At 34.2% G+C, this 62210-nt stretch overlaps 2 protein-coding genes across 2 annotated transcripts; both read left to right on the forward strand.

Moving 5' to 3' along the window:
• Positions 1 to 5564: 5564 nt before the first annotated feature.
• LOC145590901 (E3 ubiquitin-protein ligase WAV3-like) lies at positions 5565 to 8766 on the forward strand. Its single transcript, XM_081647295.1, has 2 exons — positions 5565 to 6189; positions 6284 to 8766. The coding sequence occupies exons 1-2, from the start codon at positions 5818 to 5820 to the stop codon at positions 8138 to 8140; spliced, it is 2229 nt and encodes a 742-aa protein (XP_081503421.1). The 5' UTR covers positions 5565 to 5817; the 3' UTR covers positions 8141 to 8766.
• Positions 8767 to 43944: 35178 nt separating this feature from the next.
• Positions 43945 to 59807, forward strand: LOC145590902 (bifunctional protein FolD 1, mitochondrial-like). Its single transcript, XM_081647296.1, has 6 exons — positions 43945 to 44101; positions 45540 to 45815; positions 49180 to 49496; positions 58272 to 58508; positions 58616 to 58783; positions 59377 to 59807. The coding sequence occupies exons 2-6, from the start codon at positions 45617 to 45619 to the stop codon at positions 59545 to 59547; spliced, it is 1092 nt and encodes a 363-aa protein (XP_081503422.1). The 5' UTR covers positions 43945 to 44101; positions 45540 to 45616; the 3' UTR covers positions 59548 to 59807.
• Positions 59808 to 62210: the final 2403 nt, after the last annotated feature.

Below are 62210 nucleotides of genomic sequence, written 5' to 3' on the forward strand. Positions count from 1 at the left end.
TAAAGGTAAGTTTTTTCCTTTGCATTTACTACCTATCCCACTTTATCATTCTCTTTCACTATCTCTTTTTTCCTTAATATGTGTGTCTAAATTAAACGTGTCAACTAAATAGAAACAGAGAAAGTAGCTTGTTAGTGTCATTATATAAGTCTATTTATATGGCTAAGTATTTTCAGTTGCTTAGGTAATGCAATCCGATTGATAAAATATTTATCTCTTATCGATCATCTTTTTTTATGGTTTCTACATCATTCTCTACCGTTCACTCTTTATATGGCTTAGTATTTTCAGTTGCTTAGGTAATGCAATCAGTTGCTTAGGTAATGAAGGTTTTTTCCATGTTCTACTATAGGCCAATACATACGCCTAAAGCGGCCTATAAATGGCGACTCACATCAGAAAAGGGTTCCATGACCATAACCATATTGAGACAAGCAGTGATGTGAAGTGACAATGCAGTGATCAATCTGATCATCCCTATTTAACGGCTGTGATCACTCGTGTATTAGCCATGCTCTCACTGTACCACATGGATCTTAGATCATAGGGAATCTCATTAGTTATAAACTGTACTGTTCACCACCTTTTCATGTTATCCACATTTAACTCAATGTATTGTGTTTCCATCAACGGCTAATCATCAAGTAATCATGCATCTAATTATTAATTTCCCATAAGTTAAGATGTACGTGTTGTTTCAATAAAAATAAGTTTAATTAAGTAAAAAAATAAAGTTTTAATTAGTAAAAATCTATAGAAAATTCTACACTATGGTATTTAGTTTTGCATTTTTTATGTTTGGTGGAAATTATGCATTGAAAATCTTGTTAAAAGATTAATGAGACAAACAAAAAAATGTATACCGATAATACAATCTATTTGCTTACTCGTATTATTTTAAACCAAAACAAAAATCCTACTTTTGTCTAAAAGTTTGTTCTTAGACACCTAGTCCTATGGAACAATTTTTTTTTTTTTTTTTGAACAAAGGTAGATTAATGCTTTAATAAGAAGAAGACAAATTGTCCATAAGTATATATAGGAAAATTTCACTCGTATAATGGTTTTCCTGTATTTATTCAGCACCAAAAACTTTGCTCCTATCCCTATGGAACACTCATCTAGCACAATGATGAGCAACAAAAAACGTTGTTCCTAATCCTATGAAATATTCAGAAGTAGGGATGTCAGTAGGGCGGGTCAAATAGGAGACCTGTTCTATCCCCGTCCAAGTAGGGCGAGATGGATCTTGGTTTGGCTGGTGGTGGAGCGGGGATGAGGATAAAAATCATACCCGCTATGGGTGATGAGGCGGGGGTGGATTTTACGTTGTACCCGCCCCATTCCCGTCCCGCCCCACCCGCCACACTTCGTACCCGTCTCATCCCTATTTCACATCCACATCTATATATTTTTAAAAACAAAATTTTATAATATTTTATTAAAAAAATGTAAAATAAAATACTACCTCCATTAACAATTATCTGCAACTTTGAGGAGAGGAACGGACTCCAATGCAAAACTTCTTAATAGTGCTTAACAAAAAGTAAGGGTATGTCATTAATAGTTAATCAATCCAAATCTTAAAAAAAAAAAAAAAAAAAAAAAAAGCGTCCCAACCATCGAAACCCACCAACAGAACCACCACCTCCACGAACACACACCGAAACCCAGATCGACGACCACCCTCCAAAACCCACCGATGGAACCACCAAAACCCACCCACCAGAACCCAAAACCTAAATCCACGATCACCCACCCAAACCCACACACCAAAAACAACCACCCACCGAAAACGACCATCTACGAAAACCACCCACCAAGAACGACCGCCCACCGAAAACGACCAACCCACTAGAAACTAAACCCCCAACTAGAACCCAGAACCACGACCCACCCCAATTCGAACCCAAAACCACCTAAGAAACCGCCACACCCACCGAATACCAATCCAACCCACTGACAACAGCCTACGTCGTCTTCTTCTTCTTCGTACCAGATCTGGAATGAGTTTGAAGGAGGAGGGAAAGGTAATGAGGAAGATGAAGAAGGTGAAAAATTAGGGTATGGATGTGGAGAAATTGGATGATTTTGAACTAGTTTAGTTGATTTCAATGAGTTATTGGGGGAGATGAATTAAATTTGATAGGAGTAGTTAGATTAATTAGGTTAGATTAGTAATTAATTAATTATGTTTTTAAGAATGTAATTGATGTTATAAAGTTTTAAGTAAGGGCATTTTTGTAATTTTGATAATTTTTTTACTAAATATGGAAAGGTTTGGAAATGTTGCACATAATGTTTAGCATCCATTTTTGGTAAAAGTTGCAGATAATTGTTAACGGAGGTAGTAGTAGATATAATAATTTGTAATACACTAATATTATAACTAAAAAAAGTGTGTAATATTAATAATAAACTTTTTTTTTTTGTAATCTATATTAATTATGTTGGATTGTGTATTGGAAGATGGGAATTAGGCGGATCTTAGGTGAGGATTAAATGGGGATGGATATCCAAGTTAGGGGTAGGGCGGAGATGATTTTGGAATTGTACCCGCCAAGGCGGGGATGGGGATGAAAATTTTAGGTGGGGATGGGGATAGGAAGACCAATATCTGCCCTGCCCTGCCCCGCCTTATTGACATCCCTACTCAAAAGAAGGGAAAAAAACACAAACACGTACAGGTAGTATATAGTTTTTTATTTATTTATTTATTTTTTTTTATGAAGTGATGCATTTATTTATAAATCATAAAACTAATATATAAAGCTAAACTTTTAGCCAAGTTACAAGAAAATAACACTCTGCGTTCCAACTTTTCGCCAAGTATCACGCAACGTAGGCAATAATTCAATAGTAGGTTGACAGGTAGAATTTATTTGAATATATTTTTCATGAATAAAAAAGTTAGCTTTTTAATTAGGATCAAAACTTGGATAAATTTTGTAGGATAAAAATAAAAAATAAAAATAAAAAAAAGAAGAAGAAGTTAGTTTAGACTTTTATTTTCAATAAATTTTGGATAGATTTGTAGGATAAAATGATAAATTTGTTGGTTTAGAGTTTTATTTCCGATCAAATACCGGTATTTCACAAGTACAAAATAAACTATAAGTTTAACCAATCCACGAGACAGTGACACTTAGCGTTTCAACTTTTCACCAAAGTTGTGCCACGCAGACAATAATTAAATACTTTATCATATAAATTTATTTTTATATCATAATTTTTTTTTTAGAGTGAAGATAATTGTTCAAAACGTGCAACATTCATTTATAATATACTCTAATCGGTTGAAATAAAACACTTCACAATCTTATATGTTTTTATTATTGTTTGTAAACCTATTAATCGGGTCGAGTCATGGGTTATTTCGGGTCGGGTCACTTCAGGGTACGGGTCAAGAATTGTTATAAAACCACATCTATTCCTTACTAATTTTGTATCAATGATACATTTTTAAAAATTGGTACATATATAGTTAAAAAAAAATTATCTTAAAATTAAATAAACAACCGTGCATCTCATGGGGAACTAAACTAGTAACAAAATAAGACAAGTATTAATCTTTCCGTTTTGTTAAAGCATTATACTTTCCTTTGTGAATGTTTTTTTTTTTCCCCTTCTTCCATGGTCTTTAGTTTGCGCTCAAACTCACTCCTTATTTGTTTTTTAATTAATTCTTTCCCACTCACGTCATATATGTACTCCGTATATCTTTTTATATTCAAGTTAAATTAATTGGCCTAAAATTATGTGATGTTCAAAGTATAACACTGAAAAAAAAATAAAGGGAAATTTTCAATGGTAGCCCCCTGTTTTTGCTTATTTTCAATAGTAGCCAATTTTTTTTTTTCGATTATCTTTGGTAGCCCTAAACTTTCATTATTTCACAACCGTGACCTTAATGATATTTCCGTTAATTCTAACTTAGGGCCTGTTCATATTTACTTAATTTCAGTTCAGTTCAGCTCCAATCAGTTCAATTCAGTTCAGTTCCAATCAGTTCAGTTCAGTTCAGTTCAGCTCTTAATTTCCCTCTCACATAAAATATTCATTTCAGCTCAATTCAGTTCAGTTCAGTTCAGTTCCAATCAGTTTAGTTCAGTTCAGCTCCAATCAGTTCAGTTCAGTTCAGCTCACTTCAGTAAATATGAACAAGCCCTTACTACTCAACTAAGGTTAAACTATTCAAAAAAAATGTTAACTATTTTAATTTTTTTAAAAAATTATTAAGAAAATAAAATACCCATTCCCCAACCAGCCCCTTGACCTCCATTGACAAGCATCCAAGGAACCACCTACCGACCAGAATCCCGCTGGCCACCGTTGACCAACATCCCCAATCCCTCTGTCCACCTTTGACTAACAACCCCTCCTGCCGGCAATCCAAATCAAACCCCACAATGTTTCCCCTAACCCCAACCCTTTCTCTCTCCCCAAACCTCGACCCCGACCCCGACCCCAATAACGTGGCTAGGCACTTTGCCTGGCTACGCCGCTAGTCGTTGCTGCGGCTAGGCAGGGTGCTCAGTCAATCTGCTACGACGATTAGACTTGTAGGGGCAGCAAGTCGGCAAATTTAAGGGAGGGGCAGGGGGGCTGCTGCCATGGTCGGGCTTTAGCATAGATGCGGTAGTTGGATACTGCATCAAGCCATCAATTGGTCGCGGTTGTGGCTGGGCTTTGGCCTGGTTACAGCGAGCGTCGGCGGCTACCTGCCTGCCTGTTGTGGTATTGTTAGGGATAGATAGAAGATAGGGGTAGTGGTTGGTTTGTTGTCGTGGGGGTTTTGGGGTTGGGTGGTGGCAGGTTGGCAGCCATGAAAGAAGGGAAGCTAAGGAAAGAGAATGGTTGAATAGAGACAAAAAATTAAAACTTGACCATGGTTAAAGTTAACGGTTTTAGGCTTAATAAGGTTAAGGATGTAAGTTTTTAATAGTAGAGGGCTACCAAAGATAATCGAAAAAAAAATTGGTTACTATTGGAAATAAGCAAAAATAGGGGGCTACCATTGAGAACTTCCCAAAAATAAAAAAAAAATAGGAGTGTACTTTCGAAATATACACTCATATTTATTACAGAGTACATTTTTTAATTTTTATACTTTGTTAAATTAATTTAACACTCAAGGCCTCAAGCTACATATATAACGAGATAGTTCAATACTCCGTAATACTGTGGGTTGATTATAAAGTAACTATTGTAGTATAAATTTTTTTCAATAAAATAAGAAACATAGAGTGAAGCAAAAAACCTGAAAAACACAATGGGGTGAGGATGGAGCTAATATAAAGCTGCCAACAGGCCACAGATGTGGCTGTGCAGACTTTGAGAGATAGATGGAAGCCGACCGTTGACCATTTTCATTAAAACAAATTTTAAAATCTAACTCAATTCAGCATCTGCCACTTTATTTTACTGTATTTAATTTACCTTCACCTTCAGAAAATACCATTTCCAATGAATTTATTTATATATTCAGCCTACTATACACAAAAATAACCTCCTTTCTCAATTCATATCATATCATATCCCCTTGAAAATTAGCAAGGGATCTTTTGCTTCATTTCTTCATTTCATTTTCAAACGAGTAACAAAAGAGGGGTGGTTCACTGACTCAGTGAGTCACACCGAGTCAATCATTTAATCTTTTTAATCCCAAGATTCTTCCTTCTATTTTGTCTTCTATGTTGGCATCATCATCAGATCCACTTTTTTCCTCTCCTATAAACTACATTAACAACTTTTTTTTTTTTTTTTTTTTTTTCTTTCTTTCCTTAACCAAAATTTAACACAAAAACAAAAGTTATTATGGGAACTGGTTGGAGAAAAGCCTTCTGTTCAACAATCCCAAAAGATAGAGAAAAAGAAAGACCTACTCATCGCCATCATCGTAACAACAATGAAGTTGTTGATGTTCATCCAATTCCTATTCCTACTCCCAAAACCTCTAAATTAAGTTTATTTTCTAGTATTAGCAACCCTTCTACTCCTAGATTACGCGTTCGAACCTCATCATCAACCACCGTTGACAACACCGCATCCACAACAGCTGGTAACACCAACAATGGTGGTAGTAAGAGTCTCGGCCCGAGTCCGAAGGTCCAATGCAAGTTGGGGTCTAACCCTTCTTCTCCTCGCTCTCCTTTCGCTATGCTTAAGAACACTCTCCGCCTTACAAAGGTAATTGACGAATGATGTACAAAATTATATATACGATTGCATGAGATGAACAAATTTAGTTATTAATTTTTTGTTTTTGTTTTGGGGATTGCAGAATGGATGTGGATTGTGTATGCAGAGTGTAAAAGCAGGACAAGGGATGGCAATTTACACGGCGGAATGCTCACACGCATTTCATTTCCCATGTATAGCTGCCCATGTGAGGAAGCAAGGTTCCTTGATCTGTCCAGTATGTAATATCACATGGAAAGATGTCCCTCTTCTCTCTTTCCACAAGAACAACCCTTCCGAGGCGGAACAGATTGTCGATAAGAAAACCATCACCACCACCACTGCTAAATCCTCTGCCATGAGCGCTCCCGCTACGCCAACCGGGAGCGCCAGGATTCATTTCGAGGATAAGCGAGTACAATCACTCAAGAGATCATCAGACAGACCATACAACGACGACGAGCCGCTTTTATCTCCTCGGTTCAACCCAATTCCAGAAGCTGAAGAAACAGAGGATTCCGAAGAATTCCAAGGCTTCTTTGTTACCCCGAAGAAACCACCTGTTGCTAACAACACTAAATCATCCTCAATTGATCCTTACAACTCAGTTGACAAGAAGGCACCACGAAATGTAGAAGTGAAATTGTTGCCGGAGGCTGCGGTTGTTTCGGGGTCTCGGACTCACGAGACGTACGCGGTGGCGTTGCGAGTAAAAGCGCCTCCGACTCCGGAGGCGATTTTATCTCCAACCCACCGCGCACCAATTGACCTCGTTACGGTCCTTGATGTTAGTGGCAGTATGACAGGGCCTAAGCTCCAAATGCTGAAGCGTGCCATGCGACTTGTCATCTCCTCGTTGAGCTCAGCCGATCGATTAGCCATTGTTGCGTTTTCCTCCGCGCCTCAGCGACTGCTGCCGCTGCGAAGAATGACTTCGCAGGGGCAGAAATCTGCGCGCAAAATTATCGACCACCTTAGTTGTGGCCAAGGAACATCCGTTGGAGAAGCGTTAAAAAAAGCGTCAAAAGTTTTAGAGGATCGGAGAGAGAAAAACCCGGTTTGTAGTATCATTCTTTTATCCGACGGTCAAGATGATCCGCCAAGTTCAAATCAACGGCAGAGAGCCTCTCAAATGTCGTCGACCCGGTTTGCTCATATTGAGATCCCGGTTCATCCTTCCGGGTTCGGGTTTCGAACTCCTGAACCGAAACAAGACGCGTTTGCGAAATGTGTGGGTGGTTTGTTAAGTGTTGTGGTTCAGGATTTACGGGTTCAACTCGGGTTTTCTTCGGGTTCGGCTTCGGCCGAGATAATGGCGGTTTATTCGTGTAATGGTAGGCCGAGTTTAATGAGCTCTGACTCGGCTCGGCTTGGGGACTTGTACGCCGAAGAGGAGAGAGAATTGTTGATAGAACTGAAGGTGCCTATGTCAGCGATTGGGTCCCACCATGTGATGTCTGTGCGTTGCAGTTATAAAGATCCGGTGACTCAAGAGGTCATGTATGGGAGGGAGCGGGCCCTACTGGTCCCGCGACCCCACGCAATCCGATCCTCTGACCCGAGGATCCAACGGCTACGGAACCTTTTTATATACACCCGAGCCGTAGCTGAGTCAAGGCGGCTAGTTGAGCACTACGATTTTAATAGTGCTCACCACCTCCTCACCTCGGCTCGTGCCTTGGTGTTACAATCCTCAGCTAACGGGTTAACCTCAGCCGAGGAGTACGCTAGAGGGTTAGAGTGTGAATTGGGGCATGTGCACTGGAGGAGGCAGTATCAAGTACAAAAGGAGCAAGAAGCAGCTAATGTGGCCCAGCAAATGGTGGATGAAAATGGTGATCCGCTTACGCCGACGTCGGCTTGGCGAGCGGCTGAGCAGCTGGCTAAGATGGCTAAAATGAAGAAGTCCTTAAACCGGTCTGTTAGTGATTTACACGGCTTTGAAAATGCCCGGTTTTAAATTTTATCTTTTTTTTCTTTTAATTTTATTTTATAAAGTAAAAAAAAAAATTAAATGAGAAAAAGAAAAAAGAGGGGGTGGTGGGCACATGATGAGAGAGAGACAAAGGAAGTACCCGACGGCGCGGGCCTTTATTCAGCAGAAAGAGACGAAGGCCCACAGTAGAATCATTTGGATTTTGGGCCTTTTTAAAAGGAGTTGAGGGGACCTTACCTTGTCTCTTTTGTTTTTTTCTTTTTCCTTTTTTTTTTTTTTTTGGTTTTGGAATTTCTAAGGTTTAGTAGAAGGTGAAAAGATAATCCAATTTGTAATGAGTACATTCATTTTTACTCATCAATGAAAGGATAGTTGTAAATTCAATGATGGAAGCCTTTTCTTTAATTATTATTTAACTTTTGGTTGAAAAACTGAAAACATTGTGGATACAGACGCTTTACATTGTCATTGGACGTAAAACATATTTCATATTCTGATATTCCTCTTATTGTACTCCATTTGCCTCTAAAAGTTTTAGTTTGAATGGTGATTAATTTCATAAAAAAAAGTCAAATAAGAATCGTATGATAAGAACTTATGAAGGGAGTACTTTATATAAATAGACTTATTAAACACATCAAATGGGTTATTTAAAGTCAACTTAGTATTAGGTTGACTTTTATGTAATTTTGGGTGATTAAAAGACTAGTATTATACAAGGTATAAAACTACCAATTATTCTTTTATACGATATTAATTGTAAATGAGAATAATTTTTATTAGGCTTAATTTTGTCAAAAGATGTGATTTATTGATGATGAATGGTCTAATCAAGATTAATAATGTAAGGTATGATTGAGATGTTGCAATTTGTTGAAATTATTCATTACTCAAAACATTACACCGAAAGGGTGATGCCATAATAATAATAATAATAATAATAATAATAATTGAGGAATTATAAGCTACGTACAAGTCTACAACAATGGCATAGTGATGTAGGATCTCTTAATTAAATGCTCAGCAACCTTGCAACTTGCAGCACAACAAAGATGTACGGGCCATTTGTCTAATTCATATATAAGTTTTTACCATAAAGTTGATGATCAACAAAACATAAGCAAATTGATTAAACCTAGGAGCTGAAGGGACATTTCAGAATCATTAATTGAATAATTTAGTTAGCTGGTGCAAAAGAATGATTTTCACCCAGTTGCTTTAAATGCACTAGAAATTTTAAACTCTACCGTCTTTATTTTATTGCAACATTATTAAGTTAAACCTTCTTATTTTATAACTATTTATTTCGAATGTAAAAACTAAAAAGTACTAGTAGAATTGAACTTTTAAACTCCTTCCGTACGTCTTTATTTAATTACCACATTATTAATAAAATATAACTTGAAGGTTTTTTTATTAGGTCAACATACCAATACGAGTATTGCAAAGTAGTGAAGTACTTACTTTATGATTTTAATTGACATGGACTGCCAAGGTTGCGTGGCAAACCAAATGCTGCAACAATTTTGATGTATAGGAAGTATTTTATACGAAGTATATTCTTAGATTTTCAAATATTTTTTCCCCTTAAGTGTGAGTATTTTATACGAAGTATATTCTTAGAAAGCAAATAAAACTATACTTGTATTACGGCTAATACTTGATTATATTATAAAAATATGAGACATTGGGATGATGAAATTGTACATTAAACCTAGATTTAATTTTTTGTTACACAATGTGAAAGCAAAATGCTCCTATTTTTCAAAATAAAATGTACCCTAAAATAGTAAAATAAAGGGGTAAAGAGTCAACCCTTCAAATCTTCAATGCAAGGCATCCATATCTGCATCATGACCATTCAAACTTGCAAATGAATTAGATTGAAGTTTAAAGGAATATTTCTAAGCGTAAAATAAGCTCTTAATCCTTAGAGTAGTATAACTCATGAAACTTGTAAAGACTTGTGAATCATTTTGTTAAGGCAGACAGACAGTCCTTTCTAATTTTAATGAAACTCAATTTATAAGTAAAAAAAAAAAAAAAAACAAAACAAAAATGTCAAAATAGTTATTTAACAAGTTGTTCCCCAAAAAGCTAGCAACATAACTATTAACTTCAATTAACACTCTTCTTGCAAGATCTAATGGTATATGTAAGTTGAAACTAACTCAAAAATCCAGGTGTGGGTCAAAGGAAAGTTCTTATCTTGGGTTCCACTAGTTCAAAGACAAGTCACTTCAATGTAGAGTAATGAACGATACTCTTTCCCATTCTTTGTGATATCTTTAGACATCTACTGTAGAACTTGGTAATGAGCTTTTATAATTTATACCATATGCAATTAATTAACAATGACATAAATATATTACATACATGTACACCAAACATAATAATTCTTATTTGGACCATCCTATGGGCCTGCCCTGGGGCCAGCTCTTTAATAGTCCATTCTATCAACATTTTCCTTTGAAGTTCGTGATCTTATTTACACAATTCACTAGAAACTCATACCCCATTTCATTTTGTCAATTATAATGTTTGTCGGAAGGATCGACAGAGAATTTGAGAAGATGTAAAATTTAATTCGAATGTAGAAGTAATCGATAATGCATGTAATACAAGTTCTAGGCATATTATTGATGCATGTATAAATACTTAATGTATTCTTACCTCAAATTTCTTAACTATGTATTAAGGAGCATATACCCTTCTGGCCCTCTGTATTTGGGCATAGTACCTTTGATTTGCATTTATTGTAACAAAGGGCTAGGTATTATCTGTGAGATATAAAAAATTTCTTTGTTGCAATTATTGTGAAACGGAGGTAGTAAATAACATGTTAATTTTTTCCTTTTTACTTTTCATATGTTGACTTTTTATTTTATACTCCCTCCGTCCCCAATGATAGTCCCTTACGGGCAAATTTTAGTCCCAAAATATTCACCCTATTTGCTTTTTTCAACAACCATTAATATTAATTTTTTACCAAAATTTCCTCCAATTTTCAACAATATTTGTGCAAATTTAACTTTTCCATGTAAATTTTGTTTTCCCATGTACTTTTATTACTTTCTCTCTCTACTTTTTGCATACCCAATGTCAATTTACTTTTTTAATATACTTTTACTATTTTTATTTGTATTTATTAATTTCCGTGAAAAATGCCCATAAGAGATTATTAACAGGGGACGAAGGGAGTAATTTTTTTAATTGTTCATCTCAAAATGTAAATGTAGGTTTACAGTGCATTATCTTTACATATATATTTTTTCTTATAAATAATTATAAATACAAATGATTAATAGCGCATTTACAAAATCACAAATGTGTTAGTCAACTTATTTAACCTGAAATAGAGAGACTACTTTCTAAGCACTAGCTAGAATTCACTTTATTAATATAGTAAGTCATTTTTTTTTTCTTCTAAACTTTCTTTGATAATAAAATAACAACTTCAATTCAAATTTCAAGGTATTATTGTATGTAATATAATGATGAAAATATCTAAACAACAAACAATAATTTTGGTGTACCAATATAAACTCAAATTATTCCTACTCAAGAACTTGACTAATCTACTAATTAGAAATGGAGGGAGTACGTATCAATTATTCACCCATCAAACATCACAAATTAAAAACACAAGTCTCTTTCATCTCAAGACTAGAACAACATGAAAGACAAAGCTTATAATTACCTCTAAGAATTGGTCGAGTGAGTCCTACCTTTCAAGCATTAAGTTAAGGCCCCAATCATCATCAATCAAATTATTTACAATAATATAATTCCTTAACATAAAATTAGACATAAATAAAAACAAGAATAGAATGGCAAGCAGCTGCAGGAGATGGTGATGTTTAGCATGTGACATTTTTCCTTTTAATTTCTTTAGCTCTCTGGATGATAACAACTTGTGATAAATTCATATGCATGCATAGTAGTGGAATGGAATTATGGAAGTATCCAAACAAGGACTTAGCCACGTGCCACGTCAATCATGCTTTTGGCAACACTAATTTTGCATACCAAATAGGGGAAAGAAATAGGGATATGACCCCTAATATTCACCTGACTTTTGTGTAATTGCATATTTGCTTATAATGCATTGTTTGTTTGAACAAAAACAAAAACATAAACAAAAATACCGACTTAATTGTAAATCGTGTATCTTCTTTTTCTTAAAAGATCATAATTTTAAGTATAGTAGTTTGATACTCTTTTCATTTTTATTTCATTGCAACACTTTTTTATAAACGAATTTTATTTAAATTACAAATTTACAACAGTTTCTTAAACGAAAATACTATTGACAAATTTATTATATTATAATTAATGAATGAGGTGATAACGAGGTATCTATATTACATTAACCTAATAAGTACAATGTTAAGCCCAACACGCCTCAGACACCACAATCACTCATCGGTTCATGCTTGTGATCAAACCCAAGACCTCCCCAAAGAAAGATGGATATGTGTATGGAATTGAAATTATTATCCCAAACAGGCAAACATGAACTGCTCATCATGCCATCACAAAAAACGTATTTGGAGCATAGGAATTTTGTACTCTTGGAAAAGGAACACACTAGGTAAAATAATTGTATAATTCCCTGGACCAGCCAGCTAAATAACCAACCCAAACCATAAATTTACAATAAATAAGTGTCAATTTTATTACTGGCTGCATGTCACCCTCTATTTGATGATTTAGTTTGATATATAGAGACAAAATACGTGAACAATAAGGGGAAATTGTGTGGTAATAAGTCTTTGCTTTTGCAACCAAAGGTTTTTTTTTTAAGATCTTTATATGTAGCGCTATCTAACAATTCCGTTAGATGTAAAAAAATTTTAAAAAAATAAACGGATTTTTCACCATATACTATTGAGTTTTAACTTAATTCACCATATACCATCAAAAACTTTCAAATTCACCACATAACCTTTAGTTGTATGAAAATGTCACAACATGCCATTTCTGTTAACTCATTTAGTCATTCACGTTAATTATGCCACATAGTAGCTTGTAATTAGTCCTTATTAATATTATTTATTTAATTAGTTATTTTAGAAAATTTCTAAAAAAAAAAAGAAACTTTAGAAAAAATAACACCACCAACTTATTAGCCACCGTCAGCCCAGCCCTGACCCCCACCCCGGCTGCCAGGCATTTGGACGCCTACTCCACTTCCCGACGACCATCCCCCCTCCCTCGCCGGCGACAACCCCGACCCCAGCCACTACCTTAGTCGAAAACCCAACCACCACCTTAGCCGAATTCCCCCACCACCACCTTAGTCGAATTCTCCTTTCCCTCCACGCCTGATCCCCGAAAAACCCCTCCTCGCCTTTCCAAATTACTCGAAATCCCAGCCACCACCCCAAAACCCCATTGTCGTCGCCCTAATTGTCGAGAACCACTAATCACCAATCCGAAACCCTAAAACACCAAAATCAAAACCCTAGGGCTTGTTTGGCATCATTTTTGGTTTTCAATTTCCTGTTTTTTTTTTAAAACCAAAAACAGGAAACAAGAAAAAGGTGTTTCCACTTTCTGTTGCCAGTTTTCAAAATTATCATGATTTTAATAAGTTTAAATAATTTTTGCTTCATTATGGGCATATATCATATACTTTTAAAAAACAAAAAACCAAAAAACATTAAACCACAACAATACCAAACGAACCCCTAGATTTTGGTTTTAGAGTTTCGACGTACTTGGTGGTTCAGTGGGGTTTAGATGGAACCAGGAGGGGCGAATTCGGTTCGCCGATGCGGGGGAGGAGGTTTGGGCGTCAACCAGTGGTTATGGGAGGGTTTTTCGAGAGAGATAGGTAGAGATGTCAATGGGGCGGGGCGGGGTGGGGCGGATGTTGGTCTTCCCATCCCCATCCCCATCCCCACCTAACATTTTCATCCCCACCCCAATCCCCATCCCCGCGGCGGGTCCAAAATTCATCCCCATCCCCGCCCCGGTGGGTACAACTCCAAAACCATCCCCGCCCCACCCCCACTTGGATATCCATCCCCACCTAATCCCCCACCAAAGACCCGCCTAATCCCCACCCAAAACCCACCTAATCTCCGCATCTCAAATACACAATCCTACGTAATTAATACGAATTACAATAATAATAATAATAATAATAATAATAATAATAACAACAACAATAATAATAATAATAATAATAATAATAATAATAATAATAATAATAATAATAAAACATTCTTAATATTACACACGTTTTTGTTTATAATATAAGTGTAGTACAAAGTATTATAATTAATAGTTTATTTCACGTAATTATTTTATAAAAAAATATAAAAATATATAACTTTGTTTTTAAAGATATATAGATGAGGGTATGAGGTGGGGATGGGGTAGGGCGGGGCGGGTACAACTTAAATCCACCCCCGTCCCATAACCCATGACGGGTATGGTTTTTATCCCCATCCTCGCCCCACCACCCGCCAAACCGAGACCCATCCCTGCCTCACTAGGGCGGGGATGGGGCGGGTCTCCTACTTGACCCGCCCCACTGACATCCCTAGAGATAGGGGGTTCTTAAAGTGCAGGCATGGTGGTTTTTAGGGTGTAGGCACGGTTGTTTTCGAGGGAGAGTGGGGTTTTAGGGGGGGTTCTAGTCGGAATTCGCCCTGGCGCGGGGGTTGTGGTTAGATTCCTTGCCGACGTGGTGGCTTGCTGGGGGCGTAGGTGGCTGTTTTTTTTTTTTTAATTTTTTGATAATTAATTAAATAATTATTTTAAAATTAAATAATAAAAAAATTAATTATATGTTGTCATGTGGCCTTATTACCGTCCATTAGTCATTAATGGCATGTTGTGACATTTTTGTTAAATGAATGATATTTGAATTAGAAAGTTTTCGATGATATATGGTGAATTAAGTTAAAACTCAGTGGTATATGGTTAAATTTCCGAAAAATAAAAAATAAACAACTAAGAATTTATGATCTTGTTATTATCAGAGGTGTACTTGGCCACATCTGTACAAATTATATTACATCACTAATAAATAAAGCATAGTCCCACATATCCACACTTGCCATTCGAGCTCTTAAAACCCACTAGCTTAAATTAAATAAGTTGATACAATGCCTAAAGAAAACAAGCTAAGCGAAAATTACTACAACAAGCTAGTACTAGCTCTTACAAACCTGACCACTAACTAGAATATAATTATAAAGACTTGTGGTTAATTAACAACATGCTTAGGGGACTTTGTGATACGAATGGATTCTTTAGATGACTTCAGACCTGCAACAACCTGAAAAAACACAATTTAAATATGCTTGTCGTCGTGGTTATATAGACGATAAAAAGTGAACTTGACAGTGCCTTTGTGGAGGAACTTTTGCGCAGAGATCAAATGGAGTTTAAATTTTGACGGAAGTAGTGGAAGGAAAAACTATGCTACTCACAAAGGATTGTAGAACACAAGTGGTGAGACTTGACGCTCGCAATTTGTTAGAGATATGAAATATCGGAAAATATACGTGTGATATATTTTCGTAGATATGATTAGAAGAATGTTACTTTTAAAGAATACTACAAGAGGGGGGTGAATTGTAGTTTGGGAGGATTTAACTAACTTTTTTGCGGAATTGATAAAACTAAGCTAAAGGAACTTGAAAGTCACACAAAGAGATTTTACGTGGAAAATTTCTTGGCCCTACCAAGAAGAAAAACCACGACCACTTGGGATTTTAGGAAAGATTCTTTACTAGAATAGGGCAATTAACCTATTACAAACTAAAGACTCTATCTTCAAGTTTCTCAATGAACTTAAAGTTTCCAACAGCAAGTCCCTTTACTCGTTGCTCTTCTCTTCTCTCTCTTTCTCTTCTGACTTCTCTTAGAGTTCACTCAAAACTCCCAATCCCCAATTACAACTCGTGAAAGAAAATACTCTAATGAAAGTAATTCAGAAAGTTAACAGCTTAGGTAGAATGCGACTCTTGACTCATTTAGAAAACAAAGAAGATAGAAAATATGATTAAAAAGAGTAAGGGTGAAGTTTTTCCAGAAAATAACTTCAATATTTATAGAAAAACTTGGCTTAAAGAAAACGCCATTACTCCCTCCACTTACGCCACTACTGCTGCATATCAACGCCACTCAACTCCACCACTTCCAGTACTTCAGTCGTGTCCTAAAATTCAGGTCACGTTGAACTACATAGCAAGCAGTTTCCTTATTTAGTGGGAGACTTAATCAAACACCAGTGGCGCAACTATAGGATTTTTGTTGCAATCTTTTTGAAAGATATTTTCCGAAAAATAAAAAGATATTTATTTAAATATCCAAACAGAAAAGATATTTTTCCAAAAATTGATTTTCCTATAATTAAGCAACCATAAAATTCTATCTTTAAACTCAATTCAAATCGCATTCTACTAGCCATCAACTTCTAATTATTTTCACTTACATAAAACCTAAAATATAAAATATTCTAGACTTTATAGTTCCCTTAGGAAGTCTCTGCTCCGAGCCTTCATTCTCCAGCTTCTACTCTGAAGCTTTTGTTCCTTCAAAAAAACAGTGCAACAAATCTTCTATTTCTTTAAGCTCTTGTTCCTTTACCTCGTATTAATCTTGTAACTTGTCAAAGCAAACTACACAGCTTATCAATGCATTAGTCCATTCATTTGACTTGTGTTATCATCAAAACATCAAGGGCAATAATATTCCCCCTTTTCGATGATGACAAACAAGGAAAACACATTTACAGCAAAAGTAATCAAAAGACATTTAGACTACTGTAAGGCAAATAAAACTAAAGGAATACTTGAAAGAAATGAAATTAGTTTTATACCTGATTGAGAATCAGAGAGACACAAAACTTTGAACTAGAGATGGATGATAAGTGTGTTAAGTAGGTTGCCTGTATACTTTCCCCCTTTTGGCATTATCAAAAACACTATGTATATAGCAAATTATCTCAAGCACTGCACCATAACATGGTTTAATGATAAGGCTGAGAGCATATAAACAGTCAAAAGAGAGAATATGCATAAGATAGTGATGAAACATCCATCCAAAACCAATGTTAAACATCGGCCAAAAGTGCACCAAATTCACAAGTTCCAAAAAAAAAAAAAAAAAAGTAATCCCTGTTTTAGTTACAGACCCAAAAGAAAATTGTTAAAGATAAGCAAAATAAAAGCAGAATCATCATCATGAAGGGCTGGAAGGGCAGGAAACAGGTTCAGGCTTCATCAGGAGTAAGCTCATCTAGCTTTGCTTCGATTTTCTCCACTACTTGCTTAATAGCCAGGCCCGTTTCTGAGATTTTGGTGGCCTAGGGCGAATCTATAATTTGGGGCCCTAATTGACTCGTTTTATTTTATTTTTTTTTAAAAAAATGATTTTTAAGGGTATACATAAATAAAAAAATTATACAATAAAAACATTAAAATTATACAAAGAGAAATAAATCTTGATTATGAAATAAAAGATGAGCCAAAAACAAAGGAAATTAAGGGCCTGTTCTCATTAACTGAAATGAGCTGAACTGAACTTATTAGAGCTGAATTGAATTAAACTAAACTGAACTGGATTGAAATGAATATTTTATGAGAGAAGGAAATTAGGAGCTGAACTGAACTGAACTTATTAGAGCTGAACTGAACTGAAAATAATCTGATGAGAACAGGGCCTAAGTAGCCTAAATTTTGATTCCTAATCCATATGTCACATATGATATTAAAAACTTTTAATTAATATCTACAAAAATTCTTGAAAAAAGGAAATTGATTTCCTATAATCAGTAATAAGTCGTTAATGAGAAAAAAAAAGTAGAATCACGTAATATAAAAAAAGCAAAAAACTACTGATTCTCTGCTAGCTTGGTACTTCGTACAATAAATAAACAACTTGGTTCGTCTATATTAATTCTATAGATTCACTGTAGATTAATTAAATCAATCAAAGATTAATGTCTGCAAGATGAATTGCAAATTTCATCAGGTGTTCAACAATGGAGTGATGGATTCATTTCTGAGTTATTAAATAAGGATTTGATTTTAAAAGAACCTGAATTGACATAATTAATTCAGTAGGCATTGGAAACTAAAAATCTATTGCGAAAATTTAGGGATGAAGAACATGGGGAAAGGAAGAAAAGGCTTTTGAATACACTGTAAATTTATTTTCTTTGAGGCCCTTAATTTTTACCGAGTATAACAAAATTTGGGATTTCTCACATTGGGCCCTAGGCGGTTGCCTCACCTGCCCCGCCCCAGCGACAACCCTGTAAATAGCTTCATCCCTAGCTTGAGCAACCTGGAGAAGTAAAGCCTTGGCATCACCTACACAACCTGTAACAACTTTCTCCAGAGCATCCACCCTAGCTGTGTTAGTCTTAAGGTTGGTGATGACCTTTTTGAGCATGTCCTTTAATTCCTTAAGCTCAATTGACACTGCTTTATTAAGCTTTTCTAGGGATCAGAGGTCTCCTTCTCCATTTCATGCTCATCTAAGTCAAAGACAACTGGCTTCACTTCCTTGGGGTTTTTCTTCCTTGACAGCCTTAAGCTCTTTCTTTTTCTTCCCCCTATCTCTTGTACTCCTACTTTCTGCACATCTTCAACTTTTACAGATTTTTCCCTTTCTCTCTTCTTCTCTTTCTTTTCTTCCTCCTGTTGTGTTCCCATCTCAACCTCCTTGACATCCACTGGTTCCCCCTCAACCTTAGGCTCCTCTGCACTTTCAGGCACTATTGGAAACTCTTCCAAACACCCATATACAACATGCAGACCTCTGTTCTCTAAAAATACTCTTTTCACAAACTCATTGCTTTTAAGGGGCAAGGTTCATATCTTGAGAGGTCAACACCAAAGCTTTCAAAACAGTGGTGAGAAGGTTACCATAGCCGATTTTCCAATTTCTTGGAACTCAATGATCAAGATGTTGAATCATTATGGAAGGGAAGTTGATGGGGATTTGGTGTTCAAGACAGTACATGAAGTTACAGTCAAGCTTGTTGGCTGAATCTCGTTTTTAGGTACGAGGGACAATGTCATTGAAGACAATTTCGAAGAGTAAGTTTTGGAGAGGGGTGAAGTTGTTGTGATTGACATAGGTAATTTTAGGGTTTCCTTGGTAATGCTCAACTATCGAATCAATAGTGATGTTAGGAAGAGGTTTCTGCACAGAACCTTTGAAATACAATTCATAACCTGTATTAGGAACTTCAAACAATCCCCCAAATACTCAGCATCAAATTCAATTAGCTTCTTTTGAATTGTACATGAAATTTCCCCTTTTTTCACACTTAAAAGTAGCATGAAATTCCTTCAGATCAACAACATATATAGGCTTATTGAAACATTTACTCAACAAATAAGTCCAATTTTGAAATTCAATTAGATCTAGAAATTTGTTGAACTTACATGCTTTGCACCATGGAAGATTCAAGCATAGACCAGACACAAAGTGCTTTGCATTTTCCTCAAGCTTCTTCATTGCGACAGATTTGTGCTTGTACGAGACCCCCAACTCTTCAACTTCCTCTTCTTTGGGAATTTCTTGTTCCTCTTCCATTTTTTCTGATTTTGGTGATTCAAGGTATTCTAGAAGAAGTTGTTTGAGAGTTACTATGATTTCGTTTGTAGAAATTTCTTGAATTTTTACAGCGGGTGCTTGGATGTTGGTTAGGGTTTGGTCTTTTGGAGAGATGTCCATGGGAGAGTATGAACAAGGTTCTTTGTAAGGAAGGGGAATAATTGATTTGAGTGGTGTAAAATTTTTGAATTCACCCATCCTTTTTCTAAAGAGGTAAAAATGAGGTGTCGCTTCAGGGTAGAGGGTAGGTGAGGTGAATAATGATGATGCGTCCTCTGCATTTATATCTTTGGGAAACTAAAAAGATAATTCTATAGAGTGAAATGTATTTTGCATGCTAAGGGATCACTTCAACAAAATTAGATGAATATTAAATGTATCCACCAGATAAACCGTGTTTTATGGGATAATTATGAAAAACAATAAAAATAAATCAAATGATAATTTTGTTGAAAAGATAAACTCGTGAATATGCAAATTGATACACGGAACAAGTCAACATAGCTCATGCCATCAGTCAAGGACTTCAAGAATTATCATTTTCTTATGCACAACTTTGAGGCATACATGCTTGAATCTCTTGCCATATCTATGTAATTAAACATATCATTTTGTGTGAGATAAAATATACATCAGTTGAGAGATTTTACCTGAGGGAACATCAAGGCTTTTTCTCAACACAACTTAATCATTCCAAGCTCCATCCTCATCATCTCATGTCTTTCTCTGTTTAAGGGCTTAGTCAAAATGTCAGCAATTTGATTAGTATTTTACAAAATTCTAATTTAATTAAGCCCTTCTCAGCATTATCCTTTAAGAAGTGATGTCTAATATAAATATGCTTAACACAAGAATGATGAACTGGTTCTTTGGAGATACAGATAGCACTTGTGTTATCACAGAAAATAGGAATGCAATCAAATTTCATACCAAAGTCTCTAAGTTGTTGTTTTATCCAAAGCACTTGTGAACAACATGCAGCCGTAGCAATATATTCTGCTTCTGCTGTAGATAAAGCTACAATGTTTTGTTTCTTAGACCCCCAAGAGACTAAGCATGGCCCAAGGAACTAGACCATACCATATGTACTTTTTTGATTGACTAAATTCCCTGCATAATCTGTATCTAAAAAACCTTTCAGCTCAAAAGAATCACTTCTAGGATAGAAGATACATAATTCATCAGTTCCTTTCAAGTATCTTAGTATCCTTTTTACAGCAGTTAGGTGAGATTCCTTAGGATTTGACTGAAACCTGGCACACAATCCAACACTAAAAGCAATGTCAGGTCTACTAGCATTTAGGTATAGTAAGGAACCTATCATACTTATGTACTTCTTTTGATCCACACTCGTTCCTATTGAATCATCATCTAGTCTTGTGCCTGTTCCCATAGGAGTATGATTTGTTATAGCTTGATTAAGGTTATACTTTTTCAGCAGTTCTTTGATATACTTTTGTTGATGAATTGAGATTCCTTTTTCTGTTTGCTTGATTTGCAATCCAAGAAAGAAGTTCAATTCTCCCATCATGCTCATTTCAAATTCACCACTCATGAGATCAGCAAAGTACTTGCACAAGACATCGTTAGTTGCACCAAAAATAATATCATCTACATATATTTGTACAACTAAAAGATCAGTTCCTTGTCATTTCATAAACAAAGTTTTATCCACTTTTCCTCTTTTAAAATCATTTTGCAAAAAGAACTTGGAGATCCTTTCATATCAGGCTCTTGGAGCTTTCTTAAGACCATAAAGGGCTTTGTCAATCTTAAAAATATGATTAGGAAATTTTAGATTTTTCGAAACCCGGAGGTTGTTCTACAAACACATCCTCCATTAAGTAACCATTGAGAAAAGCACATTTCACATCCATTTGATAAAGTTTGAAACCCGTGAAAGAAGCAAAAGCAATAAGTATTCTAATAGCTTCTAATCTAGCTACTAGAGCAAAGGTTTCTTCGAAATCAATACCTTCTTGTCGATTGTATCCTTTCACAACCAAACGAGCTTTATTCCTCACAATTGTTCCATATTTGTCCAGCTTGTTCCTGAATACCCATTTGAGTCCAATGACCTTCTTGTGTTTTGGTTTGGCTTCAAGATGCCAGACTTTTTTTCTTTCAAACTCGTTCAGTTCCTCTTGCATGGCTACGATCCAGTTAGCATCTTCTAAGGCTTCCTAAAGATTCCGAGGTTCTAAGATGGAGAGAAATGCATTGAATGCGCAGAAGTTCCTCATCTGAGATCTTGTTTGGGGTCCTCTGCTAATATCGCTGATGATGAGATCAGTGGGATGAGATCCTTGATATTTGAATGGCTTAGGATGAAATTCTCTAGCAGGAAATCCTATCTGAGGGACTTCTTTCTCAGTTCATCTTATTCTTGATTTGTTGGTTCCTCATTAACCTGTTCTTCTGGAATTTCTTGATGAGGAACTTCAGCATTCTTTTAATGATTTTGTTCAGGAACTTTTTGCTCTTCTCTAGTTTGCTTTTGTTTTTCTTCTTCTTCTTCTTCATTCATGTTTCTCACTAATCCAATTTCAAAATCATTATCATCTTGTTCCTGGACATTCATAAACAGGTTAGACTCGTCAAAGATAATATGAATGCTTTCTTCAACACACAATGAATTCTTGTTATAAACTCTGTAAGCTTTGCTATTTGAGGCATAGCCAAGGAATATAGCCTCTTCACTTCTCTCATCGAATTTTCCTAGGTTTTTCTTACCATTGTTATGAACAAAGCTTTTACACCCAAATGATCTGAGTTGAGAGATATTTGGTTTCCTCCCTTTTAACAATTAATAAGGAGTCTTATTGGTTATTACTCTTATGGTAACCCTGTTGATGATGTCGCATGCTGTGTTGACTACTTCAACCCAGAAGTTCCTTGGCAGTGAGCTTGCAATCAAAATTGTTCTTGCCATGTCTTCCAGCGTTCGATTCTTCCTCTCAACTACTCCATTCTGTTGAGGAGTTCTAGAAGTAGAGAAATTGTGATTCATGCCTTGTTTCCTGCAAAACTCATCAAACTTTGAATTTTCGAATTTTGTGGTATGGTCAGATCTTAGGTGAATTATAGAGAATCCACTTATTTTTTGCACATGTTTGGCAAATGCTACAAATTCATCAAAAGTTTCATCTTTACTTGTTAGAAATTTTCCCCAAGTATATCTAGAGTAATCATCAACAATAACCAACACATATTTCTTGCCACTTCTACTCTGAACTCTCATGGGACCACATAAATCCATATGAATTAATTCTAGTGGTTTTGAAGTGCTCACCATGTTTTTAGATCTAAAGGAGCTTCGGACATGCTTTCCTTTTACGCAGGCATCATAGATTTTATCATTTAGGAACTTGATAAAGGGTAATCCTACTACTAAGTCCTTTGACCTGAGTTTATAAATTAAAGAATAGCTAGCATGTTCGAAACGCTTGTGCCAGAGTAGAGAATCATCTTCGATAACACTTAAGCATGTGAGACTACTCTTAGGGATTGAGTCAAGATCTACTATATAAGTATTTCCTTTTCTCGTTCCTTGTAAAATAACCTTCCCTGATTTGTTATTGAAGATATGGCATTTATCAGAAGTAAAGCTTACCAAATTTCCTCTATCACAGAAATGTGATGTACAGAGAAGATTGTGCATTAAGCCCTCGACCAGGAACACATTCCTTATTGCATGGGAGGTTGACTTTCCAATTTTTCCTTTAGCGATGATTTCTCCTTTCTTGTTGTCACCAAAAGTCACAGTTCCTCCTGGATAGACCTTTAGTGAAAGGAATTTTGATTTATCTCCTGACATGTGCTTAGCTTTAACCCTAACATGATACTAGGATGATAGAAGAAATAGAAACCAACCTAAGCATGATACTAGAAAGCAATAAATAACGTCCTAACATGACACTAGGAATTAAAATAATCTAAACATGCTTTCTACAAAATAAAACAATAAAATTACTTACTTTGTTGCCTTGTATCCCTTTCTATCAAAACAATACACACATTATTAGTAACTTCAATAAAAATATTAAATCAAACAATTAATTTAAATAATTGAAATAGAGATTTGAAACCAAACCCTCAGAAATTATCAACCTTTCACATCTAGGGCGAAGGCAACTTCGAGCTTGGCTATGTGTGTCTAAGTCTCGTGAATGCGGTATTGTATTTTGAAAAGACTAGGCTTAGAAATCAAGAGAGAGAAGGAAAGAATAAGCTTTAGTTTAAAGAGAGAAAGAATTTGATGATTGTTGGTGATTAAAACGGGGAAATACGACCCTATTTATAGAGAAAAACATCCGGAAACAATTAGAAAGGAGTTAGAATTCGAATCGGAATAAAATTCCTTTTGACGCGGCAAGATAAGGACTATCGCGGCGTGATAGAATTATCGCGTCGCAATAAAAATAGTTTTTTAAGGATTTTGTTTTTATCATAAATTTTGATACAAAAGTCCAAATAAGGCATATAATATGTCGTCGGAAAGCTCTTGAAGTCTACTTTCCAACCCAATTAGAATCAGATTAAAATCTTTTGTAGATAAAATATATGGCGGAAATAGTAGAAGGGTATCAATTTTGGATAGAGTTTCGTATTTCTTTCATATCTTTTTCGTTATAGCTCAGAATTAATGTTATAATATATCATTGGAAAGATAATTTCAAGAGATATCCAACCATATAAAATTTGGATAAAAATTATGAGGAACGAAAATAATATCTGAACATATTCCATTTCGCACAGAACAAGGACTTTCAGAAAGAGGAGTTTTATTCAATTTCAAATTCTTTAATCTTATCTTTTCAAAAAAGGATAATTAAAATCTATTAGAAACTTATAGAAGATTCTAATTAATCCTAATTAGTTTAGGAATGGTATTAAAGCCTTTGGACCCTCCACATGATCATTGGGTCGTAGGTAAAATCCGGTTTGGGCTCAGTTTAGTATTTTGGCCATAAATTCTTCATTATTCATCGGAATTGGGCTTATAATATATCGTTGGAAAGATCTTTTCAAACCCCATCCAAATACAAAATTATTGAACCCGTATTATGGACCAAACTAAACTGGACTGGACGTTTTCATAAACAGGGTACGAAAAGAAAGATTTTCAAAAACAGAAAGAAGTATTTTTATTAAAATAGAGAGATTCACGAGACTCTTTCACATTTCATCTCGTTCGATAATCAATGAAATGAAAGGTATTCATCACTGGGTTTGCTTTTTGGGGAGACACAATCAGGTGTCTACAGAAGCCCCCACTTTGACTGAGTTTGGAGAAACATAAGTTTCGAAAACAAAAGTCAAAGTAGCGATAGGGATGGAGAATGATTCAGAATGTTCTGCGATCCCAAATCATTCTTGTAGTGCTGATGCCTGCAAACTAGCGTTAGTTAAATAGATAAAAGAGTTAAGAAACGCGTATCTTGCACCGTCGAGTACACGTCTCTGGGGTAACCGATTTTTAGTGCTGCATTTTTTGAAGATCTTTCTCAAGCCAGGGGAATATTGCCGAAGACCGCTCCGCTTGTAGCCGTCTTCACCTTTTTTTTGCTCCGACAGTCCTCTGCAAGCTAGGGAACACCATCGAAGATTGCTCCGCTTATAGCGATCTTCTGCTATTTTGTGACCATCTTCCGCAAGCCAGGGAACATAGTCGAAGATAACTCCGCTTGTAGCCATCTCTCGTTTTTTTTTACAACCCTTCACATCTTAGGGAACGTCGTTGAGGATCATTCTGCTTGTAACGATCCTTAGTTTTGTTGTTGTGACAATCTTCCACATCCTAGGGAACATTGTCGAAGATTTGCTGCTACATCACAAGCTATTTTCTGGAATCATGGTGACAACCTTCACAATCATAGCAAACGCCGTCGAAGACCGCCTCATCACGAACCGTTCTTCTCAAATTTGGGTCACAACTTTGACAATCTTAGCGAAAGCCGTCAAATATCGCCCATCTCGTGCTATTTTCTCAAATCAAATGATAACCTCCTCAATCATGGGGAAAGCTATCGAAGACCGCTTCATCTCAAACCGCCCTTCTCAAATCGAAGCGAGAGACCCTTTTAATCCTAGAGCCTCCTGTCAAAGACTTCTTCATCTTGAGTCTTCTTCTTGTTTTTACTCCTAGAAGTAATTGACCTTTCCATCTTTGGAAAATTCATTTTAAGAACCATATATAAGATTCTTAAGGTCTTCAAATTGGTTTTTAGAAATCTTCCATCCTAGAATTGTTTGTGATTATAATCAATCACTACTCAAATGTTCTTAATCAATTTTCAAATCTGCTTCATTTGATCGTCATCAGGTCGATCATCAATCAAGTTGTAATCGAGCTGACTACTAATCAAAAGTGTTCATTCAATATGTAATCAAAGTATGATCGTCATCAGGCCGATCAATCAAAACTGTAATCGAGCCGATTACCAATCAAATATCTATCAATTGTTCAAAAGATCGAATGCTCATCAAGAGACTCAAATGGATTAATCACGGACCAACCAATCCGAGTAGTGAGACCATCTCAAGCGAAATTAGAGCCATCGCGCAGCGAGAGGTCTATCGCACTGCATCATAATGTATCGTGCTGCGTCAGGGAGCATCGTGTTGCGCCAAGGTGTATTGTGCTGCGTTAGGGTGCATCGTGCTATGAGGTTTATATTGCAAAGCGCTTGAACCTAAGTTAGAGCTTTTTTTGCTCATTCAACTTTGGACTTAGTGTACCTGCATCTATATTTTGGAATATAGGACTTTGCTCATGTTTTTCTTAGGGTTGACCTAAGGCTTGGTGCTATTCAACTCATTGTGTGAACTCGACTTAATACGTTTTGACACATACGACTCAACATGACTCAAGGTGCAAGACTCCACTCGACGTGATATGACACGACATGAATTAATGTACATGACTCGCGTGTGCATTGTATTGTGATGTGCTTGACTTAAAATGCAGAAAAGCAAAAATTTTCCGTCATTTTTGTGGAGGGTACCGACTTTCTCTCGAAAAAGAAAGACGCAAAAAAGAATCAAAGTGAAGGGTTTGAGGGTGCATATTGAATGAGCTTGTATGTGTTGATGTTGTATCTCGTAGTGCAATGATTGTGAATCCTAGAATATCTCGATTGACTACTCGCTAATGAAAGTATTTGGGTAACTTAGGCGCGGAGGCTAAGTACTTCATACTTTGTGATGTAATGATGATTATGATAGTGAGTGATTTGATATGACAAGGCATGCTTCAACGTTATATTAAGATTTCATGACAAAGGGTTTCTAAAGGGAAGTATTATTTGGTCATATATCCGTGATGTGTGTGAGTGTGACACTAAAGTTAGGCTGCAAATGCTAAGCGTATGGAAAAATATTTTGAAAAGAGTCAAATAGTGGTGACTCTTAGGCTAGGTAAGCTAATAATGTAAGGATCAAGCCCCCAAGTCTAGCTCTAAGTGGATAAGGATGAGCATTGGAGATCCCTTGATATGATTATGCGTGAATATGTATGTGAATGAATGCATGATTATTACGGCAGCACCCTAATGTAAGGTTGCCTACGTATCCGTTAGGAATCAGGTCGAACGTAGCTCTAGCCGAACCTTGCACAAGTGTGTGTATACCTCAAAGAGGTCTTTTGAAGGGTTATAACGGGATTAGGCTAAAGGTTGAAGAAGAAAAGATAAAGGCTCAAGACCCTATATAAGCCCCCAAGGTGTGCAACCTTGCTTTTGAAGATTTGTATTTGTATGCTTGAGGTTTCCTCACTTTTGAACTCTCTTTTGTTTATATTTTTGCTCTCTCTGTTATGCTTTTGCATTTTTTTTTATTTTGATAAGTGTGGGTAATCCTGATCATTCGGTCTATCACTCACTTGGCATTCATGTTTCTCAGGCACGGTACCGAGCACTCGATAAGAGATGCAATCTGAGATGTGTTCTTATCAAAGATATATTCATATCAAAGACATTGGAACATTTGCCCTTTTTGCACACTATTTTTTTGCTATTTTAATCTTTTGAAATTTTTATAACATCACTCAAGCTTTTTTATTTGAAAATTGCATAGGTTGCACACTATCCCATCCCAAGGTTAGATAGATGTAGGTTGAAAAAAGAAAGGCCAATCGTTACACGAGGCTCAAAGTGTTTTATCAAGAAAGAATGTATATTTGAAAGGGGTAAAGGTGATATGATATGGCTACAAGGGGTGTCTCAAATCATTAGTATACCTCGTGCTTATTCCGACGTGGATTTTTTTTTTTTTTTTTGTAATGCAATGCGATGATCATATGCAAGAAAAAAAATGTCATTTTATTAAAATGAAAAAAGAAAAAATCCTACAAAATAAATCTAAGGAAAATAAAAAAGGTGTCTATGCTAGACTTATTGGGGAAATGAGGAAAAAAAAAAGAAGAGGAGGTCACGAAATCTTGTCGTTTAAGCCCGCCTTGTGTCTTGTGGTTTATCATCACTCGGTCTTCTTGCCAGGTGGAGGTATGGGAAGCTTGTTATTATCAATCAAATATTGGATGACCTCTTTTGGCTTCCAACAACTTTCAGTAGCATGACCCCTACCTTGATGGTACTTGCAGTGTTGATTTGGGTTCCAACTAGGCAACCTCTTTTCAGGTGCGGGATCTTGAATAGGTTCAATGGGAGTAATGAGTCCCTTGGCATGGAGTTGGTCGAATGCAGTATCATACCTCATCCCAATAGTGGTGAACTCTTTCCTTAGTTTCTTTTTAGGTCCTTGATTATCCATGGCTAAGTTTTCATTGAGGTCAAAGGTACTAACATTGTTATTAGAGTAGGTGTGTTCGGAAGAAGAAGGATTGTCGTTCTTCTTTCCTTTCTAGCCACCGTTGTTACTATTATAAGTAGCTTTTTGTTTTGCAAGGTCATCTTCAATGTTGATGCCTATGTTATAGACGTCCTTGAAAGTATTCAAGTTTTGTTGGTATTTCAAATGCTTTGAATACTTCTCTTCGAGGTTCTTGATGAACATTCTTACGGACTCCTTTTCGGCAGGAACCTCTACCATCCTAGAGAAAGGTTCCCTCCACTTATTGAAGAAAGAGGTGAACCCTTCATTTTCCTTTTGCTTTAGCATCTCAAGTTCCCTATGGTCAGTTTCAACTTGAATGTTGCACTTATATCTATCAATGAAAGCGTTTGTTATAGAATTACAAGAAGCGATTTTCTCTTTATCAAGGGAGAAGAACCATTGTTGACGAACGGTTTCTAGAGATAGTGAAAGCAACGAGTGGAAAGCTTTCCTATCAATTCCCTTAATATTCATAACAGTTTCGAAAGCTCTTAAATGAAAATAAGGGTTGTCAGTTGGCTTGAATCTAGGGATGTCGTTGGCATTGAACTTCTGCGGAAGAAGTTCCTTGTCCACCGAGAACCCTTGTGAGCTAATTCCCTGAAACTTGTAATCATTGGAGATTTTGCTCAAGCTTTCTTCCATTCGCTCAAGCTGTTGTTGTTTGCTAGGATCATTGACTTGAAGAGCAAGAGATTTGAACATCTCAGTCAAGTTAGTCATGTTTTGCCTTAGTTCATTAACTTCTTCTTGGGATGCCATTTTCTTAGATTTTCTTTTCTGTCGAATCGGTTTAACAAATAGTAGTACTTGAATGAAAGTGTTGTCCTTGATTAACTGCCCTTCTCTCCTTAACCAAGTGTTGTGGAAAGGAAAGTTATGGATATTTATTGTTAATTATTTGACTCAAACTCAATTCAACATGCAATAGATGGGAAAATATCATGGAAGAATGTGGGGAGTGATATGCATGGAGAAAGCATGTAGAGAGTGGAAAGATGATGTAGATGGAGAGATGTGGAAGAATTAGGAATAGAGTGGACCCCCAACTTAAATGACAGAAAAAGCAACTCATGCATGAACCTAAGACATGGTCATGGTGTAAAAAGAGTATGTACAAAGTGTTTGAATACTTGTGAGTGTAAGTGATATGTTCAAGACTCGTGTCATGACCATGTGACTAGACTCAAACAAAGACTAAGTTAAGACCTCACGTATGTGCACTAAACAGGATAGGCTGTAGTATTTTACTCATAATTTTTTATCTGTGACTTTGAATTGGACGAAACCTACGCCAAATGAAAGATAAAACTCGGGGCTACAGATCCATAGGTTGTACGACTTGTAATTATTTCTAGAACTCCGAGTATGACCTAAACAAGTTGACGCTTGTGCAGTATACGAAAATAAAAATCTAGGTTGACTCAAAGGAACTATGACTCAATTTTAGACATATTTATTAGCTTAAATTAATTAAGCAAAGTCCTTTAGTCATTTCTTAGTTTATTTAGACTTATAAACAAGTTAAACAAATGGTTAGTGTAAACACATATAGATTATGCACAAGCAAGAATGCACAAATAGTCAAGTAAGCACAATATGATGCAATGAGTTTGCAACCTAACCATGGCTCTAGTTCTCTAAAGTTCAAGGATAAGGGTTAGTCAAAGAGGGTCCATGGTTATGAGTCCAGATGCATCGCGCGGAAGCCTTACCTTTGGAAGGGTTGGCGCGTATGGATGAAACCCCACAAGTTAAACTTGTTTCCATGTTTTAGTGAATTCACAAACTCGGATGTACCCTTCGATGCAATGAGCGTTCCATTGGGTAGATTGAGCGTGACTTCCCAGAGGGTTATGGCCATATGTAGAACACATACGGGTTTAGAAAAGAGGGAAAAACTCAATCAAAAAGTAAAATCGAGCAAACAGTATTAGAACTGGTCAAAACAAGAAGGCAGAGTTCTGGCTTGGTATTGGAAGAACTTGGTGCGAGACAACAAGGACCATCGCGAGACGATAGCCCTGTCGCACGGCGACAGAGCCATCGCACTGCGATGGGAACTGTTTTCTGAGTGCCAGTTCCTACATGCCTCAGCAGCTCTCTGTTTTCTTAGAATTTTCCAGTTTTCGCAGCGTTTTTTCGATTCTAGTTGTGAAAGATATTTCCCAGATTTCCTAAGTGTAAAAATCCTATGTTTTTGACGCATTACGGATGGTCTATCCAATGCGGACCTTTTTAGGCTTATGCCAATTATGTCAATTAAAATTACGCACATGAATACTTAGAACTTTTCGAGTCTCATCCACTCATTCTAAATTATTGCCAATATAAATTTTAGGAATGCTTAAGTGTTGGAGCAAAGCCCCGATCGATCTAAAAGATTATAGGGACTCCCTGCATCGAGCTTCTAAAATAAAAATTCTCTCCAGTGGAGTCGCCAAAAAACTGTAGGGAATATTTCAAGCATCCCACACTTGAGCCCCACTGTGATCATACACTTAAGTATGGTGGCATCCAAAGGGAAGGAAGCTAGAGCAAAAGAGTCACCAACAAGTTTTAGGAACTTGTAAACCGTTCACAGGGTGAAGGTTACACCCCTTCACGATCCATGAGATCGCTAACTCTATAGTGGTCCGGAACCATGACTGGATATTTGGGGATGAAGGTACAAATCCAACCTAAAAGAGATTGAACCATGACTAACATACAATCAATATATTAACCCTAAACCTGTTTAAACTATGTTGGTTGAATATTAATGCACAAACAAAACTATTATTGGCGTCACTTGAATTAAAATCACATTAGCCTAAATAAAATTATTAATTATCTTATTAAGCGTGATTTCAAGTACAACTTCCCTTTAAACCTGCAAGAGAGGGCGTGACCAAGCGATAACAATAATATCAAGCAACATAATAATATCCTCATCAAAGCATAATAATATTATTAGCAAGATCCTAGGCATGATACTAACAAGATTAATAACAAATCCTATCATGTTACTAAACAATAAAGATCAAAAGCTTTAACCCTAACATGATACTAGCATGATAGAAGAAATAGAAACCAACCTAAGCATGATACTAGAAAGCAATAAATAACGTCCTAACATGACACTAGGAATTAAAATAATCTAAACATGCTTTCTACAAAATAAAACAATAAAATTACTTACTTTGTTGCCTCGTATCTGTTTCTATCAAAACAATACACACGTTAGTAACTTCAATGAAAATATTAAATCAAACAATTAATTTGAATAATTGATATAGAGATTTGGGACCAAACCCTCAGAAATTATCAACCTTTCACATCTATGGAGAAGGCAACTTCGAGCTTGGCTATGTGTGTCTAAGTCTCGTGACTGCGGTATTGTATTTTGAAAAGACTAGGCTTAGAAATCAAGAGAGAGAAGGAAATAATAAGCTTTAGTTTAAAGAGAGAAAGAATTTGATGATTGTTGGTGATTAAAACGGGGAAATACGACCCTATTTATAGAGAAAAACATCCGGAAACAATTAGAAAGGAGTTAGAATTCGAATCGGAATAAAATTCCTTTTGACGCGGCAAGATAAGGACTATCGCGGCATGATAGAATTATCGCGTCGCAATAAAAACAGTTTTTTAAGGATTTTGTTTTATCATAAATTTTGATACAAAAGTCCAAATAAGGCATATAATATGTCGTCGGAAAGCTCTTGAAGTCTACTTTCCAACCCAATTAGAATCAGATTAAAATCTTTTGTAGATAAAATATATGGCGGAAATAGTAGAAGGGTATCAATTTTGGATAGAGTTTCGTATTTCTTTCATATCTTTTTCGTTATAGCTCGGAATTAATATTATAATATATCATTGGAAAGATAATTTCAAGAGATATCCAACCATATAAAATTTGGATAAAAATTATGAGGAACGAAAATAATATCTGAACATATTCCATTTCGCACAGAACAAGGACTTTCAGAAAGAGGAGTTTTATTCAATTTCAAATTCTTTAATCTTATCTTTTCAAAAAAGGATAATTAAAATCTCTTAGAAACTTATAGAAGATTCTAATTAATCCTAATTAGTTTAGGAATGGTATTAAAGCCTTTGGACCCTCCACATGATCATTGGGTCGTATGTAAAATCCGGTTTGGGCTCAGTTTAGTATTTTGGCCATAAATTCTTCATTATTCATCGGAATTGGGCTTATAATATATCGTTGGAAAGATCTTTTCAAGCCCCATACAACTACAAAATTATTGAACCCGTATTATGGACCAAACTAAACTGGACTAGACGTTTTTCATAAACAGGGTACGAAAAGAAAGATTTTCAAAAACAGAAAGAAGTATTTTTATTAAAAACATAGAAATTCACGAGACTCTTTCACATTTCACCTCGTTCGATAATCAATTACATGAAAGGTATTCACCACTGGGTTTGGTTTTTGGGGAGACACAATCAGGTGTCTACATATATATAAAAAATATAATAAAATACGGAGTATTACACTTGACTCTTTTAGAAAACAAAGAAGATAGAAAATATGATTGAGCAAGGGTTAAGTTTTTCCAGGAAATAACTTCAATATTTATAGAAAAACTTGGCTTAAAGAAAATGCCATTACTCCCTCCATTTACGCCACTACTGCTGCATATCAACGCCACTCAACTCCAACACTTCCAGTACTTCAGTCATGTCTTAAAACTCAGGGCACGTCGAACTACATAGCAAGCAGTTTCCTTGTTTAGTGGGAAATTTTATCAAACACCAGTGACGCAAGTATAGGATGTTAGTTGCAAGTATAGGAAAATAAATATCTTTTAATTTTCCGAAAAATAAAAAGATATTTATGTAAATATCAAAATACAAAAGATATTTTTCCAAAAACTGATTTTCTTATAATTAAACAACCATAAAATTCTATCTTTAAACTCAATTCAAATTGCATTCTACTAGCCATCAACTTCTAATTATTTTCATTTACATAAAACCTAAAATATAAAATATTCTAGACTTTAAAGTTCCCTTAGGAAGTCTCTGCTCCGAGCCTTCATTCTCTAACTTCTACTCCGAAGCTTCTGTTCCTTCAAAGGAAAACTGCAACAAATCTTTTGTTTCTTTAAGCTCCTGTTCCTTTACCTCGAATTAATCTTGTAACTTGTCAAAGCAAACTACACAACTTATCAAGGCATTAGTCAATTCATTTGATTGTGTTATCATCAAAACATCAAGGGCAACAAAGAATAATATAATTAGGATTATTTATGTTAAAGATAATATTTAGTGAATATATGGTTATGTTAGATATCTTTTAGGAATATTGTTTCATATCTTATGATCTTAGGTTTTGTATAAATTCACTACCTATTGATGAATAATAACCAAGTTATTTTAATTTCTTTTCACCCTAATTTGTCATGGTATCAGAGACAGGTTGAGTTGTGTTGTGTTCTAGGCTAGTATTTTGGACAACTTATATGTGAGGGGGAGTGTTGAGCCCATGAGAAAATCCACATATGAGATAAAGTGTCGTCCCACATTAAAATAGTATAAAAAGTGAAAAGGAATATTGGGATGTGTATCCCACATTGTATATCCCACATTGAAGATAAGAGAAAGTTGTATACACTTTATAAGGCTAAAGGGCTACTCATCTCATTGCCATATGGTTTTGGGATGGAACTTCCTTTGGACTTGTGAAGTGGACTCTCTCTCTTGGGTTGCGGGTGCGGCCTACACCCGTATTTAACATGGTATCAGAGCCAGGTAGTGTATTTATACAAAACTTAAGATCATAAGATAGGAAACAATCTTCCTAAAAGATATTTACCATAACCATATATCCTAAGATATATCACTAAATATTATCTTTAACATAAATAATCCTAATTATATTATTCTTCTAATCATATCTACGAAAAATATATCACACGTATATTTTTCGATATCTCATATCTTTAGCACAACTCAATGAGTAATCCCGAGGGCCTAAAGCCAAAGAATAATGGGATTCCAGACTCACTTTCCGGTCCCATTAAAGGTTACTTTACCTTTTGACATACATGATACCCTCACACTACCTCCGTTTTTTATTAGTTTACACGTTTTAACTTTAGCACTATTCACACATATCCCTTTGACCATGTTTTGTGATTTATATATGATGAGAAATATAGTCAAGTGGGATCTTGGTAGATTCTTCACAATATATATTTCAAAATATCAACTTTTTATAATTTTTGCTTATCGATAATTAAAAATATTAATGATTGAATTTGTGTATTGACTAACGAGACTAAAAAAACGTGTCAACTAAAAAGAAACGGAAGAAATATATATTTCGTGTAAAGTCATAATTGGATAATATTTATACAAATATATTTAATTGTTGTACGTAAACAAATATCACAAACATTCATAAGTGGCTGGCCACACGGTGTGGCCAACCACAATTTTTTTAAATTCAACATCACGTTGTCTCTCCTCTTTTCTCTTGTTCTTCGATTAATTCTCCATATTCTTTCAACAAAATTAGTTCTCTAGATTTTCCCTTTTTTAGTTTTAATCTTCCATCTTCTTCTGTTCTTCAATTAATTCCCCAATTTCCAGATTCTCTCTCCTCTTTTCTTCTGTTCTTCAATAAATTCCCCAATTTCCAGATTTTGTTTTTTAGGGTTCGTAGCTTGGAGGTGCAGAAGAAGAGGAGGAAGAAGATGAAGTGATAATGGCATGTCTTGTTAACGATGTAGATCCTTCACCTCCGAATTCGTCGTCTTGCTCGAGTTTGTGTAATTATGAAGTGATAATGGTATCATTTTCTTCGTTGTATTTACAAGCATCACTGTAATGTTGAGGATGACGTAGGTGCTGGTGTTTTGTTTGTGTAATTATGCTTGTAATTTTGTCGATTATTGCTCGAGTTTTCGGGTTTTGAATTGAAATTGAAATATGAATTGAGTTGATTTGTGTAAGCGATTAGGTTATTAATTGTGAATTTTGTATTCTTTTGTCGTTAATATGATTGAGATTTGAGTTAAACTTTATTTGATGTTGATACAATAGAGTTAAAATTAATTTATGAAAAGGGGTTACTTAGTTAGTAGGGGTTACTTAGTCGGGGTTACTTGGTCGGTATGGGGATACTCCATCGGTCAGTGGTTACTTGGTTAGGGGTTACTAGCTAGTTCGGTGAGCGGTTACTCGGTGGGGGGTTACTAGGTCGGTTAGGGGTTACTCGGTCAGAGGTTACTAGGGCCCCGTTCTTTAGAGTTGCTCTGCTCTACTCTACTTTGCTCTGCTCTGCTGAGCCCTGCTCTGCTCTACTCAAATCAAATCTGCTTTGCTCTGCTCTGCTCAAAAGAAATCTGTTCTGCTCTGCTCTACTCTATTTTCAAATAATAATTAATAATAACAATAATAATAATAATTAATATTCAATAATAATAATTAATATTGTATTGATGATAATAATTTATTATTTTGAAAATTATAATAATTATATAAAATAATTTTAATAATTATTAATATTAATGATAATTAATATTTATTAATCATAATAATAATTAATAATAATAGTTATCATTATTAATATTTAATAATTCAAACTATTAAGAATTAATATTTAATAATATTATTAATTAATAACTTCTAATAATTATAACAATTCTTTCAAAAAAATAAATATTAATAATAAAAATTAATAACAATTTCTTTTATAAACATTTGATATTAGAATCACAATGTGTAGAAACATTATATATATGTGGGTATTGATTGTTAGTTCATTGAGTTGAATTATTTTTCAAATCTTTCCATACAATTTAAGAATTAAAAAAAAAGAGGTTGTTTTCAAGTAGTACTTTGTATATCATTATTATATTTAGGGTATAAAATATATGATTAAGACAAATTTATAAGTAAAATCATTATTACTCATTAAATCATTTATTTTAAAATTTTTGTGAAATAAATATAAGTAAACCATTGTCTTTTATCTTTCTACTATTTATGTTTTCACTCACCTAAATCAATGGTATATGCACTTAGTAATAGTAATAGTAATAGTAATAGCAATAGTAATAATAATAATAATAATAATAATAATAATAATAACAACAACAACAACATTAATAATAACATTAATAATAGTATAAATAATAATAGTAATAATAATAATAACAACATTAATAATAATAACATTAATAATAGTATTAATAATAATAATAATAGTAACAATAATAATAACAATAGTAGTAATAATAATAATAGTAGTAGTAATAATAATAATAATAATAATAATAACAACAACAACAACAACAACAACAACAACAACACATTAATAATAATAACATTAATAATAGTATTAATAATAATGTTGAAATCTGCTCTGCTCGGCTCGGCTCTGCTCTGCTGAAATTTAATCTGCTCTGCTCTGCTGACCCCTGCTCTACTCTACTCTGCCCAGAAGCTCAAAAGAACAGGGCCTAGGTCGGTCAGGGGTTACTCGGTCAGGAGTTACTAGGTTAGTCTGGGGTTACTTATTTGGGGTTACTTATTAGGGGTTACTTTATCAGGGGTTAGCTGGTCACACGGTGTGGCCAGCCACACACAAAATCTGTTGAACAAATATAAGCATAGAGTTAAATTTAATTGAATTTGGTTCACTTGTTTAAAGTTTGATAAAAAAATTTAGATCTAATAAGACTTTTGGATTCATGTTAGTTTCAAGTATTTACAATGACAGTTCGGGTAATTAAATAGTATGTTGAGTTATAAACAAGTCGAATAAATTGGGTTATGGGACACTACAATTGGGTCATTATGAGGTTCGACCAGGTTAGGTAGTTTCGTGAGAAGATCATTTTGAAACAAAGGGAGTATTATTTTAGCATAATAAAAATGTTAGTTTCTACGATCATTGATGAAAGTTCGTATTAGTTTTAACAACTAGTTTTTGGCCCGCAAAATGCCCCGGGTCATTATATGTAAATTGAAAATGAGCTTTTATAATAAAAAACTATGTTATGAAATATAAATATAGATTAAATTAGTTATATTTACTTCAATACACGTATTATATTTAAAATATATATTTTCAATCATTGTTGAAAACTTTGGAGCCTAACCAAATTACAAGCTGTAGGGTTCGTTTGATATTGTTGTCGGTTTTTATTTACTGGTTTTTTGTTTTTCAAAATCATATGATATAAATATAAAAAAATTTTAGTGCTTATTTTTTTTTTAAAAAAATTAAAACTAATTATTAAGGTCTAATCATATGACTAATATATAACGCTAAACTTTTAGCCAGGTCACGACATTGTGACACTTGGTGTTCCAACTTTTCGCCAAGTGTCGCGCCACGTTGGATAGATTTAAATAGACTTCATAAAATAAAAAAGTTAGTTTAGAATTATATTTGGATAAAATTTTAACATAAAATTGTTAGTTTAGAGTTTTTATTATCGATAAAATACCAATATTTTAGATGTACAAATCATATCATGTAACTAATATATAAAGCTAAACTTTTAGCCAGACCACGAGGTAGCGACACTTGGCGTTCCAATTTTTCGCCAAGTGTCGCGCCACGTTGGATAGATTTATATAAACTTCATAAGATAAAAAGGTTAGTTTAGAATTCTATTTGGATAGAATTTTAGGATAAAATTGTTAGTTTAGAGTTTTATTTTCGATAAAATACCAATATTTCAGATGTACAAATTGAATTATAATTTTAAAAAATAATAATAAAATTTGTTGACGTTGATCTTCAACATGTGGTGATCAAATTCTGGTGAATGGTTGTGTGATACGTGGGATTAAGGAAGGTATTGATCGACACTAGTTTTATGAGTAAAATTTAGGTAAACTTGTGTTGGCAATTTCTATTTGTTGACAAAATAAAAGTGTATTTCACGATGTTCCTCAATTATTGATTTATGATTTTTATAGCATTAATGAAAAGATTTTATAGGATGATAACTAATTTTTTTTTTTTTAAAAAAAAAGAATCCATTGACTTACCAAATTTTTTTTTGGGAAAATTAGTTTTAATAATGGACATTTTGTGATAAACTACCTAATAAAGCCTAAATTTTGTGAGAAACTACCTAATAAAAACAATGTTGTAAGAAACTGACAGGCTAAAGTCGTATCACCTAATAAAAAGTAATTCCTAAAACCACTAACTAATAATAGATAGGGAAGTAGGGTTGAATCCACAGGGAAACGAGTATTTCTATTCCTAATTAATTATTATAATCTAAATTATTAAGTAACCAAAAGTTGTTATTTAAAGGAACTATACTACGAAGAATATGAGTAGGAAGAAATAAAAGTAGGGAGAAATCAAATAAGGTTCACCAATAAATAATATTCCAGGGTAAAATATAACAATTAATCATCAATGCATCAATTAATCAGATCATAAAGGGCTTTCGATACGTATTACAATCACAGAGTTAATTTACCGGTATTAAATCCCATCTCTCGAATCTCGACCTAACCATTTATAAATTAGTCTGCCTATTGAAACTAAGCCTAAACATCAATTCTCATCTCTCGAATCTCGAATCAATATTGCTAAATTCATACGAATTAAATCTGGCCAAATCTAACCACATAGCATTAAATCAATCAATAGGAAATTAATCAAGCATTGACAATTAACAATAATAAATTATCCCTTCATATTATTTATGGATCCCCATAACCTTAGAAAGAAAACTACTCACACATAATTAAATATAAACTAAATAAAGCAATTAAACAGGTCATGAAGAAAGAGAGAGAATAAATAACTGAGATTAAAGGAGAAGAAATCGTTACCAAAGTTGAAGGAAACAAGATATGGAATTAAACGAAGAGTTGTAGAGAGAAAATAATACTAGAGTTTAAGAGGAGAGAGAGAGAGAGAGAGAGAGAAAAGTTAGAGAGAGAAAGAGAGAGAGAGAGAGAGAAAAGTTAGAGAGAGAAAGAGAGAGAGAGAGTAAGGGAAGGGAGTAAAGAATACTAAACTCGCTTAACAAAAGCATATAAATACTAAGCTCGAAAATCCTAAGTTAAAACAACTTAAACGACCCTTAAACTTCTCCTCAGAAACACGCGCCTGATCGGGCGAGGCACCGCCCGATTGGGCCCGCCTTTTTTCTTCGTGAGCTTCTCTTCTCGTGTCCGATCGGGCGAGGCACCGCCCGATCGGGTGCGCCTTCGGGTGGAGACCCTTGCACCGGGCGGTGACACTTCGGGCTACTTGGACTCCTTGTTTAGGCTTGTAACTCGGCCCAAACCAAATATCTTTAATCATTCGGTCCAATGCCTCATCTTCTCATAAGTCGAGCCCTTAATTACCGAGTCAAATTCATTTAACTTGGTCATGGGCTTTAGATACTCGGCCATAAAATATGAACAAACTCCAATATTTTTGTAGGGGCTTAATAAGCTCGGGAATCATCATAATTCTGCAAATTCCTACAAAATAATACCAACTCTACAAAAACACTAGAAAACGTATATTAGTAATAAAAATAGCTCCGTATAACTCAAATAAGCACAAATATGACCATGGGACGGGGAATATATATATATATATATATATATATATCTATATCTATATATATATATATAATAGACTTATCAGAAACTACCTAATAAAAGATAAAATGTTGTAATATATTACCTTTGACCGAAATTCCATAGTTGACTTAATTTTAGGATGTTGGTCCACCTTTAAACACCCCCAAAACCACCGTGAGGGTTGGTTCTCAAGGTGGTAAGGTTATTTTCGGGGTGGTTGGAGGATATTCCGAATCGGTGAGGGTAGATTAGTGCATAAGATAAAAAAAAGTTAGTTTAGAATTCTATTTGGATAGAATTTTAGGATAAAATTGTTAGTATTAAGTTTTATTATCGATAAAATACCAATATTTCATATGAACAAATTGAATTATAATTTTATTCAAAAAAAATTATTAGATTATAATTCTTAAAAATTATCATATAAATTTATTTTTTATATCATAATATTTTTTGGAGCGAAGGAAGTAGTTCAAAGCGTAAAACATCCATTTATAATGTATACTAATCGGTTAAAATTATATATTTCACAATCTAATAGAATGGATACCCTGTCAATTAAAGTCGGGTCATGAGTCATCTTGGATTGGGTCACTTTAGGCAACGAGTCAAGAAATGTTCAACCCTTGTCCAAAGTTTTGGGTTTGGGTCAACCCAACAAACTTTAAACATTTATTTTATTTAATTTACTTTTTGCTATTTTTTTTTAATTTTTAATGTATTAAATTAAATTAAATCGAACATTTCCACCAACATTATTATTAGCCATTACATGCCTACAAGATAGCAAATCCTCACAAAAGCATATCAATTCCTAATTAATGTGTATTAATGATATATTTTAAAATTTGACATATTGATTAAAATTTAATCTTAAATTCAATAAACAACCGGGCATCGCACGAGACACAAAACTAGTATCTAATATATAAAGCTAAACTTTTAGCCAGGTCATGAGACAGCGACACGTGGCGTTCCAGCTTTTCGCCACGTGTCGTGCCAAGTAGGCGACAATTAATTATTAACTATGACACTCAGGGTTTATTTGAAAATATTTTTTGTAGAATAGGATAAAAAAAGTTAATATTAAGAAGAAAAAAAATTATTTTAGAGTTCTATTTTCATTAAAATTTGGTTAGATTCAGTAAGATAAAAAAGTTATTTTAGAGTTTTATTTTCAATAAAACTTTTGGTTTAGAATTTTATTTTTAACAAAATACCAATATTTCTATACAAATGATAGATCCAAAGACGTACAAAAGGAAAAAAAAAAATCAAAGAGACCTATGATTATGTATAACCGTTTTCCTAAGTCTTAACATGCAACTGGTCTTTCCCTAGATACTTAGAGAAAATGAAAAGATATCACAGCTTTAGACGACGGTTCTGGTTGTACGTTGTTAATACCCATAAACGGACAAGTATGATTGTTAAGTGATTATTAATCTATGAGTAGAAAATTCAGAGAGTGAGGGATAGCTCAAGTGGTTAGAGCTCCCCTCCCGGTTCCAAGTGATCCCGGGATCGATTCTCATCACTTGCCCTTGTCGCTCTTAAAAAAATAAAATAGAAAATTCAAATAACATATATATTTTAGATAAAAAAAAATATTTTAAAAATTCGATAAACAACCCAGGCATTGCACGGGGCACAAAACTACCGTTACCTGATCTATAGAGCAACATTGACGATATGTGGAGTATATATATATATATATATATCTTAAACTAATACTTAATCTTATCTTTTGAATAAATGATAGTAAATATTACTGACATGTTTTCTTAATCTTTACCCAGCATTTAATTTTAGCTTGAACTTTATTTATTTATTTTTAGTAATTGTTGATTATTAATATGTAGTAATATTTGGGGACTTTAAAAAAAAAATCAGTGACATGGTAAATGACAATATTAAACTTTTAGCAAGGTCACAAGACAGCGACACTTGGTGTTCAAACTTTTCGTCAAGTGTCACGCTACGTTGGATAGATTTAAATAGATTTCATAAGATAAAAAAGTTAGTTTAGAATTTTATTTGGATAGAATTTTAGGATAAAATTATTAGTTTAGAGTATTATTTTTGATAAAATACCAATATCAAATTGAATTATAATTTTATTCAAATAAAATTATTAGATTATAATTCTAAAAAATTATCAAATAAATTTATTTTTTATATCATAATATTTTTTTGGAGCAAAGGAAGTACTTCAAAGCGTAAAACATACATTTATAATATATACTAATCGGTTAAAATAATATACTTCACAATCTAATAGAATTTTATTAATATGTAGATATATCAATCAGGGTCGGGTCATGAGTCATCTCGGATTAGGCCACTTTAGGTGACGAGTCAAGAAATGTTCAACCCTTGTCCAATGTTTTGGGTTCGGGGCAACCCAGCGGGCTTTGAACATTTATTTTAATTAATTTATTTTTTGCTAATTTTTTTATTTTTTTTAATGTATTAAATCGAACATTTTCATCAACATTATTATGAGTCATTACATGCCTACTAGTTTGCAAATCGTCACAAAAGCACATCAATTCCTAACTAATTTTGTATCAATGATATAACAAATTTGATATATAGATTAAATTTTTTTTCTTAAAATTCAATAAACAACCCGCGCATCGCACAGGGCACAAAACTAGTAATATATAAAGAGTTAGTATGGATGCATGTAATTTGTATTTCTAATACATTAAATTTTTTTGTTCATGTTTATTTTATTGTCAAGTTAAACTTTGATTCTACAACTTAAACTTAACAATAAAAAAAATTATTACCATAAGTATAAATCAGCATATTGTTAAACCGCAAACTAAACCACACCAAATTGTTTTAATACGGTTTGATTTGGTACCAAACTGTTTTAATACGGTTTGATTTGGTTTGACATGTAATATGTTTTGGTTTAATTTGGAAAAATGTCAAATTATATCTTTATGGTTTAGTTCAGGGCATACGCATACCCCAATACACACCTAAAACCTAACTGAATTGCGTACACCCCTGATTTAATTTCTTGTCCTCTCATATATTAACATGTGTAAAAATTCTAGAATAGACCTAGTGCACACTTATTATGCACCCAACCATATTTTCTAAAAATTTCACTTTTTAGATTCATTTGCAAACTATCTTCTGCTTTCTCTCTCCTTTACTATGACCCGAAAAGTGGTTATATCACGCAAAAGACAATTGTATCACCTAAAATCGAAATAGGTAATTGTAATTATATCATTCGAAAAGTTATTATAACATATGAAAAGTTATTATAACATTTGAAAGTTAAGTATATCATCAAAAAAAATATATTATACAAAAAGTAATTATAATTATATAATTCAAAAGATAATTATATCATCTAAAAATGATTATATCACATGACTAAATTATTGAAAATATGACTATATCATTCAAAATATAAATCACAACAAGATGACTATTAATATATTGTCTAAAAATAATTATAATTATATCATTCAAAAGATAATTCTATATCATCTAAAAATTGTTTGTATCATATGACTAAATTATTTAAAATATGACTATATAATTTAAAAAGTAGTGATTATAGTATCGAAGATTATCTAATAGTGTCAAAATATTAGATTTATAATAAATTTAGGGCCTATTCTCTTCAAATTATTTTCAGTTCAGTTCAGCTCCAATAAGTTTAGTTTATTTCTTAATTTCCTTTTCTCATAAAATATTCAGTTTAGCTCGCCTCCACTAAATTCAGGTTAGTTCAACTCAATTCAGTCAATTTGAATAGATCCTTGGTGTAAGCTGAGTCCGTTACCAAGGGAGTGAACTTAATTGCGTAGACAGACCATCAAAGTGAAATCTTGTCGTCGTTTGCAAGTGTAACCGAAGCCCGGCTTATGTTATGAAAGTGAGGCCCAGCAGATTCCCCACTTCACTTTTACTTCTCTAAGGAGCAGCGTCCTGACCGTTAATGGCGATAAACAAGTAAGCTTTTTTTTCTTTTTGTTCAATTTCCCTAATTTTTTTTTACTTTGTTTTTTTCTGGGTAGTAATCTTGCTTAAATTGTTTAGCACCATTGAATTGCTACTTAACAGTTCAAATTCTTTTACTTTATGGATTGCTTAGAGACTAATATAGTTTTTTGTTTATTTTGATTATGCATTTTTGTTTATTTTGATTGTTGTATATGCGAATTCAAGTGTGTCTCAATTGTATGTTCATTCGATGAATTGTATCATTTTAATTGCGAAATATGCCGCATTAATTCAAGTTTTGCTGGTCAAACTTTGCCAATGTTGCTATCAATATTTACATTGTGGTTTAATTTGAATTCATCTTATCTTGAAAATAAATCTTTTCATCATTTTTGTGATGTCTCTAGATTAGTTGATTAAATACTTATATTATGATACAATGCTGTAATCATTGTTATTAAAATCCTGATTTAAATCTTAGAATCTTACGATTCATGTATTTCATACGATTTGATTTATGATTCTACTCGATTTTACATATTTCTCTTAACTAATAAATCCTTACAAGTATAAAACATGCATACATAGTTATTTATAAATATGTATTGTCAATTATTGGTTGCTTAAAGGGTAAACAACTATATCCTATTAGAAATTAGGTTTCAAACTCATGATTAAATATATTTAATTAAATTTAGATACGACGTCTTGATTATGCTGTCGGTTGAATTTAACGATTCTATGATTCGATTTTACGATTCGATTCTGAGAGCCCTTTCCGATTCAAAGTAATCCCGATTTTAATAACTTTGGCTGTAATAGTAATAATTCAGACTCATTGATACTAAGGTGTATATTATTATGAAGTATGTCTAGCATTATTTGTCATCATGTTAAATTATATTGTGGTTCCTATTTATTTTTTTTAGTTGCTCTATTTTGACACAATGTGCAATTTTGACCCTTAATATATATTTAATTGTGTAATCGTAAATTTTTTCATATTATAAAATTTGAATTAAATAGATTGAGACAAATCTAATTAAATCCAACATAACTTGTGTATAAATAGCAAATGATAGTCAAAGTGAGGTGGTTGAAACTTTAAATTTTCTAATTGAACACTTTAAATAAAAGAAGGAAAAATTTGAAGCATTGTTGAATGGACAGTTGTAGATGTATAACCTGGAATTTGAATCCTCTGCAGAAAGATATTCAAGAATCTGTGAAAGGATGACAAACTGACCGCAAATTGAGAAGTTCAATTTGATGTCTGATTCACAGATTTATAGCCGTATTTGGTTCGATTCATCATCTCTTGTAAACTAATAAAGTTGTATAAGCGATCTTATCCTTGTTCTCTGTACCTTTATGCATAGACATTGGATGTTATTTCATGCTTGGACACTTTAAAAACCAGAATGATTGACAAAAATTGGTACTGTAGAAGTTATAGCAGCACCCTTCAGAGTGGACCAGCCTTGGATTTTTGATGTGACCTGTGGGTGAGAACGAAATCAAGGAATGTTGGCAGCAGTGTTACGAAAAAGTGAGGTGGCAATGCATACAGGTCTGAGGTCTTTGAGAGCTCTTTCATCGTTAGCAAACAATGGAAGCTGTCAAATACTAAAGTCACCACCTCTTGTCTCCCTTGACCTGCTTGAAGACTGGACTTGCAGAGTTGATCAGGACCGACAAGAAACTGCTTCTAATCCAAATCCTTGTAAGCTGTACATAAGTTATTTCTAGTTGAAGTTCCTGATTTAATTACATTTATATCATTTGTATATCTATCTTTGTGTTTCCTCTATCTCTTGTTGCTGAATCTATCAAATATGCCAAATTTTATAGTCAACGTATTGATTTGTTCAGAGGGTTTTCATTCAGGTATTTCTTTAATTGATGCTGTTCACTCATTTAATAATGTTTATATCATGTATTTCCTCCCTTGTTTCGACACACACATAGCTGTATAACTTGAGAATAGAATTATTTAGTAATCGTATAACATGAGAAAAGAAACTAAGGAGGTCTTGCATGTTAAGTGCAGGGATTTTGAAGGTAGAATACTTCTTAGTGAATTGGGAATCAAGGGGTTATAGTGAGCTAGTTTCCTAGTGGTGGCTAGAATATTACACAAAGAGAGGTTTGTGATTTAGAATACATTTAAAACTATGGATTCATCTTCTGAAGCCGAAGATGTATGCTTTAGAGAAGATAAGCACTAATAAGGTGATATATAATATTCATCTGAGGTTCAGAAGTGCTTACAGATTTAAGAGCTTTCAAAGTGATAGGACAAAATCTTTTGCGGGTGACCTAGTGATGAGATATTACTTATCTTGATGAGTCACACAGTGTAATTTTGCAAAAGAGGAAAGGAGGTTCAGGGCTTCAGGAATTCATTAATTGGGTATGTCTTACCATAGAGTATGAAGGGATCTTTCAGTGAGGATTTTGGACTAGATTGGTATATAATTACCAGTATATAAACAATTCAAGCTATAGGATGAAAAATCAGTCAATTATATTAGAATGCAGGAGAATGACCTATACACTCTATAAGTTGTATCAAGATTGAGCTTGAGCCGACCTTTATTTTTTGTTTGGTTTTGTTTTGCACCCTATATAGTTGAAGTTACAAAATACATTTTGGACCATTTACCTTTGGTTTATATAAGGAGTTTGATATTAATAATCCTACCTTTGGTCATTTCAAATTTGTCCTGCCTTTTAGTTGACGGATAATAACCCATCCTTTGGTGGGTATATTCCTAAATTGGTTCCTAGTGACTTTTAAACTTCCTTTTTTGATTTTTACCTCTCACCCCCATTGAGCTCATCACACCACCTTCCATGACCATGACCATTGTTGCCCCTCCACTGTTGATCAGTCTCAAATAACTACCTCATCGATGCAGAAATGCCACACAGCCACCTCAAGTCTGCAGCAAACCAACTAACCAGGTCCTCACTTTCACTCACTCTTTAACTCTTGTCATCCTTCCCCTGTTTTGATCTCTCTCCTTAATCACACGTCACTCTCAATTGCCTATAAATAAGGCTACTGCTGGCTGGATTCTGGTAACGTCATCTGATCTCTGCAATTCACTCAACCTACATTTGCTGTTCTGTTTTCAAGTATGCTGTAAAATTGACATATGTAATTGCAATATAAACTGAAGCCATAATTAAGGTTTATTTGAATTAAACAACAATAATTCAAGGGGTAAAACTAAACATTATTACTATATAGAGAAAGGGGTATTTATGGAAATAGTTGTTTACTTTTTGGTCTGGCACTAAGCAGGAAAGCAAGAGGCAGAGTCACCCATAGTCTCTGGCAGCAGTAGCCAGATCATGGCCCTGGCTAACAATATTTCTAGGAGCAAAGTAAAATTACAATTTTTTAGTCTACAACCTAATTCATAAAATCCATTCTTATTTTCAAATGGAGAGACCATGACTTTTAGTTGGAGACCAGGAGCTTAGGGAGAAGGAGATTTGGGAAAGACGAAAGGAGGGAGGAGATAGAAAGGAGCCCGGGGAGGTTGGGACAGTGGTCACTGCAGAGGGGGAGGAGAGAAAGGTTATAGAATTATTATGTACTTATTATAACAAAAGGGTTGTCCTATTAGAGACGAATAAGAATTATGGTTTACATGCTATATAAGCCTATACCTGGTTTACCTACTATAATGATTAAAACCCAATTTGGGAAGTTGCCCACCAAAGGTTGGATTATTCATAATTGGTCAAAAGTTGGGACTATTCAGACTAAGGTGGAATTTTTTCATCAGTTTTTCTTTATATGATCCATGCCTCACTTTTTGTTTTTTTTTAAAAATGATTCAGTGTACTAGTTGAATGATGAGAAGAGGTAGAGGCTGAGATTGTTTATCTGCTGCATGTGCAATATGTGGAGTTTGAGCTCAGTGGTTATAAATTGAGTATGCTTATGTACATGAAAGGGCTTGGGTTTTAAAGAATGTCGAAATAATTAACCATATATTTATTGTGTATAAGTAATTTATATGTTTGATTTTGGATTATTGATTCATTTATTAGAATGTTGGCCATAGGGACGGAGGTGGGTGTTTGACCATCTGGGATAAGCAATGGTGGATACAATGAGAAAGACTTGCTTCATAAGGTTTGGAATTTTGAAATTACAGTCTAGCAAACTAGCAAAGTCCTATAATGAAGGTGTCTTATTATTTTTAGGGCACACTTTCAAAGTCTCTTTTTGGCAGTCTGCAATGTTTATAGTCCTTGTTTAGTTTTAGGATCAAGGCGGGATAAAGTTTTTATCTTAGCAGAAGATTGTTATGGTGATCAACTTTTATAAGTCTAATTATAGAGCTCTTTCATATTCACTTTATTGCATTAGTTTGTGATAATCCTTTATTCTAAACCAATGCTTCTTTACCCTATTCATTCAAACCTATGTATGGATATTCCCTAAAGGCACGACCGCACAATATAAATGTTGTATATTAATATAACTTAGAGAAAAATGCTACTCTTAAAATGATACAAACCATTCCATTTTTTGAAGCTGTGAAGCAACTAATGGAGGTTTACAATAAATGAAAAGGAAAACAAGCACTACGTTACGAATTGATGCAGTATTACTCTCACCATTTTAACCATTTTTTGATACCTCGTAGTTCTATATTGCCACTTGGATTTTTATGCACAACAAAAATGAGATTTTATTTTTTTTACCATTCAGATGATATAAGCCTCGGTCCTTCCAAAAAAATGAATATTTCTAATTTGGTTTGTCCTGTTATTATATATATCTGAACATCACAATCATTTATCTATATTCTCACTATGCTATTTTTTTCAATTTTCAAGTCTCATTCATAATTTGCACTCAGATATTTTGAAAAAGCCTACTACAATTATCAGAAGCTCTTTAAGTATGATTATATCATGTATATGCATTCTTTTACACTTGTTGGCCACATCTGTTGCTCTGTTAAATTTTCAAGACTTAGGGTTCCAAACTGATTTTTTAATTTTAGTTTGTAGTATGTTTTGCGTGGATTGTTAATAATTGGTTCTGGCTACTTCGACAGCTAACCAGCTTACTGCTGCTTTAATTGATGGGAAGGCAATTTCTGAAGAGATCCGATCCGAGATAGCTAATGAAGTGAGCCGGATGAAGTCATCAATTGGAAAAACCCCAGGTTTAGCTGTAATTTTAGTGGGTGACAGAAGAGATTGCCAAATTTATGTTCGTAATAAAATCTTAGCCTGTGAAGAAGCTGGAATAAGGTCAGAAGTTGTAGACTTACCAGAAAGCTGCTCAGAAGATGATATTCTCAGTGCTTTGTCCAATTTCAATGAGAATCCTGAAATTCATGGTGTTCTTGTGCAGCTTCCTCTTCCAGAGGTAAGATCTGAATTGCTACATAATAATATATTTATTTTACTAACTCAGACACGCACTTAATGTCTTGATGATTAGTTATTGGAGTAAGTTATCTTTGGAGTTTATCTGATGGTAGTAAGACGTTAAGAACTTGTCATGATACTTATTGGTGCTTGCTAGTTTATCAACAGATAATAAAGCAAGACAGCTATATTTTGTTTGAAATGTCAGAAAAAGCTGCAACAATTCACACTTATTCCAGAACTGATGTATAGGCTTAAGCCTTAGCCCTTAGAGTGAAGCATTAGTTGCTAAGAAGTAACAATAGGAAAAGTGAGTAACATGGCCCACAAATACTTTTTCTAGTGGCAGAAAATTACACATGCTTAATTGACTGATTAATCTGCAAACGTACTAACTAACAAGTAACAACTATATACTAAATACTAGATATTAAAACAGTGAACAGCAGGTAAGAATTTCATACCTTTTAACAAACATGCTTATGGCGCTAAGTGAACAGCAAGGAGGGTTACCGCTTTTATGGCTATAAAGTAGATGAGCTGATACTCTCGCTTACTGGTCAAAACTAGGTCTCATTGTAACACCTCGAAATCACCATATCATTAGAAGCCTCAGCCTTACGGGGATTCAACATGAACATACGACCTTTAGGAGCCGTTCCCGCAGCGATACTGGTTCCAATGTCCATTACTCTAGGATGTTTTAGGTGGGTTATTGGTTTCTTGGACTTTTCCCATCTTAACATCTTTCTCCTTTGTAAAGAACTCATACTCGTGATGCTCAATTTCTGTCAATAACGGCAAGTCACGGTGTTTCCGTCATAATCCTTCGTCGGGTGGTTTTTCTCACACTCTTGCAAAAATAGCTTCTATTGGGTTTGGCATTATCTCTATTCCCACAGTTTTTACTTCCTTGTCCATAACTCCCCTTCTAAAGTTTCCCTTATTGTCTCTCGTATTGAAGCTCCCATTTCCTCCATAATTCTCTGCTCCCGAAAACTCCCATCACTCTTCTTTTGCCTAGTTTTATAAATCCCTTCCCCAGATCCCTTAAACTTCGTCTAAGGTTTCAAAAGTCACTCTTCCAAACTTTCCCTTTAAGGCTCTGGTCAGTCCCTACTCAAACCTCTAACCTCTGTCTTTTGGGGTACCACTTGAAGGTGCAAACCTCATTAACACTATGAACTTACTCTAATACTCATTGATAGACATGTTCCCCATCCTCGTCAACACCTTCTTTAGTTCCTTCCACCCAAAGTTGTGGGATCCTAAAAGTTTTTCTCGGTTTTGGCTCCACCATAAATCAGCTTCGTCCCTCAAGTAATACACAACATTATTAACTTTTAGCACCTCGAGACAACTAATAGCTTCAAAGAGCTTATCAAATTCCCTAATCCGACCACCCTCTTGAAAACTTCTCTAAAATGGTCTACGACTCCCTTGGCTCACAAGTTGACTCATGTTCTCAGCAATGTTGGTTAACTTTCTAAGGGTAGCACTCATTTTAAAACTAATGCATCTATTATTTCCAACTCTCAAAGACATCTTGAATAACTTGAAATAACAAATACACATTTAATAATAAAAGAAAAACTTCATAAATCTTTTATTAATAACTGACTAACTTCCACACTTAGCCAAAAAGACTTTATTAAAACAAGTATTGTATGTTTGTCACTAAGAATTGTTAAACTCATAAGAGCCACTAATTGGCTTGCAAAACAAAGCAAAATAACTTGCACTAAGGGCAAAACTAGAAGAATTAAACAATCAATTGCTATTTTTATAGTCTTACTCCTTTTTACTTGGTTTATAGCCTGAATCATCTTTTATAGCCACGTCTGTATTTCCAATAGAAGACTGAGAGAGTTCCGAGTTTAAAGGTTTAGCCTTAAGGTAGGGTTATATTTGTTGTAGGTTGGACTTTGGTTTGGGTTATATTTAATCACGAATATAGGATTATACTCACTGTAGGTTAGGGCTTCGGTTTGAGCCATGGCTAGATTTACCGTTTGGGCTATTATTTGGGCTGGAGTCATGATTTGGGCTATAATTAGGCTAGGTACTCAGTCTCTTAGAACAAGTCACTATGCCATCCTTTCATTTTGGTGAGTTCGATTAAATGAGGTAAAGATTCAAGATCATTTGGATGAGGGATGTCTAAGTCTTCAGAAGATATGTAGTCAAGATGTAGATGTGGTGGTGAAGGGGGTGGCATATCAAGGTTTAGATTGTTTAAAACATCTACTTCTTGTGGTGTAAATTTGAAGGGGAACTTTAGCAACTTCTAGGCTTGTGGGTAGATTCCAACTGTTCTCAATGTTATGTAAGTCCGCCTTAAAATGGTCGAAGTTCCTAGCCACTTTTTTTCATACATGTGAACTATTGTATTCCACAAACCGATGAGTGTAATTAAATTCTTACACTTATTGATTAAAGGTTCATACTTGTATTAGGTAAGTTTAATAAGGCTAGAAGGATGATCCATGGTTCTTCAGCCATAAATTTCATATTTCTTTGCCTTTTTATATCAATAGCATGCCAAATAATATCTATAATAAAAGCACACACAAGTATAACATTCGTTTTAACTAGTCTTTCATCATAGAAGTGTCCTCTTACAGTTTCCATCATCATTTATGATAACATAAACTATTTAAGTAAACATGTACAATGAGAAGATTTCAATTTCCTAAAGGATAAATCCAAAACTCACTATCAATGGATTCCACGAATACTGAAGCTATTCGAACCTATACTTAGACTAATGCACATAAATTGTTTTCAAAGTTTAATAATTTCAATTCATTTTGTTTATTTTTGAAAATATTAATGTGCTTGATTCTTGATTTAGGACGGTCAAGCCCGTATCTCGTGGCAAGCCTTGCCTAGATAGGAGCTGTACCCATTATAGGCCTTAACATGAGAACTCGAGCATCCTTCTCATTGCACATGTTTATTTAATAGTTGATGTTATCACAAATGATGATGGAAACAGTAAGAAGACACTTCTATGATGAAAGACTAGTTTAAACAGATGCTATACTTGTGCGTGATTTTATTATAGATATTATTTGGCATGCCATGAATATAAAAAGGCAAAGAAACATGAAATTTATAGCTAAAGAACCGTGGATCATCCTTTTAGCCGTAGTTCACTTACCAAATACACCCAAGTATGAACCTTTAATCAATGAGTATAAGAATATAATTACACCCAGCGGGTTGTGGAATACAGTAGTTCACATGCATGAAAAATAATGGCTAGGAACTTCGACCATTTTTAAGGTTGACTTACATTACATTGAGAACAATTGGGATCTACCTGCAAGCCTAGAAGTTGTTGAAGTTCCCCATCAATTTACACCACAAGAAATAGATGTTTTAAACAATATAAACCTTGATATGCCATCCCTGTCACCACCACATCTCATCTGAAGACTTAGCCATCCCTTATCTAAATAACCTTGATATGCCACCCTGGTTCACCACCACATATACATCTTGACTACCTATCTTCTAAACTAGATGATCTTAAATCTCCACCTCACTTAATAGAATCACCAAAATATAAAGACGCATAGTGAACCTCCTGTTCCAAGATACCAAATACCTAGCCTTATTGTAGCCTAAATGATAACCCCAGTCCAAATAGTAGCCCAAATCGAATATCCCTCTACGTTAATATTGTTGTATGAGAATACTCCAAATAGAAGTAGTCTAACTTAAGAATAAACAAACTCCTTATCTAGGTGATCCAAATCCTGACTTCCCAATTCGCATAACGACTCCACACCTATAATTAAGAGTTCAAGCCTGCTTACCAAGAATGGTAAATAAGGCAAACCAAAAACAAAAAGGAATACACGTTAGCCAAAATGACAAGCATATATGAGTGCAATGCATGTCAATACTCTTCTAGGCAAACATGCTTTCGAAATGTTTAACTCTTGTTTAAACATGCCAAAATAAAACTTTTCAAAATTTACAATTTTCCACATTTAAACTGTACACTTATAAATTTCCAAATGTAGCAATATTCCAATATAGAAACTTCCATTTATTATTCTCCAAACTATAAACTTTTAATGTAAAAATATCAAGTTTCCAAATCCAATTTCTCTCATCAAGCTAGTATCTTTTGAGGAAAGGCTAGATAATACAAAGTTCGCAGCCTTACTGACTCTAATATATATTCAATACTTAGGCTCATAATGAGCTTAAAAAAAATTAATATCATTGTTTCCATAACTTGAAAATCACGTAATTCATAAACCACTTTTATTGAATTAATAATTAATAATCACCTAAAAGATCAAACCTTTTCAATTCTTGAAACTTATATTATAAAATCACGAGTTCACAGATTCTAATATGTTTTATAAAACTTGGTTCAAAGCATTCAATCATTAGCTCAAATATTCATTCAATCAGTCATATCAAACATGTGTATCTCAAAGGTCTCTTGACCACGACAAACTAAGCTACGGCTACACTTGATCACAATCAAGAGAATCCTCCTACACAATTAAAATAACCTTAATTAATATAAGGTTAACAAATAATCACAAAACTATAAACACTACCCTACTTGTGCATGAACTACTAAAATGTTAACCTTATAAAAATTATAACTTTATTTCTTATTAACACTAATTTATGTTAGTATCATAATAATAATAATATTAATATCAAATAATAAGAATTATAATTTTGGCAAAATTAGCTTCAACACCCTGTACTATTGCTTGGGTGCAGCCAAGACCTCGAACTATAACTAGTGGCTAGAATACCACCTACTATTAATTTGGGTGTAATGCGTGTCATTAATGGGTATTTTTGGGCACTCAAATTGAGACATTTCTAGTAATTAAAAGGTAATTGTTGGCACGCGTTGCACCCCTGTCAATATATAGTTGGTGGTGTTCTACCTACTAGTCAAAGTTTGGGGTATTATTGGCTGCACCCAAGCTGCAGCCAGGGTGTTGAGGCCAATTTTGCCTAATTATAATAGTGTTTTTTATTTTTATTTACAAAAGATCACGACAAAGGGAGGGAAAAGAGTGCAGCGATGGTGGGCGACGCAGGTGGGCAGTGTGGTCAACAGAAGGTGGCAATAGTGGCTTTAGAGAAAAGGGTAGTAGGTGGTATTGGTGGCAGATTGGCGGCAGCTAGGAGCAGTGGTGGTGGCGGTTGTAAGGCAGTAATGGGCTATTGTATTTGGCTCTGGTTGCATGAGAGGAGAAGAACCAATGGAAGAAGAGAAGAGAGGGAGTAGAGGGTCATGGGTTAAGAGAAGAAGAGGGGGGAATTGCTTTTTTTTTTTGGTGTGAGTGAATGAGAGGAATTGAGGGTCTATTTATAGTTTTTTAGAGGGTAGGAAGATAGAGTTTAAAGTATGATAGGATAAGTAGAAAATAAGATAAAATTAGGGTTAGTTAATGTATTTGAGTTTGATTAAGTATAGGTTAATGGTTCAATGAGAAAAGAATTTTGATAAAGATTTATTTGGTTGGAAGAGTGAAGGATAAGTAGGATGATGTAGAAAAGTTTAAAGATTAGGTTTTAAAACAAGATAATACTACCTCCGTTTCATATTATTTGCAACGATTTGACATAAAGTAGAGAGGAAAAATGTCCAATCGTTGCAAATAATATGAAACGGAAGTAGTAATTAAAATTATAAAACTAACTAATGCTAACCCTAAAACTTTTTTTTTTTTTTTTTTTTTTTTTTTTTTTTTTTTTTTTTGGGCCAGCTTTATAAAAACAAAAGGAAAAATTGTCAAAAATAATTCAAACTCTCACCCATCCGCTAAAAATAAGTTGAACTTTCAACATTTTCTTAATAATACAAACTTTGATGGGTATCCGCTTTAAACGAGATATTTTACCTACAACTTAAATAGCCGGTTAACATTTTTTTTTTGATAAATTCGTTTAGTATTTAATTAACCGGTAATTAAAACTTTAACCACAATTAATTAACAATTAAAATAATTTAAAAATCATTCAAAAAAATTAATTAAAAAAAACCCCACTCTCACCACCACCAGCCTCTCCTCCTCGGCGACGCCAACCCAGCAACCCTGCCGCGTCGACCCTCGCCACCTATTCCTACCCTGCCATCGTCCTCCCTTCCCCCGAACCATCAACTACGAAATCCCCTCCCTCCTCCCCATGAAAAAACCACAAAATAGCCCTCCTCCTCCCTTGAAATCCCCAACTGTCCCTTCCCCATCCTCGAAAACCCTATCCTTTAGAGTTTCGGGGGTGGTGTAAGCGGTAGTTGGGGGTTTTCGGTTGTGAAAAAGGAGGGTTTTTGTGGGTTATCGTGATGGGTGGAAGTTGAGGAGGGGAGGAGGTAGGGATGCCGGGGCCTGGTCGCCGGCGTGGGGGTAATGAGTCGTCGGATAGCCAGGCAAGGTGGCTGGTGCGCCAGAGGTCGCCGAAGAGCCTAGCGCCGGGAGAAAGGGGTGGCTGGTTTTTTTTAAAAAATTAATAATAATAAATATTATTTTATATCTTTTAAAAATATTAAAATAAATTTTAAAAAAATCAAATTAAATTGTCAAACTAATCAAACAATGACACGTGTCCTTTATACCTATTATTCAAGTCACTGACAGTTTATAACTTGTTTAAAGCGGTTGCCCTTCAAAGTTTCTATTATTCAGAAAAAATCGAAAGTTCGACTTGTTTTTAGCGGATGGGTTAAAGTTTGTATTATTTTTGACAATTTTTCCAAGACAAAATTGATTATTTCTTTTTTTGATAAAAATCCGAAATTCTAGTTTAATAGGGAAGAAATTGATTTAGTTAATTAAATATATCATTGTGAAATCCAAAATATATATATGTGATAAATTCTAAATCCAAAATCAATTTATAAATCGTAAGATAATAATTTAAATGTTATCTCAAAATAATTAAATTTGCTAAATATCATTAATTAAGATAAATTCTAAAATAATCTTATAAATAATTAAGATATACGTACAACATGAAAGTATTCTAAAATGATTATAAATATGGACCGACCTACATATTATAAAAGGTAATTAAAACTGAAAATTATTGATTATTGATTATAATTTCAAAATTCCGAAAATAAATCCAAAATATATATATGTGATAAATTCTAAATCCAAAATCAATTTATAAATCGTAAGATAATAATTTAAATGTTATCTCAAAATAATTAAATTTGCTAAATATCATTAATTAAGATAAATTCTAAAATAATCTTATAAATAATTAAGATATACGTACAACATGAAAGTATTCTAAAATGATTATAAATATGGACCGACCTACATATTATAAAAGGTAATTAAAACTGAAAATTATTGATTATTGATTATAATTTCAAAATTCCGAAAATAAATCCAAAATATATATATGTGATAAATTCTAAATCCAAAATCAATTTATAAATCGTAAGATAATAATTTAAATGTTATCTCAAAATAATTAAATTTGCTAAATATCATTAATTAAGATAAATTCTAAAATAATCTTATAAATAATTAAGATATACGTACAACATGAAAGTATTCTAAAATGATTATAAATATGGACCGACCTACATATTATAAAAGGTAATTAAAACTGAAAATTATTGATTATTGATTATAATTTCAAAATTCCGAAAATAATATATTTTTTAGTGTAATATAGAATTATTAAATATATATGTCCTCTTAATATTTTGGTGCCAAAATTCGAAATATATTTTGGCTCCAAATTAGTATAATTGATGGAAATTACTAAAATATCCTTACTGATCTAAAATAATTAGGACAATAATGCTAAAAAATTCGGGGTATTTCAATCATCTTAGAAACACGTCGGCTTAGACGATTTTCTAGCTCGTTCAGTGAACAAGCTTAATTTAAACAAATCGATGTTCGACTTATTAAGGGTTGTGAATAACTTGTTCATAAATTCATCTATAACCTCAAATCCTGATCGTTTATAACTCGTTCAATCTCAACTATAAGTAAACATGAGAGGGGATCAGAGGAGCCAGTAGTTGGCAGAGTCCTTGCAATGTGGTTCTAGTGAAAGGGAGGAGAAAATTGAACTATTAGAGGCTGGGAAAACAACAGCTGCTGCTCTTGCTGGTGGTGCAGAAGGGAAAGAAAGGGGACAGTTATGGTAGTGAACCTAATAGACAAAGGGGACTTAGGAGAGAGTAATAAGTGGGAAAAAGATGTATTTTGTGGGTATGGTTAACTGACAAAGCAGTATGTATGTGTGAAATATGCTTGTTTGCAGTTTGTGAAAGCATGAAGGAAATTTTATGTAAAATGAGGTATTGAGATGCATTTTGAGGGTTCAACATGTAAAATAGGTTAGAAAAGTCTCCTCTGTTTATCACTAGGAGGTTAAGCTTAATTTATCTTAAACTTGTTAGTACTGCCTATAATAAATACTCACTTTTACTACGTTTGTTGTTGATAACATGCTTCATAAGTTTTTGCTTCGTTTTTTGCTGGTTTAATATGCAATTTAATAGTTTTACGCGAGGGAATATTTGAAATTGAAAGTAGTTTATCAAGTGTTTCCTTCTTCTTACAAGTTAGTGTGTGTTCTATTCACCTATTTTAACATATTTGAACTTATTAGGCCCATAGCTTATTCTTCCCTAAGTTTAATTATCAAAACTTCTCCGGAATTTATATTTCATTCTTTTCTTGATCTTATCTTTTGCTTTTGTTTCAATGCTGCATTTGTATGCTTACTAAGAGATACCTTTCATTATGTGCAGCGTTTGGACGAGGGAAAAATATTGAGCATGTTGCCATTGGAAAAAGACGTTGATGGTTTCCATCCATTGAATATGGGGAACCTAGCCTTGAAATGGAGGGAGCCGCTTTTTATTCCATGCACCCCTAAGGGTTGCATCGAGTTGTTACTTAGGTCTGGGGTGGAAATTTATGGAAAAAGAGCAGTGGTGATTGGGAGGAGCAATATTGTCGGACTACCAACATCCTTGCTTTTGCAGGTATTGTTGATATTATCATTTTCAGCAAAAGGATGAAAATATTCTAGCTTTAGTTTTGCATCTTTATACTTTTTAAAAGAGCGTCTTAAAATGAAATTGTTGAACAGAGATATCATGCCACAGTTACTGTAATACATGCCCTTACAAAGAACCCAGAAATGCTTGCGCGTGAGGCTGATATTGTGGTTGCTGCTGTGGGTATGCCAAGTTTAGTTCGTAAAAGTTGGCTCAAGCCAGGTGCTGTAGTCATTGATGTTGGGACATATCCAATAGAGGTATAGACTTGTGCTCTTAGTTTTTTCTTTTCTGTTGACATTTCAACTTCTGTCTAATTAATAGTCCCTCCTTCCCTACTTAATTGGCACATGTTCCTTATAAAGCTGTCACTATTTAGTTGACACACATGTCTCTCTTTCCATAATGGATCCACTCAATTTTTATTATCTCTATCACCTCAATTTGGTTATGTTCCCGTCTATCTCGATATTTGTACAATCACTAGTTAAAAGTATTAGCATATCTACCTTTTGGTTATTTTCCTGTTATCTGGTTGGTAGTAGGTAAAACAGTATTTCAGTATGAAAATAAGTTGAAATTGAGATGCTGAATGTGTTTAAATCTTCTAATCGTTTCCTTATCTATCACTGATGTGGTTTTAGCATATCAGACCATGCAATTCTTGACTGATCCAGCTTTGTGGAAGAAAATGCAAATATTACGATGAATGAAGAGTCATATTCATATTTCTTGATACACAATGATTTAACTTTGCTGTTTTATTTCGTTTCCATCTCAATTGACATGTGTTCCCTTTATCTTGAAAAATTTCCTTTGACCTGCAAATTTCAGTATTTTCATATTGCCTCAGGACTCTAGCTCTGACCAGGGTTATCGGCTTCTTGGAGATGTATGCTATGGAGAAGCAATCAAGGTGGCATCCGCTATCACCCCTGTGCCAGGAGGTGTGGGTCCCATGACAGTTGCTATGCTTCTGCTAAACACGCTTGAATCTGCCAAGCGTTTTTATGACTTCAGTTGATCTAGGTGTATAGGTTTTGTAGGATAGTCAAGAATCTCAAGATAATCCGGAATTTTGGGAAATACATTACATGTTTCCCTTTATATCTACAAGTATCAAATAGCATTTTCTCAGACCTTGGTTTTTCATAAACATTGTCCTGTGCACCTGAGAACATAAAGTTTTGTTCTAAAACTCTGCTTTATGCCATTACTGAACACAAACTTTGTTAACTTTCAGCAATAAAATTCCTGTCATGGTGTTTTCTGGAGAAAGAAAGAATACCGGCTTCTTGTAGAAGAATGTTTATGGTTTGTGGATGAAGGGAAAATGGCCTTAATGCTGCAGAATAGTCCTTGAAATTGTGTATCTTTTTTTGCAATAACATTTTAACACTGTTCACTTCAAAATTAATTTCAGTTCAGCAAAAATAATTTCAGCTCAGCAAAAATAATTTCCTGTTCAGTAAAAATAATTTTAGTTCAGGAAAAATCAGTAAACATAAAGAAGAAATATAATAGAAAATCAGTATCATAATTTCAGTTTAGCAAAAATAATTTCATTTCAGTAAAATTAATATCAGTTCAGTAAATCAGCAAAAATAATTTCAATTCAACAAAAATAAGGTGAAATGAACGGGGCATAAGTGGGTATATATAGAAATAGAATATAGTAGGGACTGAAGAATAAGCCTTCTTATAAATAAATTTCCGTGGTACTAAAGAATGAATCTCTTGGTTTCATATCATTACTTTTAACTTAAACGAGCTGTTTAATAGATGGTTTGAATAGCGGCAATAAGAATTAGGCCCTATTCACTTCACCTTAAAAAAATAAATCTGTAAAAATAATTTCAATTTATTAAATTAATTTCAGTTCAGTATAAAATAAGTTCAGTTCAGCAAAAATAATTTCAGTTTAGTAAAAATCAGTAAACTTAAAGAAGAAATATAATAGGAAATCAGTAAAAATAATTTCAATTTAGCAAAAATAATTTCAGTTAAGTAAAACTAATTTCAGTTAATAAAAATAATTTAAGTTCAGCAAAAATAATCTCAGCTCTAGTAAAAATAATTTTGGTTCAGCAAAATTAAGTGAAGTGAACAAGGCCTTAGATAAGTTTTATCTTTCCTGCAAAGTATCCTCTAAATTTTGTAATAACTAGAGTGTATCCGTGTTAAAGCACGGAATATATAAATCGTATATATCAATTATATTTTTTATTACTATGATATTATTAATTGTTTTTTGTGAATATGATAGGGGAAGTTATTGATGAATTTGTTTAATGGATGTTATAGAATAGGAAGTTATAATGAAAATTGATCTTTCTTTTTTTTTTTTTTTTTTTTTTGGGTAAAGAAAAATAAAGGTAAGGTAAATTGAGGATTGAGAGTTTGGAGTGTTGTGGTTAAAAGACTCTATAATTGTATAATAGATTCAATCTCATTCCTACAAGTGTGTTGTACTTTATCAAGTTCCATTTTCAACAAATACCACCACTCAAGTAGTAGTAAATTCATGATAATCTAATTTATATTGTTAACCTATTCCTCACACATTTTCCATTTAAATTTCGGATTTTTCACCATATACCACTGAGTTTAAGCTTAATTCACCATATACTATCGAAAACTTTCTAATACACCATATACCATTCAGTTGAATAAAAATGTCACAACATGCCATTGATGACTAACGGACGTTAACACTGTTAGTCATTAAGGCTAATAATACCACATGGCAACATATAATTGGTTTATTATTTAATTTCAGAATAATTATTTAATTAATTATCAAAAAATTAAAAATAAAAATAACCAAAACCCAGCCACCTACGTCCTCTTAGCCTGCCACCACCCGTATGTGGAATTCGACCAGAAACTCGCACTGGCCCAAACTCTGACCAAAACCCCCCGCGTCGGCCCAAAATCCAACCAGATTCCCTCGTCAGTGCTGCTCCCCTTACCTTGAACCACTGTGTCTCACTGCCTCCTTCGACCAAAACCCCCTATCTCTCTCGAATAACACTCCCCTAACCACCGGTCGGCATCCAGACCCCTCTCCCCCGTGTCAGCTAACTAAATTTGCCTCTCCCAGTGCCATCTCCACCTCACTAAACCACCATGTACGCCGAAACCCTAAAACCAAAATCTAGGGTTTCGATTTTGGTGTTTTAGGGTTTTGCGGTGGTGGTTTTAGGGCAAGTTGGGCGGCGGCGACATGTGGGAAAGGGTTTGGGCTGCCGGTGAAGGTGGTGGTCGGAGAATTATGCTAAGGTGGTGGTTGGGGGAATTGGGATAAGGTGGTGGGCTGGTGGCTGGGGAAATCGGGAGGGAGAGAGGAATTCACCTAAGTTGGTGGATGGGAATTCGAGAAGCAGAGGTGGTCGGGCTCAAGATTTTCGCCGGCGGGGCGAGGGAATGCTGGGCGGTCGGGAAGTGGACCAGGCGGCCAGCCGGGGGTGGGGGTCAGAGCTGGGCTAGGGGCGGCAGTGGTTGAGTTGGTTGTGTTTTTTGTTTTTTTTTTAAAAAAAAAAAATTTAATAATTTTTTCAAAGTTAATTAACTAATTAAATAATATTAATAAATACCAGTTACAACATGTGGTACAATTAATGTTAATGACTAACTAAGTTAATGGAAAGGGCATGTTGTGACATTTTTGTTAAATTGAATGGTATA

This window comes from Chenopodium album, chromosome 18, assembly GCF_948465745.1.
Source record: "Chenopodium album chromosome 18, dcCheAlbu1.1, whole genome shotgun sequence".
NCBI classification, from domain to species: domain Eukaryota; kingdom Viridiplantae; phylum Streptophyta; class Magnoliopsida; order Caryophyllales; family Amaranthaceae; genus Chenopodium; species Chenopodium album.

Coding starts and splice junctions, on each gene's coding strand:
- LOC145590901 (XM_081647295.1), top strand. CDS start 5,818: ATGGGAACTGGTTGGAGAAAAGCCTTCTGTTCAACAATCCCAAAAGAT. Junction 6,190..6,283: donor ACACTCTCCGCCTTACAAAG/GTAATTGACGAA, acceptor TGGGGATTGCAG/AATGGATGTGGATTGTGTAT.
- LOC145590902 (XM_081647296.1), top strand. CDS start 45,617: ATGTTGGCAGCAGTGTTACGAAAAAGTGAGGTGGCAATGCATACAGGT. Junction 45,816..49,179: donor TGCTTCTAATCCAAATCCTT/GTAAGCTGTACA, acceptor CTACTTCGACAG/CTAACCAGCTTACTGCTGCT. Junction 49,497..58,271: donor TGCAGCTTCCTCTTCCAGAG/GTAAGATCTGAA, acceptor CATTATGTGCAG/CGTTTGGACGAGGGAAAAAT.